The sequence below is a fragment of the Lygodium microphyllum genome, chromosome 23 (genome assembly GCF_053477565.2).
Source record: "Lygodium microphyllum isolate KBCC chromosome 23, Lygodium_microphyllum_v1.1.10, whole genome shotgun sequence".
Lineage (NCBI taxonomy): Eukaryota > Viridiplantae > Streptophyta > Polypodiopsida > Schizaeales > Lygodiaceae > Lygodium > Lygodium microphyllum.
Genome location: NC_141157.1, coordinates 127,001,919 through 127,074,007, shown reverse-complemented (window position 1 = coordinate 127,074,007; position 72,089 = coordinate 127,001,919). Strand labels below are relative to the sequence as shown.

Genomic DNA, 72,089 nt, shown 5'->3' with positions numbered 1-72,089 from the left:
AGTGCTTCCACACTCTGCGCACCTTTGGTTAGCCTTGTCTCTGTTTTGCTGCTCTCTTTCAGGGTAGCGTGATGACACATGACTGGGGTGACCACAAGTCCAACAGATGATTGGATCCTACGTCTGCCCTCCTAGGCCTCTACCTCATCCTCTTCCTAACGCCATCACCGGCACGGATCGATAGTCCACGAGGACAGCGTTGCCCTCGTCGTCATGCGAGATATAAGGGTATATGTAAGTTTCTTCCTCACTTGGCTCTTCCACGTAGTGGACTGGAGTATCGCTCGGTGGATGGGTCACGTAAGGACCAGGTAGTCTAGGGATGCCCCTAGGATTTATTTCCATTCTAGGAACAGCTGGCTTCATATCGTTAGGCACGGGAAGGGCCAATGGGGCTCCCCTTCCAAAGAATGGTTGTGGCCTGTTCGCTAGGTAAGGCTGGCCGTAGGGTTGTGAGTACAGAAGTTTTCTTGGTAATCTACAATGCGCGACGTCATGGCCAAACCTACCGCAATTAGCACAAGGTCTTGACCTAGGGTCTTGACACTCAGCTGATAAGTGGTTTCCGCCACAGTACACGCATTGGACGTGCGGGCGCGTTGGTCATCTCAACATGTCTTGCAACTTGGCTAATTCCATCTTGACATCAGCCAAGCCTTGGTCTGTCTCGGTGGCCTTCCCCTTATCTTGAAATGATGGGATTGATCGCTCACTAGAGGCTGACGCTCTCTCTGAACCTCGAGAGTTGGTCTCCTCTACGTTCGAGCTCCTGGAGCTCCGCTCTTTCAGCTGATCATAGACTCTGATGGCTTCCTCAAACACTCTAGCTATCGCGTCTCGCTGCAAGCTTGAATTGCCTGCCAAAGCCTTATATAACTCCTCGTCTCGAATTTCGCTGATGAACACAGTTGAAACGGCTCTTTCAGTTGGTCGCTCGCCCAGAGGGATTCTCTTGAAGAGACTCCTCGCATGGGTTATGTAGTCGCGAATATCCTCCTTCTCTTTCTGCTTGACGTTCATCAAGCGTACTAGTAGGTTATCAGAGTATCCGGGCTCGGTGAATCTCTTAATGAAGAGATTCTTGAGGCCATTGAAGTTGGCTCTCTCTACAGCATCTAGGCTCGTATACCACATCCTACCCTTGTCACTTAGGCAAAGCCCGAACGCTTGTGAGTGTTGAGTTAGGTCGTTGAGGCCGTTGGCTTCACAGACTTGCTCAAACTGCTCAACAAAGCTGTATGGGTTGTCGTAGGGTTGGTACTTGTCGAGTTGCTTGGCAACGATTAGTATTTTGGACTGGCTCTTTGAGCCTTGGTTTCGCCCCTAGTCCTGCGAGCAACGATGTCGCTAGTGCCGCAGCACTTTGCTGTGCAACCATGTTATCTAGCAGTCGCTTCATGAGAAGCTCGCTCAACGTCAAGTCCCCCTCTAGGGCTCTCTCGTGATCTGCTCGGTTCCTACCTGCTAAGTTCAACACTCACTCCACCTTGTGCAACTCCGTACTTTGCCTTTAGCTTCTAGCCTGCTGATCCCTATTGTATTTGGCTATGCTTTGTAATGCTTTGCGGGCTAGCTTTCTCTCCTCTTCTAGATCTGCGATGATAGCATCTGTTGTCCTACCGTGGTGCTCATACCGGGTGTGTGCGTCGTAACCGCTTACCCTGCTAAATAGCATCTGGGGAGACGTTCAAATCAAGTTCCTCATTAGACTTGCGGTCTGAGCTTTCCTCTGCCATTGTCGAGTTATCTTGCTCCACCAAGCTGTCAATCAGGTTCAGTAGACTTGTTAAATCCACGTCGTTGGTGCCCCTTGCTTGGTCCTAGTCTGCACTTTGATGGTTTGTCTATGTCTTGGGTCCTCTCCTATTGGTGGGTTCCTTGAGTGGTTTATCTGAGTAAGTTCCTTTAGTTATTGAATACAAACCTCAATTCATGATCCCTCAGTGCATGTGTCACTTCTCGTGCACTTGTGCTCAATCAGGCTTTCAGCTTTCTTAAGTGTACTTCAAGTGCAGAAATTCAATGTGAGTGCAGCAAGCGATTCCTAAGTGTCTTACACATTCTCGCTTGTTTCGGGCCTGATAGGCTTGTAGATCAATTTTCTGGCCGTTTTGTCAAGGTTTAGGGTTTTTCTTGTATGTCGCCTTGTTCGTTTTCGGTCAGTCAGGTTTTACAGCTCAGCGGTTCGCGTCTAAGTCCTTGGGTCTCGCAACTGCCTACTTCTAGCTGCTAAGCGGCTGCGCGCTACGATTTTTTCCTATTACGTGTGCCAGAATCAAGTTCTAAGCACCCGAAGGGTTTCGACAGTTTGCGCTGCTACGTTTTAGCCAGGTCAGGTCAAATTTTTGAAAATTTTGATAAAAATTGCACTTGGACCAACTGGTCCGAATTGCAGGGTCCGAGTAGGTCACTCGGACGGGCCGAGACACAGGGCCAAGGGCCGAATTTTAGGGTTTGACTCAGATGGTTTTGATTCGGACGGGGCGAATGGCAAATTCGAACAAGGTGATTCAGACGGGCCGAGGGGCTGAATGTGAAAAGTGGCCGAGGGCCGAATTTAAGACTCGGATGGGCAGAGGCCGAATGTGCCACGTGGCCGAATGTTTGACTCAGACGGGCCGAATGGGTGGACTCGGACGGTTTGCCTCGGACGCGGTCCGAGGGCCGACTAGGGTTTGGACCGAGTGGGCCAAGTGACAAGGGCCGAGGGCCAAGGGCCGATTCTGGGACTTGGCCCAGAAAAGGCCACTCGGACGGGCCGAGTGCGGTGCACGTAAACAGCGCGAACACAAATTTGATCGATTCACAAGATTTAAGCAAGCACAATGGCCATGGACTTCCAAATCCTATCTAGGGGAGTAGAGGGAGAGATTCATATACCTAAACGAGCCGGTAAGCGCATCGGTGATGCGATCGAATCGGTGCGGGCTGGAGCGCTCTCTCTCTCTCTCTCTCTCTCTCTCTCTCTCTCTCTCTCTCTCTCTCTCTCTCTCTCTCTCTCTCTCTCTCTCTCTCTCTCTCTCTGTGAAATGGCACAAATGAGCTCTCCCTTGGCCTCTTGGCTCTTATACCCCTTCCCGGGTGTGGTGTTGATGTCCCCAATCACTCACTTGCTGATCTTAGGCATCACTAGCGAGCGTTTTACCAATTTTTGCACGATTTTTGCCCTGTTTTGAAACAGTAAACCCTACCCTTCTCCGGTTCGATTTCCTAATTCTAACCTACGCTAAATGCAACAAAAATCGAAGGCAAAAAACTAAAATAAATTCTCCATGTTTTCCAGTCATCAAACAACCAAAATATCCCAAAATACTTACTTGTTTTGAAGATCAAAAACACCCAAACTTCCTACCTATCTCAAGCTCCGTTTCAGGAATGAATCCCCTACTTCGATGCTCGATATGAGGTGCGCAAGTGCTCAAGCTTGAATCTGTTGGTCCCGGCAACAGAACCAAAATGTAGTGGGAGCTCACGCTCAACTGTCAAGACCCACGGACCGCTTATTGCTTCAAGCGTTTCAAGCGAGCTCTAATGGCTATCTCTCACCTGGTCGACGCGCCATCGATCCTACGAGTGTAGTGAGCTTACCTTGATGCCGATGTGAGTAGCCTCCTCCCTCACATACCTCGGTAGCTCCACGATTCTTGATGCTAGCTCAAGCATCCTCAAGCCTCCTCCATGTCCAAGCTCCATCCTCCATAGCCGCGCGCATGAGAAAAGAGAAGAGAAGAGAAGAGAAGAAGAGAAGAGGAGATGGTGAAGAGCTTCACCCTCTTGATCCCTCACTCCCACACACTCACTCCCTCACACTCTCACACTCCCTCTCTCAAGAGCACACACAAGCAAGAAGAAGAGAGCTCTTGTTAGCCACACACCAAAAAATGAGCTTCCATTCACTTTTTGAACTTTATATACAAGCCCTAAAATCCCATGGGCACCCATCCCCTTTTTTACATGACCGGCCATTGTGGGAAGGTCCTTTTTCCATTTCCCTCTTCTAGCCTTATGCCTCTAGCCTATGCCCGTCTAATATTTTACAATTGGCACAGGAGGGAGCCTGGCGCTCTTTTACAAGAGTTTTCCAAGTTTTTCGAGGCACCTTTCATTTAAAATTGCGCCTTTGGTCTCAGCTTAACTTTTAGAAGTCACCTGCGTGTCTTTGCTCTTATTCCATGCTTTTTCCCCTTTTTCCTTCATTTTTCGCCATTTTTCGCCATCTCGACTTGGGGTTAACAGAAGTGCAATGAGATTTGCTTCTTCCTACTCGATCAATTCGTCAGCTATGAAGACAGGTCAGGGCTTCTCCCCTTCCCTAAGCCAAGTCAATCTCCTTGACTTTAGCAGACCCTTATGTGGGTTCGTTCACTTGTCCTGGCCTCTTGGCATCTAGCAAGATCACTACTCTATTGCCCTTCTTGAATTTCGTGAATCGTGTTGGTAGATCTTGCAGTTTTTTTTTGCTCCTTAGCTTTCAACTCCCTAGGTTGTCTCTTTCTCTCCCCCTCGATAGTCTACGCCTTAGGTGGACTAGTAGGTCCCCCTTGGTGCGTTTGGTTGTGGTTGGGGTATTTTACGACTACTATCTGAGCTTACTTCCGACTCAGATTTGAACTCTTTGTCTTTGCTAGAAGAGGGAGCCTCTCCTAGTGGTTATAGCTCTGAAGGTGATTTCGTTCTAAATAGGGATGCAGCACTTGGTTGGGTAAGCCCCGCTCATTCATAAATCAATTGCCCCTAAGTGCTCCAACCACATGCGATCTCACTCCATTCGCATGATTTCTTTCTCGATTTTAAAGGTATTCTCCTTTTGAGGTTTGGAATCTACTCGTATTTGCTCAATCATGTGTCCATCAGTGTCATACTCTATCGTGTCAATCTCTTCTTTACTCTCTTCATTGAGGGAACAAGAGTCTTCGTACTCATCATCCAAATTGTCCTCATCCAACTGCTCGTCATCTCCCAGGTTTCTATGCTCGTCTTCTTTCTTATATGTGACTAAGGCCCAATTGTACATCAAATTCAAATTATGTACCTTGGTCCACTTCCACTTGGGTTCATCCATGAGATCCTTGAGGGGTTTAAGGTTAATGGTTGGGTTGCCAGCTAACTTGTTTGTGAAGTATTACTTTAAGATCTCATGGAGCTCTAGCTTGTTGTTCGAGACATGGAACATGACAGGGGTGGGTTGCCTACAGGAGCTTTTGGCCATCACACATATTGGTGACGAGGGCTTATTCTTCGTGGGCTCACCAGCTCTCTTAACAGCTTGTTCATATTCCTCCTCCTCATCAAAGAATAGCAGATCAATGGTGGCTAGCACGTGCATCCAATCTCACTAATCCTTAAGACCAGGGATATATTTCATTAGTGGCCCGTAAGGTTTCCTAACTTGAGCATGATGGCGTTTAGGTCTGTTGGCGTTGTCTTCTAGGTGTTCATCTCTATTGTCATTGCCTTTGTTTGATTGCTAAAGGAGATCAGACAATTGTCCTAGTCTTTTATAACTTGTGCATTTGACATCCAAGGTCGGCCTAGCAGGATGTTGTAGTCTACTCCCTTCATGACGATGATGTCCACTGAATATTGGACTCTTGCAATCTTCAATGGCCAATTCTTCAACACTCCGAATGGCCTAACTTTCATTCCATTGGACAGTGTGACATTAAACCTAGTGTTCTTGACAAGTGGGTTATCCCAAGCCTAGAGCACTGTGTGGCTAAGTACACTCACTCCAGCTCCCGTGTCCATGCTCCCGTGTCCATGATCCCTTTTCTCATGGTGTGTCCTAGTGCTAAGACTAGCAAGACCGCATGCATCTTTGTCCTTCCCAAAAAGTGTTAAAATGCAAGGACCTAGGCACTGAGTGCAGCATCAAGCTCGATATCTAAGTCACTGCATCATGGTCATGTAAGTCAGCTACCCCTTTCTCGATTAGTCCTTCCACCCACTGCTTCAACTCTTGCCACAACATTGGGAGTTGCCTAAGCAAGTCTCATAAGTGCAAAGTTAGAGGGGTTGTCACTAGTGTCACGAGAAGGTTGTCAATTGCTTGCTTCCCTCCTAATTTTGTGCTTCTTGGCCAATGGCTATGGCTAGTTTGCTTGCTCCTGGCACTCAAGCTTTGTTTATGTGGTACTGCTCGAGATGCAGATGCATCTCTTAACTTCAATTGTGTAGGTGAAACCGGTGTGCTCACACTAGAGAGCTCATTGATTTCATCTTCTAGGATGGGCTCAGCATCCTTGAAGTGCTCTTGGGCTTCTCTCACCCGCTTCTTGACCTTATATAAGGCTTCAAGCTAGTGCTTTGGGTTGGGGTACTCCCCTTTTCCATATTCTTCCGAGAGGATGTTTCTACTTTTGCATTTGTGACTTTTTTCCTGCGGTTAGTTTCATGGTACTCTCTGTGTCTTAAGCATGATCTTCACTTCGGTTCTCTTCCTCCTTCGCCCTACGACTCATTTTTCCTATTGAAGCTACATCTAGGTTACTAGGCCATGGCATCCACTTCATTTGTGCTCGCGTCATAACATGCAATGAAATAGGTGTAGCCTCTTCATCAACTGTTTCAACTTTGAACATCCCCAATGGTATATTGATGGCACGATCGCCAGGCTAGAAGGTGGTTTCAATCTAGGGCAATCGGCAAATAGGCGGGTGATTCCACACTTTGAGTATCTAAGTTCAGCCTTCTCTCGATTGGCTTGCTCCCTCTCGAGGTAGCGCAAAGCATTATGCCCTAGTTGACCATAACCAACATGCAATCGGCTCTTGGGTCTACCCTCCTAGGCCTCTATCTCTCCCTCTTTGCCTAATGGCATCATTGACACTAGTTGATAGTCCATGAGAATAGGAATGTCCTCTTTGTTGTACAAGACATAAGGGTTCACATATGCTTCCTCATCATTCGGCTCCTCCACATAGTGGACTAAAGCATCGCTCAGTGGGTGGGTTACTAAAGGTCCAGGTGGCCTAGGTATGCATGTGGGATTAATCTCCATTCTAGGGATGGCTGGTTTTGTGTCGTTAGGTGCTAGAAGAGCCAACGAGGCTCCTCTTCCAAATAAGTTTGGTGGCCTATTCCCTAAGTATGGTTAGTTGTATGGCTAGGCATATGGAAGTCTCCTTGGTAGTCTACAATGTATAGCATCATGGCTGAATCTGCCATAATTGGTGCAAGGTCAGGACCATCGAGGGTCTTGAAATTCTACTGGAAGGTGGTTTCCACCGCAATATGCACGCATTGGACATGTGCGTGCATAAGTCTCATCACCATCTCTTGTAGCCTAGCTAGGTCCAACTTCATCTCTGCTAGCTCTTGGCTCTAGTCATTAGCCCTAATCAACGATCCCGTGGCTTTCTTTGAGGATCTAGAATTAGCATTATCTTGGTTTGAGCTCCTAAAAATTCTCTCCTTGAGCTAGTTGTCCACTCATATGGCCTCTTAGAAGACCCTAGCTAGTACAATTCTCTATAAGCTCGAGTTGCTTGCTAAGGCCTTGTAGAGTTCCTTGCTATAAATCTATTTATAAACACTATGGAGACACCTATTTCTTTGGGTCATTCGTATAGGATTCTCTTAAAGACTCTACACGTGGATAACGTAATCCCTAATGTCCTTCAGTTGTACTACAAGGTTGTCAGAATACACAATCTCGAAGAACCTCTTGATGAGGAGATCTTTAAAGTTGTTGAAGTTATTATGTTTTTTCACATCTAAGCTAATGTACCATGTCCTACCCTTGTCGCCTAGGCAAAGATCAAAGGCTTGCGAGCATTGGGCAAGATCCATGAGGCCATTGGCTTCGTAGACTTGCTCGAACTGATCTATGAAGGTATACAAGGCCCGGCTCGTATTTTTCTAACTGCTTTGTGGACTGTAGGGATCTTTGACTAGCTCTTGGAGCCTTCATTGATTCTTAACCTCGCGAGCAACAAGGTTGCTAGGGCTGATGCACTCTGCTTTAAGGCCAAATTGTCTATGAGCCGCTTTGTGAGAAGCTCGCTCAATGTCAAGTCCCCCCTCTAGTGCTCTCTCCCTTGCTATGTTAGGTCTTGTCCAATTCCTATTGGGTAGAGCTAAAACACATTGAACTTCCCGCATCTCTATGTATTACTGCAACTTCTTGGCCCACTGCTCATGGTTGTATACTATTATGTGTTGTAGTGCTTGCCGTGCTAATCTCCTCTCCTCCTTGAGGTCCTCTATGATGTCCTCAATAGTCCTACCACGATGCTCCATCTTGGTTTGTAAGTCATATTTATTAACCATCTGTTGGATATCAACTAAGAAATTTCCCAAATCAAGCTAGTCATTCTTGCAATTGGAGCTAGATCTTGACATGTTGGTGGCTTTTTGCTCCACTAGGCTATCGATTAGACTGATTAAGTCTGACATCGATACATCTCCAATGGTATCGGTCCTTCTATGCTCCTAACCCTTCAATGTCTTGACTCTCTCTTGGTCCTATTGTAGTCGAGGTTCTTAGTCACCCGTCTAAGTGTGAGGGTTGTCTCCTATTAGTGGGTTTGATCTACTTATTATGTTGTCTTAGTGTGTTCCTTGTTATTGAAAACAACCCTCAACTTGTGTGCACTCAATGTGTGCATGGTGCTCTTTTTCATGCGTGGTGCGAAATCAAGCTTTTAACTTTCAAGTGCACTTCAAGTGTCAAAAACAATGTGAGATGTGAGTACAAGATGAATGATGAAGCTCTCGCTCTCCTCTTATTCCAATTTCGGCATGGCTTTGTGTGATTGATGGCCGCTTTCAAGGGTCAATTAGGGTCTCTACTATGCCTCCCAACTTGATCATGATGTAATCAGGGTTTGCAAGTCAATTTGGGGTGCTAAGTGGGGGCAGACCCTTGTTAGCTAGCAATCACTTTTGAGTCGTCAAGTCACCATTTCTTCCGCTTTTTACATCTGGAAGCCGTTTAACTCGTTTGTATGGCTTCCAGAGGTTTGTCAGGCTTGGGTCCAAGTTTTGTCAGGGTTTGGGGATGTCAATTTTTCCTAAATCCACATTCGGGTCCAAGTGGTCTGAATTGCAAAGGTCTAAATCCCAAACTTGGCCCGTTTGAGGCCAAATCAAAGTGGTTGTGAATAATGGCCGTCCGAATGGCTGAATGGCCAAAAGGGTTTAGCCGATTGCAACTGTCCAAGTCCCAGACTCGGATGAGCCGAGTGTGGCTACGTTTTTCATTAGAAGGGACGAAAATTTGACAATTTGCTTGATTGATGTTTTCTAATCCTACTGACATTGCCTAGAATTGAGCTCCTACACCCTGGAGACTCGTGTAACTCACTTAGAGCAAGGATGACGCTCACTCGCATTGATCATAGAGATTTTTTTTATTTCCCGTGCTTGCAAGTAAACCTTGTGTGTGTGTGTGTGTGTGTGTGTGCGCGCGCGCTTGCTGCAAATGCAAATGAGCCTTCACCTCCCTTCCCTTGGGTCTTAAACCCCCGATCTAGTGGTCGAGTGTTGCCTCGTTCGTGCTCTTGCCTTGACAATTGATTTCAACCCCTTTTTTCTTTGTTTTTGCCTGCTTTGGACATGTTTATAGCAACAACCCTAGAATGATTCACTTTGATTTCTTAATCATATCCTACTTGTCCTATCCTACTTTAAATGCAACAAAAATCACAACTCAAGTACTGTAATGAATTAGCCTACTTGCCTAATGAACTCAAAATACTTATTTGCTTTGAAGATTAAACTCCCCAATCTCCTACCTATATCAAGCACCCGTTCGAGGATGAAACCCTACATTGACGCTCAATTTGAAGCACGCAAGTGCTCAAGCTTGAATCTGTTAGTCCCGACAACGAAACCAAAATGAAGTGGGAGCTCACACTCAACCGCAAAGACCCACAGACTGCTTATTGTTTTAAGTGTTTCAAGCGAGCAACCAATGGCTATCTCTCACCTAGCCATATGAGATCTCAATCCTCAAATGTAGTGAGCTTACCTTGATGCCCGATTGAGTAGCCTCCTCCCTCAAGCACTCTGGTAGCTCCACAATTTGAGATGTGAGCTCAAGCTAGCTCAATCCTCCACATTCAAGCTCCATCCTCCATAGTCACGTGCACGAGACAAGAGAAGAGAAGGAGAGAGGAGAAGATGGAGAGCTTCTTCACTACATTCCCTCACCCTCACACACTCACTCCCTCACCCTCACACTCTCACACTCCCTCTCTCAAACACAAGCACAACGACAAGCAAGGAGAAGAGAAGAAGAGAGCCACTTTAGCCACACACCAAGAATGAGCTCTTCCATTAATTTTTGGTATTTATACATGCCCTTATCCCTTTGGGCACCCATCCCCTTTTTACACATGACCGGGAAACTTGCCAATGTCCTCTTTTCCTATTATCTTCTATTTACATTATTCCTTCACCTATGCCCATTTACTCTTTACAATTTGCACAGAAGGGAGCATGGCGCTCTTTTACGAAATTTGGGGGTGCCTTTGCATTTTAAAATGTGCCTTTCCCCTTTGCCTTCTTTGAGGTTGCCTTTGCGGCTTTTGCCTTTTTTTTCTCTTGGTTCCTCTGTCGGGTCTGCATTTTTGAAATTTCTTGGATTTATTTTTGCTTTGTTTATTATTGTCTTGCATTGGGGTTAACATGCATCACATTATGATCTCTCAAAAATTGCATGCATGTCAGTATACACCACTATGCACTTGCACAATGTTAGGTGCCTACCACACCAATTGGGTTTGCAATCGGGTCCCTCTCTCCTTCCTCTCTTTGATCAAGTGCCCACTTTATTCACAAGGGAGGGCCAATGTGCGACATGCAACAACATTGTGTTGATGGGAAGGCTCCATTTAAAAAGTGGTTCAAATTAGAGACATTATGGACCATGCTATAGGGGGTGGAAATAAATTATTCAAATGGGAAGGTACCATTTAGAAAATTGTTCAAATTGGAGACATTATGGACCATGTTATAGGAGGGTGGAAACAATTTATTAGCAAGAATCCTACAATATTTACGTGGCTATGATGCTTTCTTCCAATTCACACGAGACAAAATGAAAGCACAAAGAGAACATGATTTTAACAAGATCAAAGGGGATGAGGACATCAAGTCTAAAGATGCATGCAAGTTAGCATCATGGAGACTTCTCCACAAGTTCAAAGTGGCATCATTTTTTGCAAGCATATTTGCGATGCTCTCTAGCTTTTGTGATCTCCATAAGTAACAAGACCATCTATGGCAGTTTCATGTGTGAATGGCTAGAAAAGAGGGTGCTGCAAAATTTACTAGGGAAATGTGAGGAGCGGGCAAACTTGGAGGAGGAGGAGTGCCTATATGAATATTATCAAATCAAGCAACAATGGGATGAGGAGGTGTGTAGGAGATACCTTATATTCCTTGACTACTTTGATGGAAAATATCTCCATGTCCATACAATGTCCATACAATGAGAAAGCAATATATCTAAAATATTCCTTGACTACTGTGATGGATAATATCTTCATGTCCATACAATGAGAAAGCAATATATCTAAAATACTCAAAGAGAAGAGAAGCGCATGGGTCACAACTAACCAAAGCTATAGTAACTATTTATAGTTGGATCTCACATGTATTCTTTAGAGTATGTGTCACTTGTATGCCCCCTTCTAATGGAAGTATGCACAGTGACATCAAAAGTGAGAGAAATGGTGTAGTTGTTGAAAAAGGGATGGAGGACAGAGAGCAACACCTAGCATCAAATAAGAAAGGGAGAGTGGAAATTGTCCCACTCCACCGATTAAATTGGATTCTCTAGTCCTAAAAGATTTGATGTGTTATCATTGGTAGCCTTCGATTCTCATATATTACAATTGATTTGTATTCCCATGAGTTGTGACAATGATTGTATACGGCCTACCAAACTCAAAAACCAAACATCCAAACACATTGAAAACATGAGTGATGGAGCAATTGGGGAGGAATATAAGGTGATTGAGACCACCCAAGGCCATGACCATGTCTCCATCAAGATGAGAAACAAGGCAAGACTGCAAAGATATGGAGGCCGCATAAGGAAAATTTGACAACTTTTTACATTTTTATTCTTATAGCTTTGAATTCCTAATGCTCTATACTAATATTTTATTATGTTATGTAGTTTTTCAGTGTGCAAATTGCTACATATACTATTTACTCTTGTGTAGTATATTCATGTCAGGCAAAGGTGAAATATTTTTGTGTTTCAACAAACACATAAAATATTTGATTGCTAAAGGTTGGAGTGTGCTAGAAAGCATTCTTGAGAGGAATATTTGACAAATGTAATGAAGCAATGCATTCTAAGTGCTTCTAAGGCAAATGCAATGGTCTATTTGCAAAGCCTGGAGAGAGAGAGAGAGAGAGAGAGAGAGAGAGAGAGAGAGAGAGAGAGAGAGAGAGAGAGAGAGAGAGAGAGAGAGAGAGAGAGAGAGAGAGAGAGAGAGAGAGAGAGAGAGAGAGAGAGAGAGAGAGAGAGAGAGAGAGAGAGGATTGCGAGACAGAAAGAGACGAAATGGGACCATCGATGATATATATATATATATATATATATATACTTGCTATAATTGAAGTGCCATGCTTTAAATGGCAGTTAGTAGAAACAACACTAGTTTGGTGCGTTTCCTATTTGTGTACCTTGAGAAGATGCTCTTAATAACTAACACCAATACTACACACATCATGGAAGCTTTAGCCTTCTAGAATAGAAAATCTTAATTGAGATAAGTGCACCTATTGTCATTAGAGGGATGATACGATAGCTTGGAGCCTTTCAAAAGCCATGAATAAAACTCTAATTAATTGCATGGTGATGGCATTGTGGCTTGATTTCCCTTTCTTTGCCCCTTTTTCTAATAGATGATGCCATTCTACGATGCACTAAAATGAAGTCTGCTCTTGATGGGACCTCAAGACAATATAATTACGCAGCTTGAGAATTAGAGAAAAGATGGCCCTTGTCAAGTACAAAGTTGCATTATTTTGCACATTAAGCTAGGATTTCCTTATTTACGGTGAAAACCCAAGGTCCTCAACTAACTGAATTTAGTAGCAATGCCCCCAAGTCAATTGTATATATATATATAGAGAGAGAGAGAGAGAGAGAGAGAGAGAGAGAGAGAGAGAGAGAGAGAGAGAGAGAGAGAGAGAGAGAGAGAGAGAGAGAGAGAGAGAGAGAGAGAGAGAGAGAGAGAGAGAGTGTGTGTGTGTGTGTGTGTGTGTGTGTGTGTGAGTGCACAATCAAGACCCTCAATTTGCTTTTTTCTTTATCATCATTTGATTACTTTTTTCTTTCTGTCTCATGCCATCACAAGCTTTGGACTTAAACCACACTTTATCTTGTTGGCACTCCTTGAACCTTCACCCCCTCCATTGCTAGCTTCCTGGCCATTTGTAGCTCCCCCTTGTTTTAACAATGGCAACACTACCACATGAGGCATTACTACTCCACGTACTAGTGACTTGCGAGAGAGAAGATCTTATGGTACACACAAGCCCCCTTCGAGAGGCATGGATTGAGATGATATATATATACATGAGATAGTTACATGTTGTGTGAAACTCCCATCTATTATGGCTCTTCGTACATATGAATGTTCCACTAGAAGATGTTCCAAACACAAGCAAAATGCCATATTGATCTTCTCCTAAATTAGAAAAATCACTCACTTACAATTCTTTTTGAAAAATCACAACAATAGATCAAAACTTAGAATCATATATGCAAGCCTTGTAATCTAGAAAATTGCAAAGTGCTAAGTGACAAGAAGCCTCAACTTTGTTGAACATGGCTAATGGTAGGCATTAGCTGACTAGTGGCACAACTCCATGCAAGCTCCTCTTGCACATGGCTCCTCTTTTATTGTAGAAAGTAAAAGAGAATGAATTAAAATTCTAATCTCCCCCTTTTATATGCTTTTCTAACTCCTCTTTAACTATGTGATGCAATCAAGATGATTGAGGTCTTTGGCAGACAAATGGTGTGCATACAACTAGTAGGAAATAACAAAATATGCTTGCAAATGGTAGATTATTGAGTGAATGCTTGAAAATGGCATATTGTTGAGTGAAGAGTAGGGAAAGAGGGGGGAAGGGAGAGGGGAATTGCATCGACCAAACGAGTGTAGCTCAATTGCTATGGTTGAATGCAAGGCGAATAGATGGTCTCAAGCTCAATTCCTAAATTAGCACAATCATTTAGTATAGGAATACAAAAGGGTCTTAAGCTTTCCTATGTATTCTACACGGTCATTTATTACAGGAATACAAAAGGGTATTGAGTTCAATTCACCAAACTAAGCCTCTTGAGCTCTTGCAAGTATCTGTATTTGTAATACTATGTGGGTACAACAATCTTGCCAACTCGGCATAACCACCTAATACATGGCACACCCATGATCCACACATAAACCTCCCCTCTTAAGGGAAAAAAGATGACATCTTTTTTTACTATTGGAGTGAAAATGAACATAGAAAAATCAAGGAATGGCATGATGCTTCCAATGCCTCGTATTTGGGGGGGGGGGGGCGGGGGGGAGCTTGGTGACTATAAGTTTGTTAGCTTCATGTCCCTTCAGCATACTTCTTGAATCATGTCAATGTAAAACTTGGTGACTAGAAGTTAACCCTAGCTCATCTCCCCTTGCAAGCTTGCTAAGGTCCCTATGCTTTTGTTGAAAGGAAGGGCTCTTCTTGGAAGCAACTCTTCCATTCTGAAGTCTACAAATAGGGGAACTTTGAGGTCCCAAACTAAGTTTCCTACTGAATTTGTTGCCTAGCCCCCAAGCTCAAGTTAGCATCTAAATCCAATCTCCTGCATCCGTCTTTCTACCTTTCAAGGATATATGACAACAATGGCTATATGTTTTAACTACAATGAAGATGGTGTAGTGTTGAAGCATGTTTCTATCTATTTCTAGGAGTCTTTGGTGATGCCCTTCTAGCTCCAATGTGGTTACTCAACCTTAGTCAATAGCTAGCTTTTATAAAGGTAGGTCATGGCAAGTGCTTGAAAGAGAAGAACATGCAAACCAACAAAAGGGCTTCAATTGAACCTGCCCATTGTCTCCACCATTGTGATGTGCTAGAGACGAGAGAGAGAGAATGAGACCAAAATGAGCATCTTAAGCTCTTGCAAGTACTTTCATTTATAATGCTATCTAGTTAACACAACCTCGCCAACTTGATACATGACACACTCATAACCCACATGTCAAAACTTTTATTTTTCACAAGTAAGACTTTCTTTCTGAAAAAGCGTGAGATCTATATAGAAAACCTAAAAGTAAGCCACTTAACTCGAGTTAAGTTTGGGTAATTTTCTAGGGTAGGCATTATCTTGTCATTGCACCATTTTAATAGCATATGCCATAAAATGCAATGATAACAAAATACAACATGACTTATTTTATCAATAGTATCCTCATAGCATTAAAACACAAGAACTACTATACACTCTTATGCATCTTAGACCTTGACAATATATACTTACTACAACTTTTACAGTGAAAACAAATTCACGTCGATACATCAGTACTCATAGAAATAAATAGACTTACAAAACAATCAAGATCAACATTCAAAAACATGAACACACTACTAGAAAACCCTCACGTGTTTATACATACAAACTCTTGATACATCATCATTAGCATATTTGATTTCATTAGTCATGTCTTGGTTCTAATGTTTTCAATGTGATTGTGTATGCTTCTTAGAGACAAACACAAATACAACAAATCTTTGCTACACAAACATTGGACAAACACAAAGTACACATTTAGTAATAATGTTGAAGTACCTATGAATTTCCAAACAAACAAAAACATGCTAGTAAGTATTGCATTTAAGTATACAATGCTAAGCATTCCAATCACACCTTTGAGGACCTTCACATGCAAACAATGCCCTCATTTACTAGTTAATTCAATGACCTTCATGTAGCAAACTGAGCCATTGTTTCCAAACTTTTGTTCTTTTGGCACAGTTAGAAAGTGCAAAACATCTATACTATTAGTTAAGGAAAGGTGGGGGGCGGGTACCATGTGGCAGCCCCCCACCTCCCCCACAAAAAACAAAGAGAACGCGGGGGTGGGTGCCACGCGTCCAGCACTCGCCCCCTGCAAAAATCGCGCCCGCCCCGGCGCGGAGTGCCTAGTCATCTTTGTATTCCACATTAACAAGCAAACCGTGGCCTATGCGAAGCCCTTCTTTGATAACGTTTCTAAACAAGGTATTATAAAGAACCTTGACTAACCAAAAGTTGAGTTTCTTGTTGTAGGAGATTTCGACATTGATTACAATAAAGCATCAACCAAACGTTGAGTTTCTTGTTGTAGGGGATTTCAACATTGATTACAATAAAGCATCAACCGAACTTATTGCACTCCAAACTCATTTCCACATTTGAGCACGTAATACAGTACACAATTAAGCACGACATGCGCAAAGTATATCAAACAACCATTGATCACATATGGACAAACGTAGGGCATGGGAAAGTAGAATAATCAAGGACAAAACTCCAGCCATTGGACAGCTTCACTCTTCCACATATTAAAATTGTAACCCTTTGGAGGAAAGAAAGAAGAAAGGGAGGAGGGGGAAAAAAAGAAAGGGAGGCAGGTAGTCTACATGATAAGTTGTCCCTTGCTCATTTAACGTGACCATTGCCTGAGAAGGTTGAGAGGTATTGCCAATGTAGGTAGCCTAAAATTCTCTCCTTTCTTCCAGTCTCGACTCTGCTGCCTGTCACTCTGTGTTTGAGTGCTTGTGCATCTTCTCCTCCTCCTTATGGTAGCTGAAGCCCACAGAACAATAGAAAACCCTACTCTGAGATGGCTGCTAGTTATGTGCGTTAGCACCATTTCTGTGTGTGCTAAGTGTCCATAGCCATAGCTTCTTCTGTGTAGTTCTAGCCCTGATTAGCACCTTTTCCGTGGTAAGCATCCATGGCCATAGCTTTCTAGGCCTGCTCCAAACGGTCTCATACAAATTTGCATAGCCACAGCTTGCGTGCGTTTTGCGTGTTCAATGCTCATACCTGCATCTCTACCGCTATTTCCTTCTCATGGGCAACTCCTTGGGCTGTTCTGCGTCTGGGGAGCGCCTCGTCTCTGCTGCCCGTGATGGTGATCTGGTTGAAGCGCGGGTGCTCTTGGGATTCAATCCGCTGCTTGCCAAGTACTCTACATTCGGCGCACTCAATTCGCCGCTTCACTTTGCTGCTGCCAAAGGCCACAATGAGGTGTGGGGCTGCAGTTTAGCTACTACGCTTTGCTGCTCTCAATTTACATTTTCTGCAGCTCTTGGTTGACTACGGCTGGCCCTTCTTGTGCCTAACTAGATTGTTAATCTGCTACTGGAGCATGGAGCTGATGTCAACATCAGGAACTACTGTGGTCAGGTAATATCTATTCATCACACATCATATGTCACCAGCTTGGTTGCATCCCCTTTCAACTTACTGCTAATTTGAAAAGTGCATGGGTGGCATTGTACAGACTGCGCTAATGCAAGCTTGTCGATACGGGCATTGGGAGGTCGTCCAGACATTGCTCCTCTACAAAGCAAACGTGAGTATTGCTATCAATGCTAATGCTATATGGCATTGCTTGTCAAAATTAACTTGTTAACTTACTGACTGTCTCATTTATGTTTCCTGGAAACCATCATTGAACAACTCTGCAGTGCTATCTAATGTAAATTATAGAGTAAGCTTGAAGTCCCTTTACACAGCCGTTTCTTCATCACTGCCAGGTGTCTTAGACATTGTTTTTAAATCTTGTACACTGTTATAGGGTGTCGTTCTGCAAGGTTTTAGAACTTTGCATAACAGAGTGTGATGAACATCATATGGAACGTGTCTTTATAATTTATTTCTGTGCCCTTTTTTGGTAAGGTGCCACATGCCTGCAAGAAATCTGTTGTATGCTATGGCAGACAGACGTTGAAAACCATATATTAGTGTGACTGAAATGAGACATATAGCTGGGTGCTGGTGCTGGATGCTTGTAATGGTTGATGCATGCTCCAATGTGGAAGATCCTTCCCTCGTATGGGTTGGCATGACTGACTGTTTGAAGAGTGTGGTATCTTGGTGAGACTGAAGAAGTTTGCAATTTGTGGCTGGTATATTTGGCATTGCGTGTGGAGGAGGCCCTTTTGATGCCTTTATAGGTCTAGTAGGAAAAGTCTAAGGCATCTTTGATCAAGGTAATCACTTGACTAAGCAAGCCAAAACCCTCGCTAACCAAGCAATCGTATCTTCCTTGATATGTAGTATATTGTGCATCTACAAATGTAAATTATGTAATGCTGCTTTGACTCTACTTCTTGATGGCAAAGCTTGCATATCATGTCCTGCCTAGCCATTTGTATTGCTTTGCTTGCTTCAATCTCCAAAACATGGAATGATATTTGTCCGGTCAATAGCAACTCTAATAGCATGGGATATATGCAAATCAAAGTAGCATATGAGAATGTGATTTGTGTAGTGCTATAACTTGGTAGATAGAAGGCTTGACCATGTCTCTTGAGTATACACGTGAATTACGTTTTGTGTCAAAACTCATATTCCTATTCTCTTGGGAGTTATCATATTGGAAGCACAGTGGCTAGTCTTTTGACAACGTTGACAATACTTGTTTTTCTTAGGTACATTTTGTCACTTGCACTTAAGAGAATTGGAAGTTCCCTTGGGTCTCACTAGGTTGGTTTTCTTAGAAAAAGCAATGAGAGTCCTTCTGTGGAGATCATACTATAAAACTTATCGAATAGCTGAGTGTAACATAGTAGTTGACACTCAAATTCATAGAATGTGGGCATAGTGGGTTGTGAGATCACTTGTTGTTCAAAATGGAAGTATTTTCGTAGTAGTCTATTTAAGAAACATCGTTAGAGGACTTAGGAGCCTCTATGGTGGAGAATTTAGCGAGAAGTCGCTTATACTCAGTCAACTCGACTTTCAAGTCATCCCAATTAGCGATTTTAAAGTTTTGAAGCTCATTATTGGCATACCAAATGATCACACTAGCTTGTTGGCATTCTTAAGCCGTGCTAAGTCCAAAAGTGTGTGGATGAGAAGACAAGCGTGAAGATATGCTAGGGTTTGCACCGAGGAACACATAAAGTATGACTATGTGGTTGAAACATAAAGATTCAGACTAACATGCAAAACTCAAACCCTAAACGCAAAATGCAAAACACAATACGCAAAACACAAAACATAAATAGAGAAGAGAGAGAGAGCTTTGAAGTGAATGAATGAATGTTGTAAATGAATAATAGAATGTATAAGATTCTCAAGGGCAGAGCTATCCAACAGCTAATGGCTCGTGTGATGTGTTGATGTGTATCATCCACGAGAGATGGATTCTGAGTGTGGTATCCACTAGTTGGAGTAGAGACTAATGAAGAAAAGTGTTGAAAACACAAAAATGACTTGATGACGATAATGCAACTGATCACTTACAATGGTGGGAGGTTGGGCGATAGCATAGGCCACGTAGTGGTAGTTGCTAGGGTTGGACAGCTAGTGGAAGATGGCTGATGATTGAAATTTGTAAGATCGGATTTGCATTCTCCGTTTAATGAAAATTTTGGTAATTTACTATTTTGGGGCTATTTTAAAGAGCTAATAAAAGGGTAATGAATTTTTAGCTTAACACCTCCCTCAGGGCCAAAACAGGAACCAAGAAGGGACTGGAAGAGAAACTCAAGTCCATTTTTACCCTAAGGTGTTCCATCTCAAAGCAGTTAGGGCCTTGGACAAAAGATGCACATCGGTTGCCTAGTGGCCTACCAAGACTAGAGAGGCAATGATTATCTTACCAAGGGAGTTGAATTAGTTACCCCAGAGAGGTTATGGCATCGGACAAAGGGTGCTCGTCGCCTATCAAGTCTTGCAAAAGCGGATGGAATCACATTAAACTTTTTTTTTTTTTGGGTTTTTGGTTTTGTTTTATTTTTTGATTTTTTTGTTTTTTTGGTGGGTGAGAATAAGCCTTTCAAGTATCCTGTCACGTGGGGAGAATCAAAAGAGATGGTTAGATCCAATACATCACAAAACAAACAAGCTAACCCAATGACTGGAGGGTATTGATGACAACGAAAGGGTGATGAAGGATGGTGGTGTGGTGGTAAAGAACCAACAGTGGAGATAGCTTAGGATCTTACTAGGTGTGCTTTGCCCAGTGAGATGCATAGTTGTATGCTTCGTGATGAGAATGCACATGTAATTGGTGCTACTTAGTGTCCCTTGTGGGAAAATTGTTTACTTGCCCAAGTGACATTTACAAAGCTGATGAAATCATGCTATGCAAAGGAGAAGGTACAACAGGGGGAAGGCTGGGAGGCTAATGTTGAAGACAAGTGTTGAATCTTGTAGAATATAATGAAATTGTAGGAATCCCCTCTCAACCTTGGATGTTGATGCTGATGAAGAAAGAAGACCATGATGATGGATAAAGATGAGGATGAATCACCTTGAGTGGAAGAGCAAAGCAGAAGTCACTACAATGATAGCATCAAGAGAGATGCTACAAGATTCGTTTTAGGAGGGGACGCCGCCATGCTATTAAAAGAGCAAATCTCCTTGGAAGATAAAACTATAAAAGGAACGGTACATGTCATCAGGTGGTGATACTTTTTGCAGTTGTTTTCCTTATTTACTTATATAAATATTTTATTTTTCTTTTCTTTAGTTGCTGTTGCTTTTACCCCCAAAGTTCTCTTGGATTAAGCCGGGATCTTTGCATGGCCAAAAGAGGCAGTCATTGGGACAAATTGGATTAACGGTTTGTCTGAGCCTTGGGATTGGATTGAATGGGCCTTGAATAATAGAATGCCAGTTGTTTGGGATTGCTTAGCCACTGGAGATGGTGCAGGACAATGAGCCTGGCCAAGACAGAAGATGCATATGTGAGAATGCCCATGGAATAAAAGTTACCGTGACTAAGCCACATTACACTTTTTGATGTGGTTGCAATGATAAAAGTTGCTCAAAACAACTTAAGGAATGTAGGGGTCACTATCCCTAAAATTTAGGGAGTTACTATTTTTGGATCCTAGAATTTGTTTGCGACATTATCTTTGTTTTTGCATGAGGATTAATTCTCTGGTCTATGCCGAGGTCGAATTTTGCACCGATCATGGAGAATTTTAGACCGAAAGGTTTAAACAGGAAAATTGTTATGTGTATGCCATGTGTCACAATTTGGGTACAAATTCCCAAAAGAGAGAGAAAGCATTAAAAAAAAAACGTAATATGTAGGAGGGGTAGATCTGAGCGTGAGATTTTTAGGGGCCGAGGGCAGATTGTTGCAAGTACATCAGCTATGGAGAGTACTTCTTCGTCTCTGACTCATGTACAGATGTAGAGCTTGGTTCCTTTGGTCAACTCTCTCTCTATTCTTAGAGGAAATGCTCTACATGATGGGCTGATTCAATCGAATGTACAATTTTGTGTTTTCTTTGCTCTTCTGCTGAGGCAAGAGCCTCATTGTCCAGGTTCAGGAGCAGCTGATTGCTTCTCCAATGCAAGAACAAAAGAAAGTGATGACCACGCCACACAAGAACATGGTTTTCAGCTCTGATTTAGTGCTGTTTGTGTGACTGTTTTACTGCTAGAATGATGCCAGTTCAAAGGGTTTGTAGTCCAATTGGTATGGAACAGATCTGGAATGGAATAAGACTGACAACAGGTCAAGAAACAGGTGAAAAACAGTAAATACAGAGTAGTGCAGATTGCAATTCTACACTTGAATTATTGAGTTATGGTCGCAGAAAGTGTTTTCCTACTTGGGATGTTGTTTTGGATATGCTGTATTGTCCTTATGTAGGTGAAATTTACTCAGAAAAGATGAAAGCCAATTGTTCACAGGTTTTGTACTTAGGAAGATTTTTTTTTTTTTTTTTGGGTAACTTTCCATCTTTTAATTGATAAAGAAATACCGAAAGGGGCGCTAGTCTTCGGGGCCAATACATTGAAATACAAAATCTTGCAAAAGAATTTGCAAAATAAAGGTCACTAGTGAGATGCTCCAAAGAAAAACAAAACAAAAGGTAAAGCTAAATGAAAAATGTGCAATGAGTGTGTGTATATGTGAATGCAGTGAAAGACTGAAGGACAAACCAAGGATGTGGCCACCATTGTGTATGTTCATCAACAGGTCCTTGCCAATGAAACGCCTAATGAGGTGGAAAAGGGTCCTAGATGAGAGTGCAAAGGGAGACCTAGGAATGGATCGTGTGTTACATGTCTAGTGGCCACTGGTAGAGAAGGAGCTGACAGGGCAGTAGTAGGAGGTGTAGCCCCACTAGACTATCTAGTAGGAGTGGAGGCAGTTGCAGTGGTTTGTGGAGGTTTCTTAGGAGGAAGACAATGAACCCTGATACAACACTTCTTGTCCACATGGCCTGATCTTTGATAGCGTGTGTGAAACCTATTTTTCTTAGGAAGTTGCCAGAATGGTTTTGTTTCTTTAGTTCCATTTGAGAAAGGGATGCCACCCTTGTTTGGGCTTGCCTCCTCAACTTGTGAGTTCTTGCGACTTCTTGTCCACCTATTTTTCTTGGGAGTTGCTAGAAGGGTTTTGTTTCTTTGTTTCTGTTTGAGGAAGGGATGCCACCCTTGTTTGAGATTGTCTCCTCATCTTGTGAGTTCTTGCCACTTCTGGTTTTTTATTGCAAAGAAGAGGTAACCAGATCCCTCTCAAAATAAGAGTATGTGGAGGCTTTCTTGTGGACTTGATCATGCAGTCTTGTGCAACACAAAAATCAATGGTCATTAGGCCATGCCTTGGCAGTCTGTACCTATATTTGGATCCACTTTGCACACTTCAGGGATGCATGGTGGGCATTCTGGGATTAATTCCCAAGTGTACTCCTCTTCCACACCCTATCCACCCTATCCACTGTCATTGACTCACTCCTTCCCAAAAAGTTGCGTTTAGCCTAGTGACCTATTTCTAGATTGCATTTGCTACCTTTGCACCTTGGTGTTCACCTGTTGGCTACGGTTGCCCCAATTTGTTGTCGTCTGATACTTTCCTATCATCTGATTGTTGCCTTGTGTCCATTCAATTGCCGCCTAGGTTGTCGCCATCGTTGGAACCCTACATTTTGCAGTCCTCTCTTTCCTATACTTATCTGTCATTGTTCCAACACTCACATTGTTGTGTTTACTTTGCTTTTAGATGTCTTTAGAGGTACCTTGATGCATTTTGAGATCTGTCGGAGTACAACACACTCTCCAACCCATCACCTCTACCTCGGTCCTCAAGACACGAGAGTTTGGGGTACAATATGTTAAGAAACCCTTTACCCCTAGTTTTGCGCTCTGTGTTTTGCATTTAGGGTTTCATAGTGGACAGCCCCAAAAAGGGGTTGGGCGCCCATAGTGGGGTGCCACCCTAGATAGCCAGTGTCCTCCCTTTGAGCGCCACCCTAGATAGTCTCGTGCCTATTTATAGGTTGCCTTTGTCACTCATTCTTTACGGCTGATTCATTTAGTCCGTCACCTCTTCTCTCTAGTCTCTCCACTGCCCTCACACCCCTTTAGGAGGACATTGCGGTTCGCGGCTGTCTTCATCATCTTCCTTGTGCTATGGCACCCTTATTCCCTTGTATCATATTCACTCCATTCCATTCATCAGAGCTTCTTCTCTTTTCTCTTCTCTTCTCCATGTTTGCCGAGCTCACTTCGTGTTCCTCCCCGCAAACCCTACTATCTCGTTGGTACGCCATCTTTTGACATGGTATCAGAGCTAGATCTGCTCAAACAATGGCAAAGATCCTCCACTCTAGTGGAGGCCGGTGGTGGGTTTGGCATCCACTTCTCTTCTTCTTCTTCTGTTGCATCAACACCCTAATTTACGGCTGCTCCCTACTGCGTTTGCTGTTTTCCAGATTGCGTTTAGGGCTACTGCGGTCGCCTCAACTTCCCCTTTGGTGTGTTTACTGTTGGCAGCTCTTTTGCTGCACCTGGCGGTATTCCAGCACCTGTTCTCTGCTGCTGGTGGCTCAGCTAGACTAATGGCGGCTCCTCCCTACTGCTAACAGCTCATTCAGTCAGTTGGCGGTTGTTCTTTGCAACCTGGTGGCTCAGCCAGTCTACTGGCAGCTATTCTTTGTTTAGTCAGATTGCTGGCAGCTGATCTCTGCTGCTGGCTGCTCAGCCAGACTGTTGGCGGCTCCTCCCTGCTGTTGGCGGCTAAGCCAAAATGCTGGTGGTTGTTCTCTGTTGCTGGTGGCTCAGCCAGACTGTTGGCGGTGATATTCTGTAGCCGGTGGCCCCTCCCTCCCTGTTGCAAGCTATGCTTGCAACTGGTGGCTCCTCCGTGCCAGCTGGTAGCTCCTTCTTGTAGATGGCAGCTCACTTCTAGCCCTTCCATTGCCCTCCCAGCCCTTGAGGTGGACATTGCAGTTCATGGTTCGTGGTTGATCTCTTCCTTCTTTAGCAAGGTACACTGATACCCATGGCTTCTTTACCAATAGATGACCAATCTACTGGGTGCTCCTATTGTGGCATCACCGGATATACCATCGATGCTTGCGGACTTTGGCCTTTGCTCCCCACCCCCCGGTAGTATATGCATCTTTCACTAGGCACTCCTTGTGCCACCTCTCCCTTCTCGGCCACAGAGATCGTTCTGCATCGGCTATTAGAGTATTATGCTCAAGGCAATAAGACACATTCAATGCGTAGTAAGTTCTTTCGAGCACATGGAGGATAGATTGGCTCTACGACCTCTTGAAGATTGTCGCAATGCCGGTGGCAGTCTTCTCCTACCCATTTTCGGGTGCGGTGGCTACCTCGGCCCGTGGTTTTGCAGCCCACTCCATTGAGAGACAATGATTGTTTGATACTGTCTCCTCGTTAGTTTGCTCCTTTGAGAGATAGTGGCTGCTCGACTCCTTCCTCTTCTTCAGCTTCCCGGTCCGCTCCATTGAAAAGCAGCGACTATTGCCTAGTCATTGCTCAATTTGAGCCCCACCCTTCACCCTCGCCTACTCAGGTTCGAGAGGCCACCTTCGGGAGTTCTTTCTTGTGTTTAGCAGTTTATTTCAGCACTTGTCTATGCTTCCATTGCTGCACCACTTCTAACATGGTATTAGATTGTAGGATCTAGATTCTTGTTGCGATTTTTCTGTTGATTACATGTCTTTTTTCCCCTTGCTGATCAAGCTTGCGTTTTTTTAGACTAGTCGCTTGCATTTTCAGCACTAGCCTGCGTTTTTGGTTTTTTGCCCCTAACCGTGGCTGGTCAATTGCTTGTACAGGCCTTTTTTGCTGCTCTTGGTAGTTTTTGACTTGTTTTTCTTCATTTTGCAGCCGATGGCCTTCATTTTTGATCGGATTTTTGATTACATTGCAGGTGAACTCTCATTTTATGGAGTATTTGTTGTTGGTTTGTTTGTATTCTCTCTCCAGATGCCCTCTATCTTCTATTTTCTCTTCTTTTCCTCTCAAGATGGCTTCTCTATGCACTTCTACAGATGATAAGTTACATGGACCTGACTATCTTACATGGAGTGTTGTGATGAAAGCTTGGTTTGTGTAGAAGTGGAGTACATTGTATGTGGAGTTATTTCTTGGCCTCAACGTCCTTTTCCTCTTCCCGAAGATTTTGATGAGGACAACCATAAGGAAGTTGTGCTTATATGGGATTCAGACGATGCTCGTGAGTATTTTGCACTTCTTTGGTGTATTTCTAAAGAAGTTCTCCCAACTGTTACCATGTAGAACCTCACGAGAGATATGGTCAAAGCTTCAGATGTTGTACAAGGCACCTTTCCCTATGCATGCTGTGACCCTTTATGGACAGCTTCAGCAGATGAAGTTCGAGTCCAAGGATACCATTCAATCATTTTACTCCATGTTACACAGGTACAGGGCTGGCTTCGACACATGCAGTTTGCCCTTTCAAAGGCACATCTCGTGGGTATGGTACTCTACAAGCCCCCCAGAGTTTGTTGGAGTGGTGAATGCTTTGAGGATGAAGACATTCTCTACACTTGTGAGCTTTACGCATGTTCTCCATGTTGCTTGAGCATGAGATATCTTTGCGTTTACAGGGGAGACTCTCATCTCATTATGGTGGATCTAGTGAGGCCTTTATAGCTTCAGAGAGGGGTGTTAAGACGAAGAAGTCGAAGACCCAACGTTATACATGAGGGGACACTTTAGCGGTCTTGACTAAAGGCGGGGAATCCATAGTCACATATGTTCAGAGGTATTTTGGATAGGATAGTTTTGTATGCTACTATGAGACATTGTTGATAGACATTGAGATCTGTTATGACTCTTCTTTATTTCAAGAGTCAGTACAATCGACATTGATCTTAGGTTTTCTCCGAGACACCTTGGTGGTGGCTTGATCACCCACTACTTGGGTATCCATGGTTTCACTCTAGTGGTTCTTTGTTGTATATGATTATCTTTGTATCATTGTCTTGTCTTAGATCACCCACGATTTGAGAGAGGGTATTAGGAGTCTAGTCAGCTTATGTGTGAGTTTGGGCTATGCTTGACATTACTGGGTAATTTAGGCATTTTACAGTGGTCATTTTAGTAATTATTTAGGTGGTGAACAACTGCCATATTTGGCATACTTTGGCCTATTTATTCAATGGCTCCTCCTCCATTCAATCATCTTCAGGTAGTCTTCTTGTTGGAGAGGGGAGCCAGTGTCGGTGTTGTCAGAGTGCAGCGATGCGGATGCGTAGGACTGAGAGAGAGAGAACGCAGAGAGAGAAGAGAGAGAAAGAGACAATGGAAGATGAAGATCTGCTGTATAAAGTGTGCTGAATACAAAGATATGCAGATATATACACAGGCGCAGTGCGCTGGACTGCGTGTCTCCACCTCGACGATGCAACCTGCTGTTCACCTCGAAGTCCGCTGCAGTCTGCACTGTCTCCTGTCTGAAATCTGCGAACAGAGACGGAATCTGCGCGTGTCACCGGTCTGTAATTTGCGAGCAGAGAAGTGTAGGAGACTGTTGGAAAAAATCGGCTATTTATAGCCAGAAAACTGGGCGAAAATAGGGCGCCAGAAAACAGCCTGTCGGCTGCAGCCGACTGCCTGCACAGGTCGGACTGCCACGTCGGCTATTTATAGCCAGAAAACTGGGCGAAAATAGGGCGCCAGAAAACAGCCTGTCGGCTGCAGCCGACTGCCTGCACAGGTCGGACTGCCACGTGGCAGTCCGACTGTGCAGTCCGACTGCACACTGCTGCTCCTGTCCGACTGCACTGGCTGCCTGTCCGACTGCACTGGCTGTGATCTCTAACACCCTCTCTCAGAGCCTGGGCAGGGCAGAAGCCTGAGGGATCTGGAATGTCTCCGAAGTAGAGCCTGGGGAAGTGCCTTCGTAAACAAATCCGCAAGATTGTCCTCCGTCTTGCAGTACTCCATAGTGATGGTCTCATCCAGAAGCTTTTCTGTGATGAAGTGGTACTGGATCTCTATGTGCTTCGTCTGGGCATGAAAAAACAGGGTTCCGTGCCAAGGCAATGCAACTCTCATTGTCACATTGCAGCAAAGTAGGACGAGTCTGGGAGCACCCAAGCTCCTCCAATAATCTCCGAAGCCACACAGCCTCACATGTGGTGGAAGACGCGGCCCGATACTCCGCCTCAGTAGACGAAAGGGCTACCGTGGGCTGCTTCTTGCTACTCCATGAGATAACACCTGCACCCAAGGTAAAGCAGTAACCTGCAGTAGACCGCCTGTGGTCCACATCACCGGCCCAATCTGAGTCGCTCCAACCTGCAAGTACAAGATCTGAACCATCTGTCCCTGCGTGATAATGAATCCCTAAATCAGACGTTCCCCTCAAATACCGAAGTATCCTCTGAGCAGCTTGTCAATGCACCGTCTTAGGTTCACTCATGAACCCTGCCAAGAGCCCAACAGCAAAACAAAGATCAACCCTTGTGTGGAGAAGCCAAATCAAGGATCCAATCAACTGACGATAGCGGGAAGCATCCACCATAGGAGAAGCTGAATGGGAAGTGGCCTTTCAGTTCGGATCCATAGGAGTAGAAAGGGTCCGACAATCCTCCATCTCAAAAGACACCAAGAGCTCCTGTACATATCTCTGTTGAGAGATGAAGATCCCTCTCTGAGACTGATAAATCTCATGGCCTAAAAAAAAATGGAGTAGACCCAAGTCCATCATCTCGAGCGTCCGATGTAAAGCTGACTTCGTCTCTTGGACTTGCTGTGCATCATCACCTATGATAATCAAGTCATCAACATATAACACAAAAAGCACACAACCATCCTCGGAAGTGTGAACATAAAGCTGCGGATCGGCCTTGAAACGGCGATATCCCAACTGAGGCTGGAGGAACGAATCAATCTTCTCGTTCCATGTACGAAGAGCCTGCTTGAGGCCATACAAGGCCTTCTTCAACCTGTAGACTTTCCCATCTGAAGATCCAAAGCCAGGAGGCTGCTCAACATAGATCTCCTCCTTCAAATCACCATTGAGAAAGGCCGACTTCACATCCAACTGGTAAACAGGCCATCTCCTATGGCCAGCCAAGGCAAGAATAGCTCTAATGGTCGCCATACGAGCTGTGGGGGCAAAAGTATCATGACAATCAATCCCTGGGCGCTGTGCAAAACCTTTAGCAACAAGGCGAGCCTTGTGCTTATCCAAAGAACCATCGCTAAGGTATTTGGTCTTGAAGACCCACTTGACGCCAATCACCTTCTTATTCAGGGGGCGGGGCACGAGTGACCAAGTGCCATTCCTCTCAATAGCCTCCAACTCGGCTTCCATAGCTTTCTTCCATGGTGCGGATTGTAAAGCCTCCTTCACGGAGGTGGGCTCGCGATCTTGCATAATACGGGTTATCAAACAATAGTTAGAGCAAACAAGCTCCGTAGAATGTGCCTGGTGCCGCCGTGACCGCCGCGGACCATTCTGCGGTCCCCACTCCTCAGGAACCCCCTCGATCCCTGAATCACGGAGTGTGTCACGGGCCCATCGAGGAGGAGGCCGAACCTCCCCTCGTCTCTCTCCATCAGCTGAAGACTCTGGAATATCCACCGGTGGTAACTCCACAGGGGTGTCCGGTGGAACAGTAGACTCTGTGTCAGAAACAGAATCATAATCAAAAGGTACGGGCTCCAATGGAACTGAAGCAGGAGCCCCAACTCTCCCCTGGATCTCCAAGAATGGGATGCTCCTCACCCGTTGATATAGCCGGAACCTCCACAAACCGCACATCTCGACTAGTGTACACATCCCGCTTGACAGGATCATACAATCGATAGCCTTGGGACTGGGAGCTGTAGCCAACAAATACCTGTCTTTGGGAAGCTGCTTCAAATTTATCACGGTGAGCCTTGGGAATGTGAACATAGGCATCATACCCAAAGACCCTAAAGTAAGAAACATCTGGCTTAGTCCCAAAGTAAGCCTCAAACGGAGTCATCCCATCAACGGCCGAAGTGGGGGATCGATTAAGGATGTAGACTGCAGTAGCCACAGCCTTGGCCCACAGAACCTGAGGGGTTTGTCGGTGCTTCATCATGGTGCGCGCCATCTCGATCACACTGCGGTTTTTCCGTTCAAGAATGCCATTTTCTTGAGGAGTGTTGGTATTGGCAAACTCCTGGTAAATACCTTTATCTACACAAAACCGAGCAAACTCATTAGAAACAAATTCACCGCCCTTGTCGGATCGCAAGGTCTTCAACTTCCGGCCCGATCGGTTCTCCTCAAAGAGAAGCCAATCCTTGGAAGTGTGAGAAAGCTTCTGACTTTAATGCCAAAAAATAGGCCCATGTCAGTCAGTTTATAAATGCCGTTCTCCTCATATCCGGATGATAGAACCTTCCTCGACCCACGATCAAGGACTCGCACCGTAGTACTGTCAAACTCCACCAAAAGGCCAAGGGAGCAAATCTTATGAACTGACAGGAGATGGTACCCTAAACCTGGTACATGCAAAACCTCTGAGGTATGGGTACCACCTCGTCCATCTGGAATAAGCTGCATCTTACCCCGGCCTGCAATAGATACTGAAGAGCTATCTCCAATGAGAATCTGCCCACGCGAGTGTCGCAACTGGGCAACACCATCTGATGAAGGGGTCATGTGCCGGGAGGCACCACTATCAACGATCCACTCTCGAGCCTGGGGAGCCGTCATCGCAGCATCAGAAGCATTCGGTGAAGAGTCCTCAATGACAACTAAATGAAGAAATGCAGCTGATGAGGGGGCAACCACCGCTCCAGAATCCTTTGTGTCCTTCTTGTTGGCGTCCTTCTTGTCTTTGTCAGGGCAATCCTTCTTCCAATGGCCAGTCTTTCCACAAATGTGACATGTGGATTCTTTGTCCTTGTCCTTGTCCTTGTCCTTCTTTGACTTGTTATCCCCCTTCTTCTTCTTTTGGTCCTTCCCCTTCTTCTGAGAGGCTTGACCTGTCAGCGCCTCCGACTTGGAAGCATTCTGTCCCTTTAATTGTTCCTCTTGGTCCAAGACCATAGGAACCAACTCTTCCCACCGAAGAGTCGACTCTCGGCCCGAAGCAATAAGGGCAGAGTAAAATGTACCGAATCGTGGCGGCAACTGGGACAATAGTGTGATCGCCATGTCTTCGGAGGAAATCGGCTTCCCCGCATTCTGAACCTGCATCTGAAGCTGCCTTAGCTTGTTGATGTGCTCCCGCAATGAAGAAGACTTGTTTACGGACAAGGTCCGCATCTGTACCTCCAAAGAAACCCGCTTCATAAGGGTCATTCGATTGTACATCTGATCAAGCTCCAGCCATATCTCCCGAGCCACCGTCAAGTGCTCGATGTGAGCTATCACGGTTGTAGTACATGATAGAAAAAGAAAGGAACGAATCCTGGCATTCAGTTTGTCCCAATGAGACTGAGCCTTGGCCAACTCCGCACGAGCATCGGAAGAGAGTTTGGACTCATCTCTTACCGAGGGCCGGTCGATCTCCTCCTATACAAGCTCCGCCAAATCATAGGACTCAAGGATGGCCAACATCATGACGCGCCAAATACGGTAGTTGTCGCCTTCGAGCTTCTGATCTGCAGGAAGAGCCGGTAAGACAGGCACCTTCCGGTCCATAATCGACTGGAACTCCAAGTCAATCTCTGTAGACATCTTCACCTGTAATGCCTTCACAAATGCAAAAGCAGCCCCCTCTGACTGTGAAAACTCAGCCTGCTAAGGCTCTTCCGCGTCCTGAAACGTCTTTATCCGCCGGAGGCGATGAAAAAGCAAAACTTGCACTTGTAGGCTGAAAACGCAAACTTCCTCCGCGTCAAACAGCAGTAAACAGCAGCAAATCCACCACTTGGACTCCTTTCCTGTGCGCCCACGCTTGCCTCAGCCTTGTTCCAAGGCGCAGCCCTCCTGTCTGCCCTCAAACGCTGAAAAGTGTGCTGAATACAAAGATATGCAAAGTGTGCTGAATACAAAGATATGCAGATATATACACGGGCGCAGTGTGCTGGACTGTGTGTCTCCACCTCGACGATGCAACCTGCTGTTCACCTCGAAGTCCGCTGCAGTCTGCACTGTCTCCTGTCTGAAATCTGCGAATAGAGACGGAATCTGCTCGTGTCATCGGTCTGTAATCTGCGAGCAGAGAAGTGTAGGAGACTGCTGGAAAAAATCGGCTATTTTTAGCCAGAAAACTGGGCGAAAATAGGGCGCCAGAAAACAGCCTGTCGGCTGCATTAAATGCAGCCGACTGCCTGCACAGGTCGGACTGCCACGTGGCAGTCCGACTGTGCAGTCCGACTGCACACTGCTGCTCCTGTCCGACTGCACTGGCTGCCTGTCCGACTACACTGGCTGTGATCTCTAACAGGTGCGCACATAGCCAATGACTCACTGTTGTATGCATTATTCTCGTGTTTGGTATATGGATTCCATTTCTCAAGCACATCTTAGAGTTCTCTTCGTTTGCAGTGTTCTTTTGTTCTTCTGTCTTGTGTTTTGGAGTTTATGTTAGCACTTGTCTATGCTTCCATTGCTGCACCACTTCTGACAACTTGCTCTTGGAGGGTCTCTTGCTGGACAGAAATGACTTGTCAGTTGTTGTAGCCGTTATGGTAGTCTTTTCTTTCTCTCTCTCAGCTTGCACACGGCTAGAATAAAGCCCCCCCCCCCCCCCCCCCCCCCCCCTCTCTCTCTCTCTCTCTTTCCCCCCCTAAAAAGCCTCAAAAACATATTTTTCACTTGCATGGGCAAGTTTAACTAAGTGGTAGTCTTCTAATCTCATTTTTTAGCATTATCTAGCTTATTAAATTAATGTTTCAGAATTGATGTCCACCAATGCTTAAGTCCGCCCAGAAAACCATGAGTGATCGCATTAAAAATGTCTATTCTGCTTGTTTGTGGTTTTTCAACTATTCTTTGGCCAACATAGGCGTACATCGTATAGATTAACAATTTGATTTCTTTTGATGTTTTTCCATCAATGGACGAAATAGGAAGTGATTTGATCTTTTTAGGTACTCCAATCTTCTTATAGAAATCAATATAAGAAATCTTTGAGGTAGAAGCTGTGTTGGTAGCATTTACTGGTAAAGTTGCAGTAGCAAGAGTAGATGGATGATAATGATGATTGTGAGTATTCATATGTACTCTGCGGATAGATGTAGGGGATTTGGACTTGTGTGAATTCTTTTTCTATCACACTTTCACCATCTTCGTCTGAAGATATGATAGCATATGCCTTATTTTGCTCAAAATAAGCTTGGTCTCGATAATACCATGCAGGTATTTCCGAAGAAGGAAGATGTGGTGGATTTTGCTCTATACTCTCACCTAGGATTTTAGAATTTAGTCTGTTGTGAACATGGCGAGTAAATTCCTCATTATCTTGTTCTTTTGGATCAATGCATAGGGGCATTTGATCTAAAATCCTGTTTTCTTCTTTTTGCATTTTGATTTTTTCGAGGTCAAGATCTATGTCATCAAAGGCTACTTTATAGTCTTTCTCTGACCATTATGGAAACATCAACTCCAGATATTCGGCCAATTTAATTGCTGTAGAGCCTGGTTGAATAGACTTTTGAAACAATGTTGAGTCCTGTGATTGATGTGACCATGAACTAGTGGGTTGACAATAGATATCCTGAATTTGCTGTAAGATATCTTCTGGATAATCTGTATCTTGTTAGTTTTTATAACAAAACAAATCTTGTTCAGGGAGTATTGGTGTGGTAGGGTGATATGTAGATTTGGAGGTACCTTCTCTAGTAGGTATAATCTCCTTTTCTTTTCCTTTGACAGAAGTGTGCATATTGAATGTTCCAGTGGAGGGAGATGTGAAATGTGATGTCCATCCTTTGTGCAATCTATGTAGACTTGGAGGTATCTTCTCCAGTAGGTATAATCTCCTTTTCTTTTCCTTTGACAGAAGTGTGCATATTCAATGTTCCAGTGGAGGGAGATGTGAAATGTGATGTCCATCCTTTGTGCAATCTTTTGTTGGAGAAGTTTGACCAATCTGTTGGATTGCTGGACATGGGTACTATTGCTGAGGGAAAATGAGCTGTAGTTGATGTAGCTGGCTTTGTAATGGTATTCTTTTGTATTTGCTGACTCAATGTGAGTAGCTGATCTGCTATTTGCTGTAATTATTCCATTTTTTCAATTACTCCTGTGAGTGCAAGGTCAGTCCAATTGACTGCTTGAATTTCTGCTGTCCAAGAATTGTTGGGTGTTACACTGCTCATCGTTTCATTTCTTGCTTAGTGGTCAGATAGATTTGGGGTTTGATTTCTCAAGTATGGACTTTAGTGACGCATTGGCATGCAAGCATTTGTCCCGAGGTCTTGGCAAGTTTCCATGGATGGGTACTTACAGGCAGAGCATCTCTGCTGCTTTCATCATCTGTGTTGGACTGGTCTTTGGCGTATGTGAAGGATCCGTAATGCATTCATCTTTTGTGGTCATGTGGGCTGTGTTTGAAGATTGCTAATGTGGCAAATGAGTTCCATGATTTTGGCTTGTGTAATTGTTAGAGAGGTGGCTGCTCTGTTGTTGGGGATTTTCCATTCCACCCTGGTTGTATCCACTTCATGACTTTCTTTTCTCGTCATGGTAGCCTTTTGACTTTTTATGTTGTTTTTTGTGTGTCTTTGATATTGCTTGATTGGCCAGAAGGCCCTTTATAAATATATCTGTTCTTTAATTCAAAATCCCTCATGAGAGAATGTGTATGTGTCTGCTTGTGTGCACGCATGTGCACATGCCACTCACGCACGGTGCATGTGTCAGTCCCTTCTTGGCTGTTCACTTGTTAGGAGTGCGTCAAGAGCTGTAGCCTGTGCCTCCAGTTTGGAACTTGCTTCCTAGACAGTTTTGTTTAAAGATGCTGTTCTGGTGTCATGGAGGCCTGTCTGAGATAGGGCTAAATAAACTGGATCAAGATGATCTGAAAGTTTATGCAGATTCTTTAACATGACTTGCACTGGACTCTGTATGCTTAAGTCAAAGAAAACTGCTGGTATTGCTATTGGCTGTATCAGCTAATACTTTATTTTTTGTTTTGTTTTTTGAAAATGTTTGACAAATTCTTGTTGTGATCTTGTTAAGGCATTTGTAGAGTGTTGACTTGCTGTGGCATACAGGTTAGCAGGGCTGATTACCTCAATCGCCGCACTGCTTTCCATTTTGCTGCTGTAAATGGACATGCGAGATGCATAAGGCTTTTGGTTTCAGATTATATACCAAGTGCGCCTTATCGTTGGGGCAGCTCAGCTTCAGTGGCGAAGAGAGGCGAAACTTCTTCTTCACGAGATCAAATGTAAGTTTCAGTTTGTGCATGTAAACTAAGTTACACTTTGTTTTGGATATTTCTTTGTTGCTTGGAAATTGCCAGTTTGCTTACTTATAAGCGTCTCTTGTTTTGGTCTCTCTAGTGCTCTATCCAAACTTGTCAGCAAGTCAGCTGATGGCGGTATCACTGCGCTCCATTTGGCTGCACTTAATGGGCACGTTGATTGTGTGCAGCTGCTACTTGATTTGTTAGCCAATGTTTCAGCTACGACTTTTCATTATGGCACTGCAATTGATCTCATAGGTAATTATAACTATGCTGCTGATATTATCTGAAAAAGAGCCATTACCAGAGTACAAACAACGTGTTGGATGACTAACGATGTGGTATGTTTGCACAAAGTGACAGAGACTTAGCAAGCAAGTTGTAACTTTACATTCTTTGCCTCATCATTTAACTTATACTACAGGTGCTGGGAGTACTCCTCTACACTATGCAGCCTGTGGGGGTAGCCTGCAGTGTTGTCAGGTAATATGATTCTGACAACTGCCATGAATTCAGTTTGAAAGTCAATATTGTTCAAGCTGGTTTGAATTACATTCTTTCCAGGTTCTCATTGGAAAGGGGGCAAGCCGGACTGCTCTTAATTGCAACGGGTATGTGCAGCACCACCTTTTTTTATGAGGTCCTTTAGGCTTAATCTGATGGAAGTGATTTCTACCCCTTATAATTATACGACATAAGTGAGTACGGTCATGCACACTCATTTCTGAATTTACAGCTGGATACCATGGGATGTTGCACGTGTGTGGGGAAGACATTGGGTGGAAAGTCTGTTGGCTCCTAACTCACAGGTTTCTGTACCCTCGCTTTCAATGTCGAGGTTCATGTCTCTTCCATTGATGAGCATTATGCAAATTGCTAGGTAAGATCACAATCATTACTGTGTGGAATTGTTAAAAGAGTTATCATTTGTTGTTTGAGCCACATTTAGTTGAGGTGTGAATCCAAAGTGATAGCAGGGGTTGTCATTGTTTTGGTTTGTTGTTCACTTATGATGAACAGGGATATGAAATAGACATCAGCCAAGAGTGACCATATGCCCTCCCAGGCAGTTGTGTTTTTTCCTTCATTGAGGGTAGTGGGAACTTTGATTGCATCTTGTTTCACAAAAAAGACCCACCTTGCTTGGAATTCTGTTTTGTTTTTTGCATGATTCTAGAATCGTCGTCATCTTGACTGCATTGGCTAGGAGGCATTGCTTGACCTTCCTTGATTAATCAAACTGCACATTGAAAATGGTCCCATCCTTGGAGTGCCACATTTTACGACCCCATTGGGAGCTCCCTAATGTAGTGGCTTAAAGCATAAAGAACCAGACACAATTATATCCACCCAATGAGGATCAACAAATAATCTCCATTCTTGTGGACATAAAGAGTGCTCTTAGTTTGTGGGTTAGTGAAACCAAAAACAATCAAATGAGCACGCCTTTTTCTCTTACCATGCCCTAGGTGCCTATTTCAAGCCATACAATGCCTTATGCAAATGACACACCTTGCCCTTTGGCCCTTTCAAAACAAAGCTGGGAGGTTGAGTGACATAAACCTCATGTAGATCACCATTTAGAAAAGCACTCTTCACATCCAAATGATGCACATGCCATTCAAAGTGAGCATCCAAAGCAATGATACTATGAATGGTAGTTTTAAGTGAAGCAGGGGCAAAAGTCTCATTCTAGTCAATCCCATGCTGATGGGCATGTCAAAAGATGACATATCAACGAGATAGTAGGGTTTGCGGGGAGGAACACGAAGTGAACTCGGCAAACATGGAGAAGAGAGAATAAATTGTGATGAATGGAATGGTGAAGTTCTGAATCATGGAGTGAATGTAATACAAGGGAACAAGGGTGCCGTAGCACAAGGAAAATAATGAAGACAACCATGAATCACGAACCGCAATGTCCTCCTAAAGGGGTATGAGGATAGTGGAGAGGCTGGAGAGAAGACGTGACGGATTGAATGAATCAGCCGTGAGGAATGAATGAGAGTGGCCTATAAATAGGCATAGTCAATCTAGGATGGTGCCCCTTTTTAGGGTTGCAAATCCTAAACGCAAAACGCAGAAACGAAAAAACGCAAATTGCGGGTGAAGGGTTTCTCAACACCCCTTCTCAGGCCCAAAAAGGGGAACAAGAGAAGAGTGAGGTGGAGATGCAATGCTACATGCTGAAGAATGCTCATGCAGCAGGTGCCACTTGGATAGTGTCCCTTGTGGGGAAATTGTTCACTTGCCCAAGCGCCCTAGTACAAAGATGTTGAAAACATGCAATGCATAGGAGGAATGTCAGACTTTGTGTGGTGCTGAGAACCATAAGGATATGCCCGTACTCGATCTCGGGAGGTGTCTCCATGCTGACCAAGTGACCAAGGCAAGAAGAGAAGAGGACGACGAAGATGCAAAGGATTCCTAAGATCCAAGATTTCCACCAGAAAGGGAACGTGCAGTAAAGAACAGTAGATAGAGTGAATTGGAGAATCCCAAACTCAACCTCGGGAAAGAAGCCACTAGCTCTGTGCATCCATGTCGGAAGGAATACGAAGGCCTTGTCACCAAGTTGTGACTAAACCTTCGAGGTCTCGATCTAGGTGGTACCTAAAGATCTTGGGTATCAATAGAAGAGATGACTGGTCAAAGATGGCCACCCCAAGAAAGTAGAGAATGGGTGAAGAGCTTCATGTGGAGTAGGTTCCCCCTCTGAGGTGGGAGGTGGAGGGACCCACGCTGAAGTTAAAGAAGTAGATGCTCCCTCTGAGGGCCAAGAAATAACATCCCCCTCTGAATCCCCCTCTGAAGTAGATAGGAAATCCAAAAACTCATGGATCATGGACTCCGAAATGTTCGATGACGAAGGAAGTGCCGCAAGTTGTACTGAAAAAGGTATTTGGGGTGCTGAAGAAGGTGTCTGGGGTGTCGAAGAGCTCCCAGAGGTAGCATTCAAATCTGAGTAGTCGAGGGTGGGAAAGGGTCAGGCTCAGAATGAGCAAGGGGTGGGCAACAATTGCTGTCTCTCAGTGGAGCAGATTGGGTAGCCAAAGAAGAGGAAGGAGTTAAGCAACCACTATCTCTCAAAGGAGCGGACTGACGAGGAGACGATATCAAACAATCACTGTCTCTCGATGGAGCGGACTGCACATCCGTAGGTCATGGAAGCCACTGAACTTGAAAATAAGTGGAAGAAGACTGCCACTGGTATTGCGACGATCTTTAGGAGGTCCTAGCGCCAATTGATCCTCCATGTGCTCGAAAGGACTTAGTGCGCATTGGATGTGCCTTATTGCCTTGAGCATAGTCCTCTGATAGCCGATGCAGAACGTTCTCCGTGGCCCAGAAAGGAGAGGTGGCACAAGGAGTGCGTGGTGGAAGATGCGTATGCTTCGGGGGGTGGGGAGCAAAGGTCGAAGTCGACAGTCTTCGGTGGGATGACCGTTCGTGTCGCAATACGAGCATCCAGTAGTCTGGTCATTTGTAGCCATGGGTACTAGTGTGCCTTGTTGAAGAAGGAAGAGGTGGGAGAGGTCAGCCACAAACCACGAACCGCAATGTCCATCTCAAGGGGTGTGAGGGCAGTGTGAAGCACGAATCGCAATGTCCATTGCAAGGGGTGGGAGGGCAATGGAAGGGCTGGAAGTGAGCTGCTAGTGGGAGGAGGATGCTACCAGCAGTAAGAGGTTGCAACTAGTAGAAAAACACAGGTGAGGAGAGAGAAAGACTAAACTGCAGGAAAAAACAGCAACAACAGTCAATATGCTGAAATAAGCTCCAAACAGTGTGTGATAGGCTGGAAATAGGCGCCGGATTGTTGTAGACAGCAATGGCCAGTTTAGACCGTGATGTCCTTTGCATCCAGGGTGTGGGTAGCAAGCTGAAATACCTGAAATCTGCAAAAACGAGATTGTTTTTTGAATGAGAGTGATCAACAACAGTCGTTTTGCTGTAAACAGCTGCAAACTGCAGGTGGAAGGCTGGAAATAGGCGCCAGACTGTAGATGACAGCAAGGGACAGCTGAGACTGCGATGTCCTCCATGAAAGGGTGTGGACAGCAAGCTGAAAACACCTGAAACCTGCAAAAACGAGATTTTGATGCAGCAGTAGAAGAAGAGAAGTGGATGTCGAACCCACCACCGGTCTTTGCCTTCACTGGAGTGGAGGATCTTTGCCGTTGTTTGAGCAGATCCAGCTCTGGTACCATGTCAAAAGATGACGTACCAACGAGATAGTAGGGTTTGCAGGGAGGAACACGGAGTGAACTCGGCAAACATGGAGAAGAGAAGAGAAGACAGAATAAATTGTGATGAATGGAATGATGAAGTTCTGAATCATGGAGTGAATGTAATACAAGGGAACCAGGGGTTGTAGCACAAGGAAAATGATGAAGAAAGGCACGAATCACGAATCCCAATGTCCTCTTGAAGGGGTACGAGGATAATGGAGAGGCTGGAGAGAAGAGATGACGGACTAAATGAATCAATTGTGAGGAATGAATGAGAGAGTGGGTATGAGGATAGTGGAGAGGCTGGAGAGAAGAGGTGACGGACTAAATGAATCAGTTGTGAGGAATGAATGAGAGAGTGGTCTATAAATAGGCATAGTCGGTCTAGGATGGTGCCCCTTTTTGGGGTTGCAAACCCTAAGTGCAAAACGTAGAAACGTAAAAACGCAAACTGCGGGTGAAGGTGTTGGGAATAAAGGCCTCGTGCCTTTTAATGTGCTTGGGTGTGAACACACCCTTAGCACTTGTACTTTCATATAATCAGTTGTGAGGAATGAATGAGAGAGTGGTCTATAAATAGGCATAGTCGGTCTAGGATGGTGCCCCTTTTTGGGGTTGCAAACCCTAAGCGCAAAACGTAGAAACGTAAAAACGCAAACTGCGGGTGAAGGGTGAAGGTGTTGGGAATAAAGGCCTCGTGCCTTTTAATGTGCTTGGGTGTGAACACACCCTTAGCACTTGTACTTTCATATATATATATATATATATATATGTATATATATATATAATGTATATATATATATATAAACCTAAAGTCGTACACTCGTCATTGTACCCAAAAAGATTGTGCTCACTCTCACTCTCCATCTCTCTCTCTGTGCTGCTAACAGCCATTGACTGTCTTGATCCTCGCGCTCCCAGCCACTACAAACTAGTATCAGAGCGGGCAAGGAGTGCATGTTTCTCGAGACCTCAGAAGTGTGCCAGGCTGCAGAAGGCGAGCAGGTCGTGAGTTTTTGGGCAACGGTTGTTGTAGGCGTGACAGGGCAGCTGGCGGGCGAGCTGACGGCGGGTAGCAGACCAGCTGACAAGCGAACTCTTGGCAGGCAGCAGATTGACAGTCGATGGGAGTGTTGACTGTCAGACGAAGGCAGCGTGGACTAGCGGGGCACTGATGATGGACGTGGCACAGTCGAGCAGGCGTGATGGGCAGCAACGGGGCTCACGGACGGGACCAACGAGACGTGCCAAGGACGAGACCAGCGGTGCTCACGGGCGCCAACTGATGGGTCAACGGACCTGTCACCCGTCATCCATTTCTTTCTTTTCAAAACCTTTTTGAAATTCCTCTTCCCCTACCGAGGGTTCACGCGCGGAGGCACAGCTTCAAATTTTTGTGAAATTTAAGCCTAGAAATTTAGGGCTTCTCTAGATTGAGCACTGTTCATGCAAAATTAAGGCATCTGTGTCGAAAATTGCAGAAATTGTGTGCATTTCAATTGGGGATTTCGCCAAAATTATTGAAATTTTGCTCATTTGAGTTAAATTTCTCAACATTGGACCCATAAAATTTGGGGCTTTCATTGTATTGGTGAAATTCTGTTCAGTTGAGTCAGTTTGGCTGACATTGGTGCACATTTGGACCTGATAATGTTGGGGCTTTTCCAAAATTTTGTGAAATTTTGCTAATTTTACCTGGTTTACGTTTTGGAGAACATGTATTAATGCAATTGGGACATATTGGTTAGTAAAATTTAGGGGTTTTGCTGAAATTGCTCTATTTTGGCAAAATTGGCCTATTCTATGCATGTCAGAGACAGCTCAGATGTATGGTTAATCCCTTGAGCACAAAATTTTCGGGCTTTTGACTGTGCGTGTCAAATTTTATGCCCATGGGTACATGAACAATAGAAATTGCAGCTAACATTTGGGACTTCTCATGTGATGTGATGCATCTGCCCTTGGAACAGCTGTAATCAGTTGTAGAATGCTGTAGCACATGGTTTGGTGCTTCTGAAAATTTACTTACAAATCTGAAATTTCTGCTTCTACGTGGTCATTTATTGCTGGTTGGTACTTGTTTGTACCTTGGTCACTTGTGTGACAGTTTGGGGCTGCATTTGCTGAATTTTGGGTCACATTTGGGCTGAAAATCATGGCTGGCAGCAATGACAACAGTAATCTCATGCACATAAAGAAGCTTGTACGAGCACATAACTTTGCTGTTTGGCGAAAACAGTGCTACAATATCCTGTTGCAGTAGAAGCAGGCAAAGCCGATTAAGACAAAAGGGACAAAACCCGTAGATATGGAACAAGACGATTAGGATGAGTGAAATGAGCTTGCACGCTCAACCATCGAGCTATCGATTTCTGATGCGTTTTTGTTTAACATTGAAGGTTTGGATTTTGCATATGCTATTTGGACTCGACTGGAAGAACTGTATGCACAGAAGAGTGCCGCAAGCAAAGTGTATTGGCTGAAAAAGCTTATGGATTTGCTTTTGAAAGAGGGTACAACAATGTCTACTCACTTGAGTAAGTGTAACTCCAAGAAGAGCAGTGTCAAAATTGAAGAGGTGAACGTAGTCACTCATGACAGTGACTGGGAATGACATACTCTTGGTCTCTTCACACTTTGGTGCACATGCTTTAGTTGCAGATACAGATGATGACATGCAAACTTGGATTCTAGATTCAGGTGCTTCCTTTCATGTCACCCCTCATCGTGAGTGGTTCTTTGACTAAAGAGGAGGTCGACATAGTGTTGTTCATCTTGGGGACAACTACGCATGTGACATTGCAGGTATTGGCAGTGTGCACTTGCAGTTTCAGCATGGTTTTATCTTCACACTACAGCATGTACAACATGTACCTTAGGTCAAGAATAGCTTGATTAGCATAGGGCAGCTAGATGACGATGGATTTCATACCACTTTTGATGATGGGAAATGGAAGATCTATAAGGGATGTAGAGTGATTGCGAGAGGTTGTAAAAGTGATACCTTGTATCCTCTCTATGTATCTAGTGTGAGTGATCATGTTGTTGCCGTGATTGAGCAGCCAAGTGTTTCTTTGTGGCATGACCGGTTGGGAGACATGAGTCAAACTAGAACGAAAGTGCTTTCTTGTTTGGGTTACTTGCCTAGTCTTCGTTATGCTGATTTTGAGCATTGTGATCATTGTGTTTATGGTAAACATGCACAGACATCTCATAAGAAGTCTCTTTCGCTGAAATATTCTCCTTTAGAGTGAATACATTCCGATGTATGTTAGATTTCAGGATTATCTTTAAGGGGAAGAAATATTTTGTCACCTTTGTCGATGATGCTACATGGAAGGTATGGGTTTACCCTATTCGTAGCAAGAACGAAGTGCTTGACAAGTTTAAAAAATTCTTGGCATTGGTTGAAAATCAGACTGATAAGTTACTCAAGTGTCTTCTCTCTGACAATGGTGGGGAATATGTGTCCAAAGCCTTTCAGGCATTTTGTGACAGCAAATGGATCAAGAGGGAGCTCACTGCCCCTCATAATCCAACCCAAAATAGAGTTGCAGAGCGTATGAATCGGACCATACAGGATAAGGTTCGTACGATGTTGTCTCATGCTGCAATACCCCATGGTTTATAGGCAAAGGTTGTTATGACAGCCGTACACTTGATTAATCGGTCACCAAACAGGTCTTTGGGGGGGTGGGGGAGTTGCTCAAGAAGCGTGGTTGGGCAAGCCATCTTCATATGCTTACTTGAAAGTGTTTGGCTGCTAGGCTTTTGTGCACATTTGTAAAGAAAAATGCAGTAAATTGGAGCCAAAGTCTTGTAAATGCATTTTCCTAAGATATGGTGATAAGAATGAAATAGAATATAGAATATGGGATCTCGAGAAAAGAAAAGTAGTACACAGCAATGATGTTATCTTCCGAGAAGATCGCATGCATAAACAGTCTAAAAAGATTGAGAAGGTCCATAGGGTTGTATTCCGGTAATATATACCTTTTGGACATCAAAATGTGCCCACTGTACAGCAGCAAATACTTGTTGTAAATGAACTTGTAAATGTAGAAAATAATGTTGGAAATGATCAGCAAGCTATTGTCCATGATAATGAGCCACTACATGTTAGGAACAGCCAGGAGAGCAAGCTGTTAATGCTGATTTGCAGGTTGAAATGCCAAGACAGCAAGCTAAAAATGCTCAACAGTCCGCAAACAATAATCATTGGGTTAGGAGATTGTCTAGGGCTACTAGACAACTTGATACATTCATTCTTGGTGCAAACAATGTGGCTGATTATGTCATGTTGACAGACTGCGGTGAACTGTCTTGGTTCAAGGAAGCAATGGACAGACAGGATAGCAAGAAATGGTATAAAGCTATGTTGTCAGAAATGGAATCTCTTGAGAAAAATGACACTTGGGACTTGGTGCAGTTGCTGAAAGGGCAAAAAACACTTCCATGCAAGTGGGTTTACAAGATGAAGGTCACTTCTAGTTCCTCACCAAAGTACAAAGCAAGATTGGTTGCGAAGGGGTACAAGCAAGAAAATGGAATTGACTTTGATAAGATGTTCTTTCTTGTAGTCAAAAAGACTACATTGAGAACTATTTTGGGCTTGGTTGCAGCTGAAGATATGGAGCTCATACAGATGGATGTAAAGATTATATTCTTACATGGTGATTTGCATGAAGACATATATATGTAGCAGCCTTAAGGGGTTGTGAAAAAAGGGAAAGAGAAGATGGTATGTAAACTCAAAAGGAGTTTGTTGTCAAGATTGTGGGAGAGAAGGAAGGAGTCTCACTTGTAGCTTTCTTGCTTGGACAATGGGGGAATACACACAAGGGTGGAGACTGAAAACAGTTTTCCTCTTCTTAGTTGTGTAAGCCAAAAGAACTCTAGTACAAAAGAAATAGAAGAACCCTATATATGGATCTTAAACCAAACTCAACTAACTAAGGTGGCATACTAACTGAGCCACGAACTAGAGTAGATAAGGATAGCTGTCATCTAGCTATTATTCATGGGCGGTGTACCAACCGCATCTGCAACTGACAAGTTGGTGACATAAATGCACAACGGTCACCCTGGCATATCACGAGTGGATCTCGATATCTCAACACTCCCCCTCGAGCTCAATCCCAATTCCTGCAAACCAAGCAGGTCTCTGAACTTGCGCAGCTTCTTTGCGCCCAATGCCTTCGTAAATATGTCAGCTACCTGATCCTCTGTGCTGATATAAACTAGATCCATAAGACCTAGTAAAACCCTCTCCCGCACATAGTGATAATGCACCTCAATGTGCTTTGTTCTAGCATGATAGACTGGGTTATTTGCCAAGTGTATACTGTTCATGTTGTCACAATAAATGACAACTGGCCCATTTGTAGGCTGATGCATATCATAAAGTAGCTTATGCAACCAAGCTACCTCACATGCAGCCATTGCTGCACCCCTGTACTCAGCCTCTGTGCTCGACAAGGCAACTGTAGGCTGTTTCTTGCTGCTTCAAGTGACTGCAGCACTCCCAAAAGAGAACACATATCCACTGGTAGGTCGTCTATCAGAAATACTACCAGCCCAATCAGCATCAGTGTATCCATGCAACTGTATCTGAACCCTAGTCTCATAAAATAGTCCATACTGCAATGTGGACTTCACATATCTGAGTATGCGTCTAGCCGCATCCAAATGTAGTTTTCTTGGAGCCTGCATAAACTGACTTACCAATCCAACAGCATAGCTCAAATCTGGCCTGGTAATAGTCATATAAATTAAACTTCCTACTATGCGTTTGTACATAGTAGGGTCTTCGAGAAGCTCACCTGCATCTGCGCTCAACTTCACATTTTGCTCCAAAGGAACTGAAATAAGCTTACAGCCTGTCATCCCATATTTGGACAGCATGTCCAATCCATACTGCCTCTGCAAGAGCCATATCCCACTTGGTGATCTAATCACCTCAATGCCCAAGAAATAACGCAGCTCTCCCAAATCCTTCATCTCAAACTTCTGTTTCAATAGCATTTTCACATGAAGGATATCTTCATCACTATTACCTGTGATAATCAAATCATCAACATAACTGACAAGCAGCGTAATACCTTTCTCTGTTTTTCTCACATAAAGTGAGAAATCTGCCTTGAAAATTTGAAAGCCAATAATGATAAGATACTGTCCTATCTTGTCAGACCATGCTCTAGGTGCTTGCTTCAAGCCATACAATGCTTTCTTCAACCTGCAAACAAACTCAGGATGAACAACATGCACATAACCTGGTGGCTGCTCCATATATACCTCTTTTTGCAAATCACCATGCAAGAAGGCATTTTTTACATCCATCTGATGTAAAAACCATTCCTTTGATGCAGCCATAGCAATGACTGCTCTTACGGTTGCCATCCTTGCAACCGGACTGAATGTTTCTTCATAATCAATGCCATATGTTTGTGCATATCCCTTGACTACTAATCTTGCCTTGTATCTGTTCACAGAACCATCTGCATTGTGCTTCATCTTATAAACCCACTTACAATCAATTGCATTCTTACCTTTAGGCAAAGGTACCAATTCCCATGTAGCATTTGCTTCCAAGGCATCCATTTCTTCATCCATGGCTTTCTCCCATTTTTCTTTTCCTATGGCTTGCTCAAAAGAAGTAGGTTCTGGTTCTTGTATTACTTTGACCATATATGCATAGTGAATGGCTGTAAATCCATCATATTTCAGCCTATCCACAGGATATCTAGCTCTGGTAGACTTGCGCAAAGTAGGTTCACTCCCAGGTGCTCTCAAAACATCCCTGGTCTTCCTTACTCCAGGTGTAACAATAGAAGGAATACCCAACTCATCATCAATGCTCTGTTCTGAGCCACTGGATTCACCATCCACATAAGAGTGACCTGCATTCACATCAAACATGGGCTGATCTACCTTCTCTTTTCCTTTTCGTGATACCTGTATACCACTATCTGCATTGCTTTGAGAAGATTCTCCTGATCTCAATCTGCCTGTCCATGGCGAAGAATGTGAACCACTGCTAGAGGACGCTCCAGGTCCACTAATATCTTGTGACTGTTGCTGTGAATTCTGTGCAGCATTACCATTTTGTGCATCTACATTATCAATCACATTTACTGGTTTATACCAGCTACTCATCTCATAAAAAACATCTCTGCTCACTATAAACTTACGAATAGAAGGGTTATAGCATCTATACCCTTTTTGCTGCAGAGAATAACCAATAAAGATGCACTTTTCAGCTTTTGGATCCAACTTGGATCTCAACTCATCTGGCACATGAACATAGGCAATGCAATAAAAAATTTTCAAATGAGAAATATCTGGTTTCCTACCAGTATACCTTTCCTTTGGAGTCATGCCATGTATTGCTGCAGTGGGAGTCCTGTTCATTATGTAGACTGCTGTAGCAACTGTCTCAGCCCAGTAAAAGTCTGACAGGTCTTTTTCATTGAGCATGGCACGAGATACCTCTTCAATATGCCTGTTTTTCCTTTCTGCAATTCCATTTTGCTGTGGGGTATGACTGCATGAATATTGTTGCTTTATGCCATGCTCCTGAAAGAACCTTGCAAACTCATTTGAGAGGTACTCTCCCCCTCTATCTGACCTTAGGCATTTTATTTGCAGGCCTGTTTCTTTTTCAACCATAGCTTTAAGAGTTTTGAAATGCCCAAAAACTTCACTTTTCTTTTTCATAAAATACACTCAAACTTTTCTGCTATAGTCATCAATAAAAGTGACAAAATAATGACAGCCTTCAAGAGATGCAGCTTTAGTAGTCTACACATCAGAGTGGATTAATTCCAATGGCTTCTTACTCTCTTGAACATGTCTAGGAAATGGTTTCCTTGCCTGTTTTCCAAACTGACAGGCTTCACATACCTTATGCATTTCTGCAACCTTGAATTTTGGCAACCTTGAATTTTGGCAATCCTGCAACAATATTTTGGGCCTGCATTGATTTAAGTCGCTGTACATTAACATGACCAATGCGTTTATGCCAGATATCAATATCTGCAACTACACCGGTCCCATGTGCAAACATTGCTGCATTCAATTCAGGCATGTCTGCATCCAATGTAAACATTCTGCCATTCTTCTTTCCTTTTGCTATCAAGCGATCTTTATTTTTCATATCCTCAACAAGGCATCCATGGGAATTAAATCTGACCTGCAAGCCTTGCTCAACCATTTGACCAACAGAAACCAGGTTCTTGGTGATATTCGGGACATGAAATACATCCGACAGGTATTTTTTTTTCCCACCCTGCATAGACAAATGAATATTTTCAATCTGCACAATAAGATGTGCAGTATCATCACCAGTCTCCACAAATCTTGGTTTTTCCATTTTCCTTGCATCCTGCATCCATTCTGCATGACCTGTCATGTGGTTTGATGCACCTGAGTTAACATACCACACATCGTTACTTTCTTCTGCACTTGTCACAGAATTGGTCATGTGCTGCACCATAAACAAATGCTCATTTCTGTCATCATCCTGTCTACTAGAAGATGCATAATTCCCTTGTTGCAGTTTTCATTTCATGATGTCATTCTGCTTTTTATAGCAGTCTTTAGCTATATGACCCATTTTACCATAGTAGTAGCATTCAACATTGCTGTTAGCATTTTGCCCTCTTTGCCATCCACCACGACCTCTTTGGCTCTCCCTGTCTCTAGAGTTACCAGGTCCTCCTCCATAAGACTGGTTTTCTTGAGTTTGCTGCATATTCTGATTTCTACCACGGCCTCCAGATCAGCCTCCTCTACCTCTGCCTCTACCTCTTCCAGCATTTGAGTAGAAGACAACTTCTTTTGAAGTTCCTCTTGAAGAAGATGCACCACCATTTCTCTGTTCCTCAGAAATTAGAAGAGCAATCAACTCCTCAAAATCAGGAAATCTTTCATGGACGGAAATGGATGTTCGAAACTGTGCATAATCCTTTCCTAGACCATTCAAGGTCACAGAAACTAAATCATCATCTTCCACTGGTGACCCAATGGAAGCAAGTGCATTTGCAATCTTTTTCACTTTCATGTGGTAGTCATTGATGCTCATACTTTTTCTTTGCACATTGTGCAACTCTTGCTTGAGCTGCATTTTCCTGGCTTGCGTATTTGTGCTATACATTTTTGACAAAGTATCCCATGCCTCCTTTGGCGTACTTGCATCCTAAATATGCATAATCATAGAGTCTGAAATGCTGATAGACAGCCAATACATAACTTTTCTGGCTCTCTCATGCCATGCTTTAAATGCCTGCATTTGCTGTTGATTGGGAACATTAGGAAGAACTGGTTCTCTTTCATTTCCTGCAACAAATTTCCAATATCCTTTTCCCATAAGGAAATTTGTCATTCTAAACTTCCATGCTTGGAAGTTGTTCTTGTCAAGCTTTTCAGTGACAATCTGTGAGAGAGAATCAGACGCCATTACAGAACATTGCAAAAAATTCTGTCACTGCAAAGAACACAGCTTCAGGCTGACAAGGGCAAATCTGCAAAACTGACAAAAGTGGTATTTGACCACACAGTCACTTCCTAGTGACGATTTTGCATCAACAGGCGACAAGGATGATTCTGTAACTCCCAATGTCTCTGCGCATAGGCATACGATGTAATTTGTACAGTAACTTTTCACCGACCTGTAGAACAGTGGTCGCACAGCATAAAACTGGGTCTTTTCCTGAGCGCGTGCAGAAAACTTCCGCCTCCAAAACAGGCCCCGAAATGGCCTCAAATAAAAAAATAGGGTCACCAAGGACTAAAGCTCTTTCCGCAGCATATACTGCCCTCTTGCTTCACCACGAAGGGCGTCTCAACCTGAGACAATGCACTCTTGCACTTTCTGGCTGTGCTACCTGCATAGACTTGCTCCCAAAACAGAAGAATGAAAGCAACACTGGTCCTCTTACCAGAACATCGCGAGCTTGGCTTGCTTTCTTGAGCTCCTTACCACGAACAAGGCTCTGATACCATGTCAAGATTGTGGGAGAGAAGGAAGGAGTCTCACTTGTAGCTTTCTTGCTTGCACAATGGGGGAATACACACAAGGGTGGAGGCTAAAAACAGTTTTTCTCTTCTTAGTTGTGTAAGCCAAAAGAACTCTAGTACAAAAGAAATAAAAGAACTCTATATATGGATCTCAAACCAAACTTAACTAACTAAGGTGACATACTAACTGAGCCACGAACTAGAGTAGATAAGGATAGCTATCATCTAGCTATTATTCATGGGCGGTGTACCAACCGCATCTGCAACTGACAAGTCGGTGACATAAATGCACAACGGTCACCTTGGCATATCACGAGTGAAGCTCGATATCTCAACATTTGTATGGGCTGAAACAAGCACCAAGAGAATGGTATCATAAGTTTGATACATTCATGTAGTCTCAAGGTTTCCATAGAAGTCAAGTGGATCATTGCTTGTACACCAAGAAGGCAGCAGATGGCAGTCTGATTGTCTTGGTTTTGTATGTAGATGACATGTTGATTTTGCCTACATGGATACTCATGCCTTGGACTCACTGAAGCAAAGTCTTCATGGTAGCTTTGACATGAAGGATCTTGGTGATGCAAATCACATTCTTGGCATGCGAATACTTAGAGATAGGTCGAAAGGATTACTCTATCTATCTCAGCAAGAGTATATCTCCAAGGTTTTGCAGTGTTTCAATATGGAGGGAGGGAAAGTAATTCGGGTTCCATTGTCTCCATATGTGTAAGTCAATGCAGAGGACAGTCCTACATGTGATGATGAGAAGATTGAAATGGCCAAGATACCATATGCTTCAGATGTTGGCAATTTGATGTATGCTATGGTTGCTACACGTCCTGACATTGCCTTTGCAGTAGGAGTGGTTAGCAAATACATGGAAAATCTAGTAAAAAGCATTGGGAAGGAGTGAAAGGTATTATGAGATACCGCAAAGGCACAAAGGAGTTGTGCATCTGCTTTGGAAAGCAGAAGGCATCTGTTGTTGGCTTTACGGATGCAGACTATGCTGGTCATGCGGATTGCAGAAAGTCCACTTCTGGGTATGTGTTTACTTTCATAGGAGGAGCAGTCTCTTGGATCTCCAGGCTACAAAAGTGTGTTGCATTGTCTACTACAGAGGCAGAGTGTGTGGCTTCCACTGAGACATGCAAGGAGGCTTAATGGCTTTCACGTCTTTTGGGAGAGCTTGGCATTACAGAGTTACCTGTTCTCCATTGTGATAGTCAGAGTGCTATCATGCTAGCACAGAATCTCGTCTTTCATGCGAAGACGAAGCACATACAGGTGAAGTTGCACTTCATTAGAAATGTACTTGACAGCAAGAGCAGTGAGCTTGTCAAAGTGCATAGAGATGATAATCTGACAGACCTTCTCACGAAGGGTCTTCAAGCAGAGCGGTTTGCTCATTGCCGATAGATGATAGGAGTTGGATAGATATATGTATTTCAACTTTGTACATACCTAGACTTAGCTGATTCTTTTCTCCTCTTAAGGCATATTGCCTTTAGGTGGGAGGCTGTTGGGAATAAAGGTCCTCATGCCTTTTTAATGTGCTCGGGTGTGAACACACTCGTAGCACTTGTACTTTCATATATATATATCTATCTAAAAACCTGAAGTGCTACACTCGCCATTGTACCCAAAAAGATCGTGCTCACTCTCACTCTTTGTTTCTCTCTTTGCTGCTAATAGCCATTGACTGTCTTGATCCTTGCGCTCCCAGCCACTACAAAAGGGTTTCTCAATAGGGCATACCCTTTCTCAATGACCCTTGCCTTGTAGCGGTTAAGCTACCATCAGATTAGTTGTTTAACCTTGTAAACCCACTTTGTGTCTATGACATGCTTGATAGGAGGCAAGTCACATAACTTCCATGTGCCATTTCTATCAATGGACTCCAACTTTGATTGTATGGCTGCCATTCAATACTCATCTTGTGATGGATCTTCAAAGGACTAGGTTCTTAGTTGCAAGTAGTAGCTACAAGTGCTTGGGCAATGAGTTTACCCTTAGCATGGTGAGTGGTTGCCCTAGTTTTACCGAGAAGGGAAATGGGCTGTTTGTTGTCCTGTAATGTGTCCAAGAGCCATCTAGGGATTGTTTTTTCCCTCATGAATAGCAATCCTCTCATCAGCCACATCATCATCAGCGTTGGCCTAATCAATGGGCTCAAAAGCATTCTGCTGAGTTTGGTGCATCTTTCTGAAATAAAAGTAGTGAACTGTCAAACATGTCCATGGGGCCCACATTTGGCTGATTTTTGCTGTCTTCAGAGGGTTGACCTGCATGTTCAATGGATACCACATCTCTACTAACAAAAGTCTTGTTCGTAGAGGATTGATACAAATGGTACCCTTTACTTTATGCATCAATGTTAAACTGCAAGGCATCAGAAATTGATAGCTCGACGGTCGAGCGTGCAAGCTCATTTAACTCATCCCAATCTTCCTGTTCTATGTTTGCGGGATTTGCCCCTTTGGTCTTAATCAGCTTTGCTTGCTTCTTTTGCAACAGGATATTGTAGGACTGTTTTTGCCAGAGAGCAAAGTTATGTGAAACCAGCCTTCCTTCTTGGAATGGGTGGTGATAACCTGATTTTAGAGTTAATTATAGCAATAAATAAATGCACATAAAATGAAATACGCACTTTACCATAACATTTTGGGACAGTAGACTCCCTGTTGGCCCCAAAACTAGCGCTCTTTGCGGTACTTCTTTAGCTTCATTCAATTGGAAGGAGTACAACTTGATATTCTTCAATCTCCTCCTGCTAACCAATTGCTCTTGCTGTCAAAAATGACCAGCAAGCCTTTTGGGTCATTTGCCCCTTGATTCACCCAGGACTTCTTCTCCAATTTGACCCTTGGCTGGCCAAATGTTGCCCCAAATCAATTTGGGATGGGCTGGCTCCTGAAATCCCTTAATCTTTAATTATCAGCTGTTGATTTGAGTCCTTTGAGCCTTCAATCTCTGGCACGGATCCCAAGGTAGCTGCTAAACCCTAATTTTTGATGTAAATTAGGGTTTATTGCAGAAATTACAGATTAGCCCACCAAAAATGGCTGAGATCTCCTCCGAATGGCTAAGAATTGCTGAGAATGGCTGAGCATAGGCTGAAGGAGATGAGAGAATGCTATAGAGAGAGAAAATTCTGAGATTTGTCATGAAGAACTGATCAAAATCAGCTGCTGCCCTGCTGTACCAGCCCCAAACGGATGCACCAACAACAATTGGAGCTTTAGAGATTGTGATCTTCAAGAGAAAGTGCATCAGTAGCAATTGCCAGCTTCCCAAGGTCAAGAGTATGCAATCTCCATCACCAAAATGGTCTCCAATGGTTGGGAAATGGCCCCAGAAGTTGGCAGCAACAGTCCAACACCTCTTTCCAACAGCTCCAAAATGAAAAAACGAGATTTTCCTCTCCCTTCAGCCCTATTTAGCATTTCTCCCACTTGCATGGGAAAGTTTTGCCAAGTGGCAGCTTTCTCAATCGATTTTCAGCAATTTTCAGCTATTTAATTAATTCTTAAAATTAATTAATTCTGAAAATTAATTCAACCCTTAATCCGTGCCCAAAAAATTGACCTTGCCCATCCAAAAATTAATTGGCTAAGCCATTTGCAACCCAAAGTGGTCCCATGCATTAATTGACCCTTGGACAAGCATTAATCCATTAATTAATGCCTAGTCCCTAGTGTCACCACTGATACTTAATGGCCAATTAATGGTCCTAGGGACAAACTGGCACCAAAATTCACCTAGAATCTAACAAGTGTAACTTGTTACAACTTTTGCCTTTGACACCCATCTTTTTCACAGGGTCCTTTGGCCTTCAACTGAAAAAAAGTAGCTTGCACCTTACATGTGTATCTTTTAATTGCACATTTGAATAATCTTTTAATCAAATGTCAATTAAACATAAGCAAAGCATCAAATTTTCACGTCCTTGTGACAAATTGCCCCCTTGAAATTCTTGCAATCGTCCTGGATTGCACTGTAATGTGTCAAAGCAAACAATATTGCACTGCAATTTTCACAAGGCATCATAGTCAACAAAACATTGGCCATTGCTGGCTGACTATCTCTTATGCCCACCATTTGCTGAAAATTTCCAGCTAGCATAAACATAGCATAAAGCTCAACAATAGTCTAGAACTGTTGCCAGAAACTCATCGGATGCATCCCAAACTCTTGTTTCTCAACAATGCTGACTAGACAACCATACTAAAGCATAAACCGAGCCGAAACCATGGCTGAATTGTCAATGGCATTCAGTACACATGCTGCTGTCCATAGAACCAGCTGAATACCATTGAAACTAATTATCATACACTGTAAACCAGCACTCCGTAATCAGTCTCTCATGATCATAACCTAATGCAAATGTACAGTTTCAGAGCTGCAGTGAAAACCATACCCATCTGCATACATACCACAGTGACTAGTACACTGAATAGTGACCTCATGGCAGACATACTGTCAGCACAGTACCTTGGATGCATGCTAAATACATCCAAGATCCACTATACACGAGAGCAGTCTATTTCTGGAGGAGTGGAAGTGCTACCTCCCCCTTGAGTATCAGGTGGTACTCTGGACCCTTGCCCTGCTGAACTTGAAAGAGCCCAATCCAAAGTCGGATCTAACTGAAAGGCATCAAGGTAAAGCTGCAACAACTGAGGATGGTCTGCCAAGTCATCCTCTTCCATCCATTTAGCATCCATTGGTGAACAGTTGTGAAACTTCACCCAATAGCTTATGGAAGCTTTACCTTTGACCTTTTCTCTTTATGTGCCAAAATCTGCTCGGATACCAATATCTCATTCAGCTCCTCTACATTGGACTAAATTTCAGCAGATACATCCTTAGGCACGTCAGCATAAAAAGGCCTCAACAAGCTCACATGAAAGGCATAGTGTATCCGCTAGTGTAGAGGCAATTTTCATGATAGCCAGCATTAAACAGAGCATTTGCATGACCAATACTTGTTCCTTGAGCCCCAAAAGCACGACGGGGTACTGATGCTTGCCCATATGCGTGATTTTGCACACTAGGCATCATACCGATGCCGCCATGCATCGGATTATGCATTCCATGAGCCATACTCGAGTACATTGGGTTATGCAAGCCATGCATTGGTTGCTGAAAATTATGGGGAGGTGTGCCATACAGTCCCACATTCGGTCGCTCACCCACCATAGCACGAAAAATTGTGCTACCACCAAAGTAAGCTGGCTGCCCCAAATTCTCATGCAAACCTTGCTGTCCAAAAACCATAGGATTAGCATTTACATCATGAACTTGCATTTGCATTTCTTGCCCAACTGGCACCAACTGCTTTTCACCATGAGCATCTTTAGGAGCATCTTGAGAAGGCTTTGGCTTGTTCTTCGGTGCATCTTGCTGTCACGAAGTTCTAGAATAGGATTTTCTCTTCTTGCCCTTGTTGTCCTTCGTAAGAGTGTTCAGAAACCGAGTAAACTGAGGATCTTTTGCCAATTCAGCAAAGATATTGGCTGCTGCTCTCATTCGATTCTTGAATGCATCATCGAATTCCATTTCCCCTTGGTGATCATCATCCTCTTTCTACATTGAGGGTCCAACATCTTGGCCTTCAGCCACATTTTCAGTAACAGATGACCAATCTATTGGGTGCTCCTATTGTGGCATCACCGGATACACCACCGATGCTTGCCGACTTTGAGCTTTGCTTCCCACCCCCTTGGAGTATATGCGTTGTCCACTAGGCACTCCTTGTGTCATCTCTTCTTTTTGGGCCATAGAGATTGTTATGTGTGGGCTATCAGAGTATTATGCTCAAGGCAATAAGACGCATCTAATCACTAAGTCCTTTCGATTACATGGAGGATCGATTGGCGCTCTGACCTCTTGGAGATCGTCACAATGCTAGGGACAGTCATCTCCCATCTATTTTCGAGTATAGTGGCCTACCACGGCCCGCGGTTCTACAGTCCGCTCCATCGAGAGACAGTGGTTGCTCAACTCCTTTTCCTTCTTTAGCTTCCCGGTCCACTCCATTGAGAAGCAGCGACTGTTGCCCACGCCTTGCTCAGTTTGAGTCCCACCCTTCACCCTTGCCTACCTACTCAAGTTTGAGAGGCCACCTCTGGGAGTTCTTCACTACCCTAGATACCTTCTTCGGCACGACCGGTGGCACTTACTTTATCCTCAAATATTTCAGAGTCGTGATCCATGAGTTTTTGGATTCCCCATCTATCTAAGATGGGAATTCAGAGGGGGATCATCTTTCTTTGCCCCCTCCAAGGGGGTATCTACATCTACCGTGACTTCAGAGGAGGCTTCTATTCCTCCAGTTTCAAAGGGGGTCCCCACCCCCCTCTCAATCCTTCGCACACCTTGGTGGAGGCCTTTTATCTTCTTTTTCTACTCTTGGATGGGGTGATCTCCTTCTAGTGGTCATTTCACCCATTGATACCCAAGATCTTGAGGATTTATCTTGATTGGGGCCTTGGAGGTTTCAACTGTGACTTGGTGACAAGACCTTCCTTCGTATTCCTTCTTGCATGGATGCACAGAGCTAGTGGCTTTTCTCCGGACGTTGAGTTTTGGGTTTTCCAGTTCACTCTGTCTACTGTTCTTTACTGCAGGTTAACTTTCAAGTGGAAATCTTGGAACTTAGGGATCATCTACATCTTCTTCCTCCTCTTCTTCTTGCCTTGGTTGCTTGGTTAGCATGGAGCCAACTCCTGAGATCAAGTATGGGCATATTCTTATGGTTCTTGGCACCACACAAAGTCCGACATTCCTCTTATGCATTGCTTGATTTCATCATCTTTGCACTAGGGTGCTTGGGCAAGTGAACGATTTCCCCACGAGGGACACTGTCCAAGTGGCACTTGGTGCATGAGCATTCTTCAGTATGTAGCATTCCATCTCCACCTCACTTTTCTCGTTCCCCTTTTTGGGCTTAAGAGGGAGTGTTGAGAAACCCTTCACTCGCAGTTTTGTGTTTTGCATTTTGCGTTTAGAGTTTCGCATTTTGTGTTTAGGGTTTCATAGTAGACAACCCCAAAAAGAGTTTGAGCACCCACAGTGGGGCGTCGCCCCAGACAACCGGCTCTCTCCCTCTGAGCACTACCCTAGATAGTCCCTTGCATATTTATAGGTTGCCTCTGTTACTCATTCTTTACGGTTGATTCATTCAGTTTGTCACCTCTTCTCTCTAGCCTCTCCACCGCCCTCACACCGCTTCAGGAGGACATTGCGGTTTGTGGGTGTCTTCATCATCTTCCTTGTGCTACGGCACCCTTGTTCCCTTGTATCACATTCACTCCATGATTCAGATCTTCATCATTCCATTCATAAGAGTTTCTTCTCTCTTCTATTTTCTTCTCCATGTTTGCTGAGTTCACTCAGTGTTCCTCTCCGCAAACCCTACTGTCTTGTTGCTAGGTCATCTTTTGACAGGTCATATATGTGATAGCCTTTGCTCTCTGAACTAAAGCTAATAAAAATGCAGTTTGTGGCCTTATCATCAAGTTTTCCATGAAGCTCTTTTGATACATGTGTATAGGCTATGCAACCAAATACTCGAAAGTAGGCAACTTTGGGTTTCTTGTTATGACAAGTTTCAAACGGTGTAATCGTCTTCAAAGCCTTTGTAGGTGCCCTATTCAATACATGATTGATACACTAAAGCTCTTCAAACCAAAATTTATGTGGCAATCCCTTGCTTTTTAACATACAACAAGTCATTTTCATGAGAGTGTGATGCTTCCTTTCAACAACTCCATTTTGTTGAGGAGTCATTCTAATAGTGACATGATGTATAATGCTATGATCCAACAAATATGTCTCAAATGCTCGGGACATATGTTGAGCTAAAAATGCATTAGACTAACGTAAACAACCCTAAAACACACTTAATTAATGAAGAAACCCTTTTATTTTGAAAAGAAACACGATCTTAGAGAGTCATTGTGTCCCACATACAAAACCCTAATTTGGGTGTCCTAAACATTCTATAAATAGGCATGCAACCCATCACTCTCTCTCAATCTCGTTTTTGCAGGTTTCAAGAGCTGTCTCTCTGCTGTCCACACCTCATTTGTGGAGGATATCGTGGTAAGAGCCTTCCATTGCAGTTTGCTATCACTTGGCGCCTGTTTCCAATCTTTGTACTTGTCGCCTATCTCTTAGAGCTGTTGGCGACATTAGGGAATTTGCGTTTGTTGCTTCCAGGGCCAGTGGCCATCATCTGCATCCAATCTCCATTAGTAGGAGTTGTCGTCATCATCATCCTGTTTGTGTTTACAGTTAGTCTCTCTCCTCTAGCTATCACCATCAACATTTGCATTGTTGCCATTAGTTTTCACTTATCACTTAGCACAATCAGCTTGCGTTTACTTGTTTTGCACAGTCACTAGTTTTTCTTTTTGCTTAGGTACCTTGTCACCATCATCATCTTGCTGGCATTTATAGTTTGTATCTTCTCCAGTTGTTGCTATCAGCATTTGCATTGTTGCCATCAGTTTCCACCTGTTGCTTAGCACAGTCAACTTGCATTTACTTGTTTTGCATAATCGCTAGTTTTTCTCTCTCCTTAGATACTTGCATTTTTAGTCTCTCTCTCTCTCTCTCTCTCTCTCTCTCTCGCTCTACTGTCTCTTAAAGGTTGTCTTTGTTGTGATTTGGGATTTGTGTCTCAATATGATACACTCTACTACTCATAACCTTTGCCTTGATCCGAGAGATACGAGAGTTTAAGGTTTAGTATTCACTGCATGGTGTGTTTGTTGCATGAGCAATGTATATTCATTATTCATTCACTTTATTATTCATTGTGTTCACTGTCTTTGAGTTATCCTAATCCTAGCTCTAACTATGTTTTGTGTTTATCAGTCTATGCTTTGTTGTACGGTTGGTTTTGTGTTTTTTACATTTAGAGTATTTCTTCATGACATATACTCGCCCCCTCTATTTGTGGAAAGCGCCTACACTTTTAAACAAGTTTCAACCTCAAGCTTTGCCAGAAGATGTTTATAATGCATGAATACATCAAATTTAACCTTCATTGGACAACATGCATTGTACCATCTTTTTTGAAGGCAAACATGTGCATCTTGCCCAAAATACATCTCTCATATGCAGGAGGAGGTGGGTTTTCTATTGGAGGCAATGCATCTACTATATGACACCTTTGAAGGGTCTTCAAAATTCCTAAGCTCATATGTCCATAATGGGCATGCCAAAGCTCTGCATTTTGCATAGTGGATGTAAGACTAGTGATTGCCAAAGTATCATGAGATTGTTGGTCATAAGTGTCTAACAAGAAAAAAACCCTTGTATAGGGTACCGGACAGCTTGAGTGTATAGTCTCTCTCTCTCTGACAATACATTTGTCATCCTCAAAGATGACTTGAAAGACATGCTTATTGAAAGCTAAAATAGACAACAAGTTCTTTGTAATGCCAAGCACAAATAATACATCTAGAAGCATGAAGTCTAAACCATCTGCAATAGTAATAGTGAATGTCCCAATGCTATAAACATCGCAATTGTTCTTGTTTACACATGTGACACGCTTCCCAGCAAGGGTTGAATGCAAAGAAATAAACAAATACTTCTTAGAAGTGATGTGCTTTGAAGCACCACTATCAAAATACCATATTTGTTACATTTCAGCAATATTAAATGCTGAGTCAGCCATAGAAGAATCATAACTACATGTGAGAAATGCATAATCCTCCTCTACCAAGTTGGTTGAAGTATCACCATTTGTTGATTTGTTGGCTCATGCCTCTTGGACAGCCAAACTTGAGTCTTTCTTCTCCTTGGCCAATATCTTTTGACACTCAACAATATAGTGACCATGCTTTTTGCAATAATGGCATTCTCCCTTCTTTTTAGACTTATTTAAGTCTTGGAAAGTTTTGCTTGATGGCTGTCCAACATCACCCTTTTGTTAGTTTTTTTCATTTTGCTTGGCTTTACCTTTGTCTTTAAACTTGGAAAGCATAGCCACATTACCTAAACGCATGTAATGTTCTTCTTAGAATCTTCTTCTTGCAACAAGAGCACCAACAACAACAACCTGTCCTCAAGTGTGATGTTTGAGGTGTGAGACCTCCTGGTCATTGTAAGTCACATGTAACATAGTCCCACACATCCTTCACAACAAGAAGTTTCAAACCATAAAACTCTATAACGAGTAGTTGGAGTTATCAAGCTTGTCCTCCTAAGTGAGGACACCAAGGATGTTGCTATGATCATTGTTTCCTGATGTGCCATGCCATTAGAAATGAGCAAAAACTTGTAGCCAAATACTTCAAAGCTGAAATATACTGTGTGTACTCCTTAAGAGTACCAGAAATCCTTCAGGATTACCAAACAAGTGCCGAATTGTCACTCAAATGCCAAAGTATGTGCAATGTCACCCAAAGTAGCCCTCGGCCACAAGATTAACAGCAATGCACTGTTGTATACTGCTGGTAGTACACTGCCTCAGAATGCATGTCCACAAAATTACAAATTGTAGCAATTTAATGCCGATTCTTCCCAAAATTTCTAAATTTTCCTCAAATTCATTGTTCTATTGAACTGTAGCAGTAATTAAATTCTGTTGTACCACTGATTTCTTGCCTTGGTATGTATGCAAGGCAAAGGCCCCAAATTTTTTCTTGAAATTTCAAAGAAATTGAAGAAAGTTTTACCTTACAGTTCAAATTTCTTCAGAAATGTCACATCGGGATGCGTGCCAATAGTAATCAGGAGCTGGAATCCCCCTTGTGACCAATGTTGAAGAAATTGCACAATGTTGGCAATTCCAGTGGAGATTCACATAGGGGAAGTCAAAACAGGCAAAAGCCCCAACTTTCTTCGAAGAAATTTCAAAAAGTTTTAAAAATTGGGAAAGTTGGCTCAAAATCCCCAAATTTCTTGGCCCGTAGTGTGAGAAATTGAAAATTTCTTAGAAATTAGGTATGAGATGAGCAAGACAGATGAGAAATTGCAGAAATTTTAGAAAACCCCCTCTGCAGAAAATTGCAGGCAGGGTTGAGAAAATGGTGAGCCAGGTTGAGAAAATGGTAGGTGGGGCTGAGAATATTATGAACTGGGCTGAGAGAGGCTGTGTGTGCACAGTTGCATGCAAGACTGTGAATGGGACTATGTGCAGGCTGAAAACAGCAGCAGCACTTCCTCCAAAACAATTTTCCTAATGCACTTGATTACATAGGAAGCATTATCTGTACATGATTGCTTCCCTCTTTTCACTAGCCATGTGCTTCCTGCAATCCAAACTGACATGTCCCTTTTGTCTACAGTAATTGCATTGTTTCTTCTTTTTATTATCATCTTTGCTGCTATGAGACTTGGAGGGTGGCTGCCTTGCCTTTTCTTTTAGAGCCAAATTGCCGCCTTGATTTCCCCTTGCCTTTATGGATGGCTGCAAATGCCAGATTGTCCATGACCATGCTTGACTGTTAACCCAAGACTTCTCTTCTTGCAATAGCAAAGATATCAATTTTCAAAAGTTTATCGGTTTGCATTACCCAACAACAGAAGTGTAGTGGCGTTTGTTTTTATTTATCTTACTGTTTGCATGGCAAAAGTCATCATTTCTAAATGTTTGGTATCAACTGTGGACCCTGTTGGTTTAAGGAAACAGAAAGAAGTCCTTGAGAGGAGTAAAGAAACTAAAAGAAAGAGGCAGGCTCAAGGAATGGAGTGCTGTTTTGCATTTATTTGGGAGCATTAATTTCTGGCAATTCTTTTTGGCTCAGAAAGGAGTCTATTGAACATAAGTATATTTGCAAGATGACATCAGGTCTTTTTGTAAGCATTTGGTAATATTTTGTGAGATGATTGGGCTCCATTTTTGGCAGGGATTTGGGGCTTGAAACTGACGACCCTCTTCCTGAAGGGAACAGTGAACAGTGTGCTGTATGTTTGGAGCGCAACTGTACAGTTGCTGCAGAAGGTCATTCTTTTCCTCGGGACTCCTGACCTGTGTGTATATGTGTATGCATGCATGCATTTTCTCTGTCTCTGTCTATTTCTGTATGAGCATGCATGTCTTTTGTGCATGCTTGTGCACAATTCTGCATGTTTATGCATGCACATTTTTAGGGGGAATTTCTGGCTGCATGTGTGCTCCTGTGCCGTTGCTACAACCATTTCCTGTATCTGTTGTGGAGGGAAGGCTGAGTCAGTGTGCCGATGGAGATATCAGAAATTGACATGTTTAGTTGGTTAGCTTTGCATGCATTTAGCAGAGCAGCAGTTGAAAAAAATTTATCTTTTTTGCAGGATGTGGTCATGAGCTCTGTACGAAGTGTGCGTTGTATCTATGCTCCACAAGCAACACTGCCTCAGAGGTTTCTGGTCCTCCAGGATCTGTGCCATGTCCTCTTTGCAGGCATGGTATCGTTTCTTTTGTTAGATTGGAAAGGATGAATTGCTCAAAGGAACTCACAGCATGCTCATTAGGCCTTTGCGCAAGCTACTCAGAGGTTTGTGATGGATTCAACCAGTCAGGTAATCCTTCAAGGACAGGACGAAATAAAATCTCTCCAATCTCTGCAGAAACCTTCAGAGCAGTCACATGCACAGGATTCTCCGGCTTGCATTTGCCTCTTTGCACATGTAATGAACTTGGAAGTAAGCCTTCTACTGCACAGTCCAGTAATGCCTCTTTGGAGCCAGAGTATCAAGAGAATAGCTTGTCACATCAAACAGGTGATGAAGATAATGCTGTGGTGCTCCCAGGTAGCCAACCAGAACAAGGAGATGGGGAGTTGCTTGCATCACCGAGTTGGAAATTTGCTATTGCACCTTGGAGATGCCAGCTAGCTCGCAAAGGAAGTTAGATTTTGCTGTGGTCTTCTGCACTTGTAGATAGCTCTATTGAAAGGTAAAGGATCTTCAGAAGGGGATGACGAAACATGTCATTGGGTTTCTAAAATCTGGGTACTTGTTCCAGATTAGAGGATTTCTGTGCTCACCGAATTTCAGAATGTGTTTGGTTTCTTGTAAATTGCCATTCATAGTATCTTTAAGATCTTCACAAAGTACAGTACCAAGAAGGTTGTACTTTATTAATCTGTATAGAAAGCTGGAAGAGTTTACTGTAGCAAATCTTGGCTCATTATTGGTTGAGTTTTCGGTCACTCTTCTTTGCTGTGTATAACAGCTGAAAGACCTCATTCACGAGAGATTGCACTTGGACCAGCCACTTTCACCATATGAGCTGTTGACAACCAGCCAAGATGAAATTTTTGACAGTCGGTCATTATGAACTGGCCTGAAGATAAGAGAATGTAGGCTAAAGAAAACCGGCATGGAATGTGAATGGTGGCAGTTTAGGTCACGTTTCAAAAGTGATTGGAGCATGTCATGGTACACATCAACGAAACAGAGATGGGTGGAATGTGGATGCTGCCAGTTGAGGTTGTGTGTGTGAATTGATTGCAGTGTAGCATGGCACACACAACTCTGCAAGGAACTGTTGAGTGAGAAAACCTCACAGGATCAGGTTGGGCAGTTGCTCCTGATTTTCTCTATCTAGCTTTTTTATAGTGTTTTTGTAGCCTTGGCTGTAGCTGTTTCTTCTCAAACGTGTTCTGTCCTCAAATTACAGATAGCACTGTTGGCTGACAAGCTTGATGTCTTGGATAACCTTGGGTTCTGGGTAGAGGGTGGTAGGGAACATTAGTAGAGCATTCTGGAGTGGTAGTTGTTACACAGTTTTATAAAGATAAACATATATATCGCAAGGCAAGTGCTGTTGATAGCAGCATTAAGTGCCCAAAATACATGTGTAGCATGTGACACCAAACACAGGAATCAGAATCTAATGCATCAATATTGTGGATCTGTATGGCTTTGACTATATGGGGTTGTTCACATGCTTACACTGAGGTGTTATATTGGTGTTAGTTTAATAGTGTCCAACCTATGAGTTACAGTTTACAAAATTTTTAAGCTGCAACAGCAATCTGTTTGGAAGTGGCACGAATACTGTTACTTGAAAATTTTCAACATAGTGTTACTCTAAGCTAGTTGTAGTAACTTGTATTCCGAAAGCTTCATGTTGGAGGAAATATGAGGCATATGAGGCTAAATGTTACTGAGGATACTCGTCACTAGTTGGGTGATGTTTTTACCTTAACATTCTGGAGTTGGCCCCGAGTGTTGGCTGATTGAACGAAAGGCCACAAGTGGCACATGTAGATTTGATTCGAGCTCTCATTTTGATATTTTTTTGTCCCAGTTATATTTGTTTTTCTACTAACTATTATTCACTAACGACTGATTAATGTGAGATGCAACAACAGCCTGTGCTTCACAAATCAATGCTCTCATTACAATGTTCTTAAGTAGTCAGTGAAATGTTTCAGTAAAGAGTCTTAGTTTGGGAAAAGCAATGAAAGGGATGCTTGATGCCTCTTTAAAATGCCATCATTACAATGTTCTTAATAGTTGGTGAAATGTCTCTTTGATAGGTGACATGAAGTAGTAAGAGATACTAGATGATGACTTTAAAAGATGTTCAGGATCACATAAGCCTAGACAACATTTGGAAATATTGGTTTTGTTGAGGGGCTCTTAAATTTTTGAATTTGGTCATGTTTAAAACCATTTCATGAGTTCTTGAACATTTTGAATGCTTTTTTGGAGTTAAAAAAAGGCAAGCTTTAGACTCGAAGTTTTGTGAAAACTTGAGAGAGAGAGAGAGAGAGAGAGAGAGAGCTGTATTGATGTTTACAAAAGTAGATAGACAGAAAGTTAAAGAAATCACTATATTTTTTGAGTAGAACAAAGGTGACATAATTAAAACCATCTAGTCGGGAAACGATGAATGGAAATGCTAAAAAGGCATTAGGAATCGAATACAATTTGTGGAATTGATATGGGGATTAATATCATTTTAAGATATCTTTCATGGGCCTATTTAACATAGATACGTTGGAAGTGTTGAGGTAGAACAATTGACTGACATGTTGGTATCATTTCTATCCTTTGGTACTGCCCCAAGTGGGGACATGGATTGCTAGGTTGTGGGTGGCATGCATTGCACCTCTTGAAGGCCCAATCTAAGATGACTCCATTTGGTGGAACCATTGGTTTGTTTGGGATATGATGTATGGATTTGAAGGTGGCAGATGAAACTTTGAGCAAACATGTGGAAGATTTATCTCCTCAAATGAAGTTAATCTTGCTTGATATCCATATCACTTGGCATTATTATTATTTTACAAGGCTCAGGTGTGGATTGAAGTCATGTAATGCAGTTAGAACCTTTGATGAGTGACGAATAAGAAAAGACTATATTTGGCAAGTGAAAGGAGGATTTTTGGGGCAACAAGGAAACATGAGAAAAGAATGTTGATGGAGGGGCAATTTGTGAGTGAAGCAGGGTTGAACATAGGGTCTATTGCATGTGTCAGTAGATTGGGAGAAATCAGGAAAATGGACAATAAGCTCTACAAGAGAGTGCTTAATGTAAGGCGGAACTAGGGGTTGAGAAGAATATGAGAGCAATATAACACGGGTATGCAAGGCTGTTTTTAAACATGTATAAATTGTTATAAACAAGGTACCTATAGGGTTGAATTGAATCTTCATGATAGGGTTGAATTGAATCTTCATATCAAGGTTAACCTATGTTGCATATGAACGGTTGGATTGCCATAAAACAAGGTTGATTTTTTCAAATAAGAGTAGATCGGATTTTTTCTAAAAGAAATATATACAACTTTCTTGAATTAAGAGGAGTGGTGTAAGGCTGAATTGGAACAAAGTAGTCTATTGCTGTCCTGAAATAGAAGGATGATGTATTGGTTGACTACGAGGGTGGTCCTTGAACTAATGCATGGTAAAACAAGAGAATATGGGTTGAATAAGCAAGGTTTCTCATAGACAAGAACATGGTTGTTCTTGGATAATGAATGCATACATGATTGTCCATAACACTTTTGGCAGTTCATAATCAAACATGGTTGATCATAGTTTGAATTATGCTATACATAAGTCTTCAAAGCTAAGATATTTGCTTATTTTTGTTAGAAGAGTATACTTGGATTGCAAATATGTTGATGATATGCTTTCAATGTATTTGTTCATTGCAATGAATTAAAATCCTCTTCTTTTCTCTTCTTCATACCATGAATTCTATCTCTTCTTAAGTTGAACTCTTGCAGTTTGAGATCCAGTGCCTTCATGGACATACAAACAGGTCTCTTTACATCTTTTTGGTGAAATCGATGTGAAAAAGCTAGGGTGAGTTCAATATCATGAGAGGTACTTTTGATGAATATTTTGTGTGACAAGAAGATTTGAGGCAGAATATTTAGATGTATGGAATGTTTAAGTTTGCATTTTATGCACTTTTTACTTTCTTGCCTTTCTTGAATGTTACCAATTTCACCTAAGATTTTTGAATGAAGCTAAAATCCATAATCTTTAGTTCAAGTGACATTTTTTCTCAATGTAGAAATTTAGAAATGAAGAAGTTTTAAAGAAATTTGGATATCATTATTGGTTACTTAACATATTTTTTGATTGTTGCTTGACATCTTTTAGATTCTCCCATTTTCTATAGGCTATTATAACTCTCTCTCCATCTCTCTCATGTGTTGATCACATTAATTTTTGGTGATCAAAGTATTGCAACTCATCTACCATGCATCGCATTTTCTAACACTCATTGACAAAAAGCAACGGAGGTCTTACTTTGCCATGGAGCTAGGCATCCTAGAGCATGATGGTTAGATGTAGAGGTTAGAATCTTATGACAATGGTCAGACTATGGCTTCTACATCGCTCCTTTCCATGTGGATTTTAGGGGACCCATATTGATGATCCTCAAGCCCAAATGATGTCAACCATGGTTTTGTATCTTCATGGTGGTGATGGCCCCACTAACATTTGATAGAGGCCCATGAAACCTTTTCACATGGTGTTATTTTGTAACCCCATAGAAATGATAAATATCATAACTAATGTATACAGTTGTGATTTTTGTCCATATGGCCTAATGGAAGGAGACTATATTTTGGAGTAGAAGATGAATGGTTAAAATGCTACTAATTGCTATCCTCTAAAGAAACTCAATCAAATGTTGGTTGTTATGATTATTTTTGCATATCCCTTACTTATATTTATAGCACCATTTTCTCATGTTATAAGTTATTTTCTTCTCGTGCCATTTTATGGAGATTATTATGCATCTCTTATGAATGATAAAATTAGCCAAAATTTAGAAAAGATCATAGCTCTAATTTTCCTTGCAAGGAGACCTTGGTTAAGTTTTTTGTTTATATCATCATTAACTATTATCAACTTTTCTTAAACATATTTTGCAGTTCCTCTTAATAGATTTGTAAGGAAGTCAAAGGATTAATTACATATAAATTCATATTATTTCATTATAAATAATGTTTGTCTAACCAAGTTATTGTCCAACCTACACGTATATCTCCTTGCCATAAAGTAGTGTTGGAGTTTAAAGGTCGCTAGTGCCTAGCTACCTATATTTATATTGTAGTTACTACTTGCACACTTGTACACTATAGGTGACCGACCGCCCACATCACTATCACTTTATTCTTTATTCTTTACTATGACAATAGAATAAGAAACGGAAGGTCACACATTTTATTGATGATTGATACCACATAGGAATGAATGGTGGCTTCTTGTGTGTTTTGTACCCACACATTTATGTTCTCATTCAAGTTCTTGAATATTGATGCATGGTCAGACTACCCAAATATTCTTGCTTTGCACATGAGATCTGGATATGAAGTATGAAAGTCTCCTTTTTGTGCCACTTTGTACAAACGTTGGTCATGGTACAAGCATGTTAGTTATACTATTAAGTGGGAAGAAAAAGTAGTCCAAGTATTGAACAAAATTCACCTGCTACTTGAGTGTCAAAGATATTGGTGATAATATCTCACCCTCAACCACACTTGTTACTTTTACCAAAAGTGATAATGCATATGACACCTTATGTCATTTCGAAAGGCTATAAATACAAGAAAACATAAACAATATTAGCGATACTAAAAACATCCACACTAGACTATGTTTGAGCTATTTGAATCATTCACCCACAAGTGCTTATCTCTTTCATCTAGGTTGTAAGAGCCGATGGTTTTCATATTAGACATAGAACATACAATGTGATAGGAAGGTCCACTCAGTACCATTGATCTCCATCCTGAACTCTCCTCACGTCCATCTCCTCCCCCTTAGACACATCCCATCGTCACTCTCTTTCTTGCACTTGTTCAAAAAAAGTAAATAGGAGAAAGTGAAACATACTTATTAACTTACATATCATTTTCCTTATAAGCTCAATTTTATTGTTGTTAATGGCCATGTCCTTCACACATTTGCGAAGTAAAATTTTAACAAGGACTCCCACATATCTAGGGAGTAAGTATTATGAAGTCATTGTCTATCAAACAAGACCTTCTTCTATGCATTCATCACCCTAAAAAAAGGTGACATGATCTTTCCTTTTGAACTTTGCCATGATGTTGAGTTATTGCTATTTGACTAGATTCTAGATTCCATACATAACCAATGATAACTAACTTTGGGTTTCACATCAATAGACATAGATTTAGTTACACACACACACACACACACACACACACACACACACAGAGAGAGAGAGAGAGAGAGAGAGAGAGAGAGAGAGAGAGAGAGAGAGAGAGAGAGAGAGAGAGAGAGAGAGAGAGAGAGAGAGAGAGAGAGAGAGAGAGAGAGAGAGAGAGAGAGAGAGAGAGAGAGAGAGAGCTCCTATACAATGCCGTTACTTCTAGTGCAAAAAGTGCAACTACTACATCCAACACCAAAAAGGCAATTACCACCGAAATATGTGAACATCCTAACCCAAACCATTACTTGAAGGTGATAAAAAAAGTCAAGCTCTAGGTCAAGTAAGTCCGAGTTGAGTTACTTGAGGAAGAGGTAGTAGGAGTTATGAATTCACTTGCATTGTCTACCACTACACTGTATCAACCCCAATGGCCCTAACACATTTGAGAGACCTTCCTCAAATCCACCTGGCCAAAAAGAACCCCAAGGCATGCCATCACAATGGCGTAGCTATGATGCAAGAGCTGGGAACTTTCAGTTTATGGAGATAGATCCAAGTATAATTGCTACCCTAGCCTCAACCAATGTAATAGTTCCACTAGGTACATTGCTAAATGGGGATACAATTCTCTTGAGAACCTTAAAAGGTTGGGCTAGAGTTAAGTAGAGATATTCAAAGTAGCTTCTCAAGAGTCTTAACAAGGAGGATCCCCATGCTAATTCCAACTCAAATATCAAGAACATAATGATTGACTTAGTGAGAATGGAAATCATCTACCATGGTTATGGAGTTAGATTATTTGTTAAGCTAGTGTTGAACCTTGGGAAAACATATCTATGGAAATAATACATTTGAATCTAACAAAGACAATAAACTCTAATGGTACAAGCCCACATGCCTTATCCATGTTTTCAAAGTCATTGCAATTGAGAGGAGAGCATTTTGACCTTGATTCCTTTAGGAAGTTAAAGAAATTGAGAGTTAGAGTATAGCATTGGCTTTGATCCTAAGATCTCTCAACCTATTAATGCGAGAAGGACAAAGAGAGATCCTCCTAGCCACTTGTGAAGAAAGCAACTAAAGACGGCTCAAATGGACATATTTGTTGAAGTAGAAACTACCAATCTATGAGGGTAGCTTATGAATACTCTTCTTAGATGTAAATGTCATAATCGATTGAGTTGAAATGGCATGGTTCCATCCCACAACATTATTGATTCCATCATATTGTATTGCTGTATTGGAGTACATGGTCAACCATGAGTTCACTCACTCTACTAACCATTATTCTTAGAGTCATCCGGTTTATCATAGGTGTCATTGAAAGTATATTTATTGAGTAGAGCCTATCTATCATGAACATTGCTACCATTTGTTGGGATGTAAAATCAAATTTTATTCAATAAGAAAATAGAGTAGAAAATAAGGAAAAAGACAAAAAAAGAAAAAGAGAGTAAGAGCTCTTAGATTAGATACACTTAAATGCATCACACCTAGCGGTCCTCAAGATTAGAGACACTCGATGGCTTGATAACCAACTTCATCTCTCATCCCTAGTCCCATTCTTTCGCCACTACACAAATTCAAGGCACATCAAGGGCGGGTTACCTTGGGCTTGCTTGACAAAATTCACATTGTATTCCACTACACCACCCATCTAAGCTTAAGCCATATAAGTCCTTGAGTGTGGGACAATTCACCGTGTATTCCACTACACCACCCACCCTTAAGCCATATAAGTCATTGAGTGTGGGACAATTCACCAAGGAGCTTTTGTAACTTAATGTTTGTGCAAGCAAATAAAAGATGGAGCATGATAACCATCAATGTCAACAACCCACAAATCCTCATTATAGCAATAATTCCATACATTATCCTACCATCCATCGAGTTCCATGCACTTCGGAGATAGATTTTTCGAAGGACACTACAATACAAGGATGGAGCGTACCATGGAATTAGCATAAGTTGGAAGCTAAATGAAGTGTGAAAGGGGACTGAAGAGGACTAATCAAGAGTGCCAAAAATTAATATTTCAAATTTTGTTAAAGTTTCAAATAGTGAAATATATTATCTTAGGCTTTATTCAGCTATAAGGTTCTCATGTAATATTTCAAACCCATTCCTTATGGGTGAAATAAATTTCTATGTTGTAAGCATTTAATGAGAGCTAGGCTCACTCATATGTAAATGATAATTTTGTTCTTGAAACGACACATGATTACCTATAATGGATGTGAAGGTTGCAAGAAAGAAGTGTATATTTTCTTCTATATTAATCGTGTCCATGAGAAGCTAATGCATGCATATAGAAGAATACGATTGGTCATAAGCCCAATGCAAAAAGGGGAGATATCCAACTAAAAAGTGAAAACCCCTCCTTTAATTATAACAAGCTAACTAGAATTGCAATCCGCTAGTTTTGATCGACAATCCCTAAGAACTTCCTTAGGTTTGACTTTTGATCTATACATCATGGTCAGATTCAAATACGTATGCCCAATTGGTGTATTGTTCTATACTTGGAGCATTGAAGAGTTGACAAAAGCTCACACCAACACCAATGTCCCTTACTCCCCTCCTAGTTTTATCACCTAAGATAACAACAAGAGGTACAATGTGCCTCTCAGTTCCTTCCCAAAAGGTGTTTACTCTTAGCCCCTAGGATTTATTTAGGCATAATGCTTGGAATATCTACACTTGGATTGAGCTCTTGAAAAGCTACATTACTAGGAATACATTTAGTGGATCCTTCTATCCGAGTACTAAAGGCTCTCTAAATTAGCACATTTTTCTTGAGAACAAAACTCCAACGGGCAATGATGTTACTAGGAATACATCTAGTAATGATGTGTATTAACATACTTACAATTGTTGGGGCACCTTTTTCCCTCTCTGTGAGGTTTTGCTTCTCACCCTTGTATATATGTCTATTTCACTCTAGGATATACTTAGTCTTGAAAATAATCTATTCTCTCAAGTTGCTTCTTCTCTAAGCTACATTGTGTGTATTCTTGCAATCCTGAATTCAACAATTGGTATTAGAGACGGCTTCAATTTCTTATGTAAGATCCTCAGCAGCCTCACTTCATCTCCTGCAATTCGAACAAGATTTGACTAGCATTCACAAGTCATTAAATATTATAGATCGACGGACAGGACTCAACATTGTTAGATTTTTGATTCAGTTTTGTTTTGAGCCCTGTTTGCACTATTGCCAATACTACATAGGCTTTTTTATCCTTTTGTGTATAATTTTTGAGGATGATACATTTTACAATCTACTTTACATTGTGCTATAAATTTTAGGTTGGTTTTGTGTAGATTTTATTCTATATAGACAACTTTCGCATCAAGTGCAGTCAATGGTCATGGCTAGCAATAATGGTTTATTTCATATGTTGGTTGCTAAGGACAAGTTGAATGGAATCAAGTATCCATTATGGGCTTATATGACATGTCATGTATTGGTTGCAAAAGGGCTCTAGAACATTGCATACAGAATTGAATTGCATCTTAGTTTAGCTTTGGAAGCTACAAGTGCTACACAAACAAGAATTGTTGAGGATGTTTCAAGTTCTATTTCTACTCCAGTTAATACTAAGAGCACCACCATCACCTACTTTTGAGTAGATTTATTGGGATGGGAGAGATGCGAAGATGCTCATGCCTTGATTGAATTATTTGTTAAATATACCATGATCCCACACATCCACTCACATAAGATAGCTAAAGATGTTGGGGGATAGACTTACATGTTTGTAACAAGGAAGAAATGAGACCTACATTGCTCACTTATCTAAGAAGCTTGAGAGTAAACAAATAGATGACGATCACTCTATGGCTAGTTTTCTAACAAAGATCAATGTTCTTAAGGAGTATTTGATTGCTAAATATGAGATTTTGCCATACAATTCACTTGTGCAAATTTTCCTCAGTCACCTTCTTGATTCTTGTTAAAGTTTTGTATCTACTCTTTGTTTGATGATGAAAAACCTCCCAATGCCTTGTCATTTGATGAGTTGGTTTATGTTTTATTATAAGAAGAATAATTTCAGTACAATAGGTCTACTATATGTTACATGTATTGACTATGTTTTTCAATTTTTGCCATGTATTATTGAGAAGCAAGTGGATAAAGAATAAAAGACAAACACACAACCACACCCATAAAACCTAGGTACTGTGCAAAGGCACTTATATACACACCTTTTAATAGTCTCACTTGTACACATAGTTTTTCACATATATGCACCAATGGGGCACACTTAATCCCATGCATTGAACATAGGAGCCTTACATGCATAGATACACTTTCATAGATGGTGTACACACATATAGGTCAAATACTTGTCCAAAAAGGTTTGTACACACTCATGCACACGACCTAGGCACACTTGCATGGGTACTTA

The 72,089-nt window shown here is 42.5% G+C and overlaps 1 protein-coding gene across 3 annotated transcripts; it reads left to right on the top strand.

Moving 5' to 3' along the window:
* The first annotated feature begins 16,596 nt into the window (after nt 1-16,596).
* Nucleotides 16,597-62,939, top strand: LOC148016724 (E3 ubiquitin-protein ligase XBAT33-like). Of its 3 annotated transcripts, XR_015688146.1 has the most exons (11): nt 16,598-17,254; nt 17,354-17,413; nt 17,511-17,582; nt 34,634-34,809; nt 34,925-35,085; nt 35,252-35,310; nt 35,392-35,438; nt 35,564-35,707; nt 60,950-61,044; nt 61,374-62,598; nt 62,704-62,939. XR_015688146.1 is itself a non-coding variant. In XM_087664499.1 (10 exons), the coding sequence occupies exons 1-10, from the start codon at nt 17,078-17,080 to the stop codon at nt 61,931-61,933; spliced, it is 1,551 nt and encodes a 516-aa protein (XP_087520625.1). In that variant the 5' UTR covers nt 16,598-17,077; the 3' UTR covers nt 61,934-62,939. The 3 variants fall into 3 exon arrangements, 2 of the variants coding, with proteins under 2 accessions (XP_087520626.1, XP_087520625.1); XM_087664499.1 differs by having other exon boundaries at nt 61,374-62,939; XM_087664500.1 differs by lacking the exon at nt 35,564-35,707 and having other exon boundaries at nt 16,597-17,254; nt 61,374-62,939.
* Nucleotides 62,940-72,089: the final 9,150 nt, after the last annotated feature.

Excerpts from the sequence above, each read along its gene's own strand:
- LOC148016724 (XM_087664499.1), top strand. The coding sequence starts at position 17,078 with ATGGGCAACTCCTTGGGCTGTTCTGCGTCTGGGGAGCGCCTCGTCTCT. Across the intron at positions 35,086-35,251 it reads CACTGCAATTGATCTCATAG|GTGCTGGGAGTACTCCTCTA; the intron begins GTAATTATAACT and ends CTTATACTACAG. Across the intron at positions 35,439-35,563 it reads ACTGCTCTTAATTGCAACGG|CTGGATACCATGGGATGTTG; the intron begins GTATGTGCAGCA and ends CTGAATTTACAG.